Here is a 67,288-nt window from a genome sequence, read left to right as displayed (position 1 = left end):
GGAGTGGTTTCAGGCCGTGCTCAGGCCCTCCCTTCTTACTGGCAAATTGATAAGTGGACTGTCACGAGAGTGTTACAAAGGTGTGATGCCTGAGCACTGTCTCTGGGGTGCATGCCCAACTCTGTCCCGGCCACATCAACGGTGCAAGGTCTGAACAGTTCTGAGTACCCTGCAACCATAATCCTGAAGGATTAAATCTCTTCTAGCTATAAATTTGCTTATCCTCAATTTTAATGTCACGTATATTCAAGCTGAAGATAAAATGTTAAACACTTCTTACACCTTTTTGAAAGTCAAAATCAAAAGACTGACCTAGAGAACATGGCTTATAAAAACGAAAAAAAAAAAACCACTGAGTTCTTTATGTTCATATTCTCAATTTTTGAGTTTCTGTGAATGAAGCTGAACAAACTCAGGCTCTCAAGATTTTATCACTGAAAGGGTGGGTTGCATAGATGTGATAATTATAAGACTCCAGGAATTAGGTGCTTTAACATGTTGCTTCTGATTTCAGTGGCATGTGTCCAACAGTTTTAGACCGGGCCCCTTTTAGAACTTGCAAGGGCTCCAAAACCTACAATTATAACTATAGATATACATCTCTCACAATATGTTGTTAGTCACCAAAAACCCTAAACCACAGAGAGAGATGTTTAAAAGTCAGATGTCCTGCAGCTGAGTGGGGACTTTCTTCAGGAGTAAAATGAAGGTCTAAGCTTCCCTCCTCCCTTCTGTAGCTGCTCTGCCTCTTGAGTGGGCTGAGAGAGAAGGCAGAGAACTGAGAGGCAGAAAGCTTGAGTGTGTGTATGTGGGGGGTGTGAAGGGGTGTTTGCTGAAGCACAACTGAAATTTCAGAGCTGTTCATCAGGAGAGAACAGACACCTCATGCAGAAAGACCAGGTGCAATTCAGGAGAGGCACAGATGTGGAAGAAGAAACTTTTATTTTGGGCAGTGCATTTACCTAGGAAAGGAAAGGTTTTAGAGAAGGAAGTAGAGCATGAAGGAAATGCTTAAAGTTACTTGCCTAGCAGGGGAAAATGTGAAGAGAAGAATGCCAAAACTTCTCAGCAGCTTCCACAAATATCAGCGAGATTGGTGTGATTGCTCTGTGATAAGGCTGGAGAAGGAAAAGAGGCCCTTGGCTTTTCTAAAGAAGGTCAGGAAAACCCTTGCAGGTTCCCTTGCTTTTATAGAGGCAGCCGCAAGTTAGCAGCCACCCTGGTGCTGTGCTGTTTTCTGATTGCTTTTTGTGATGAGAAAATAACCTTCAGCTGAGTCAGGTAACCCCACCTATTGACTCTGCATGCACAAAACCTTTCTTGTGCCTTGCGTGGCTCCTGAAGGCACCATGCATTTTGTGCAGGGCACATGCTGTACTGCTGACAGCATGCTGGCCTTTGCCAATGTGTATTTTTTCCATGGGATTTTAAACAATGAATCCCAGTGGCTGATCTGAAACAGGGAGCTTTAAGCCAAATTTAGCAGCACAGAGTCTGAATCTGAATGAGAAGGAAGGGAGAGGGGTGCCTTTTAGATGAGGTTGCTCACAGGGCAGCAGTTCAAGCCAAGGAGTAGCCAAATGGTTGCAACAAGACTTCTTCAGCCTGTGGAGAGGTCGTGGTGCTGACGTCTCGTTTCACACAGGTCCTTTGGCCCAGCGGCTATGGTGCCTGCTGCCAGGCTCGTGGCAGGGAGGGAGCCAGCCCCAGTGCCTGGGGTGAAGGGACACCATTTGTAAAAGTCATGCTGGTAAAGCACAGGGACAATTACTGTGATATTCTCTAGAGAGATCTTGCACCTACTCTGGAGAACACTAAATCAGCTGCCCCAGAGGCAATACATATCTGTGGCTTTTAGAAAAGCAAATAAAGCACAAGCTCCGGAGCAGCTGCCGCTGGCTCCCAGCTGCAGCAGGCCGCAACCAGCCCGGTGCTGCGGGAGGGCGGGCGGCAGGCACCTGCTCACTGGGCCTGTGGGTGTCTGAGAGGGTCACGGAGCTGGGCAGCTGGCCCTCGATCCTCCTCACAGTGACTGAGATAAATCGTCTTTTTCTTCTTCAAAGTGAGAAGCGAGCACACAGTATCTCCGCTCCTCCCTGACCCCTCCGCCAGCCAAGTGCGTACCAGGCAGAGGGGCTGGACAGCCGGGGCAGGAAACCTCCCTGGTGCTACCCTGCCAAAGCCCTGCCAGCCGGTTGTTTCCCCCGCTGGCACTGAAATACTGGATTTTGGTGGGTGCAAATGCAGAGGTGGATCCTGAGGCAGAATCCTTCAGGTCCTTCTCAGCGGCTTCTGGTTTGTCGTCTGGGCAGATACCAGAGCTGCTGCCCCATCTGTGGAGCTCTCAATTTCTCCTGCTGTGGGTGGGGATGCTGAGAGCAAACCCCACAGCAACCTCCTTCAGCAGCAACATGTCCATAAGAGCTGGCAAAGCTCTATTTTTTCTTTTTGTGTGGTAAGGGAGATACCCTGGGAACTTGCCTCCTCCAAAGCACTGACACCTCCTGGCAAAGCGTGTTGGAGGCTGGTCTTATTCCCCATCTGCCTACGATGGTCTGAGCATTTCGATGGGCTTTGGAAAGCTTTACCCTGACATTTGGTATTAATGAGCGCCTGTAAAACTCCTTCCAGGTTGCCAATTGTGGTTAAAAAACAGCAAGACGTTGAAGCACAGCGTTAATGACATTTAGTTGTTTATTTTTGCAACAACAAGATTTTCAGGAGAAAATACAACACTTTCTCAGTGGAAATAATTAAAACCATGAAAATGACTGCATTTCCTGTGTGACTGACATATTCCATGTGGGAGAAAATGTTTCCCAGCAACCAAAAATACATTGTAGTGGCTCACATTTTTCTTAGCACTCCGCATCCCTTTCCTTAACCAGAACAACAGGCAAAGGGAACAACACATTACACATTTTTAACAATTCATCACATGAGGAAGCAGCAACACCCTTTTCCCACAGAGCAGTGATGTAAAGGGCTTCCATTCTGGGGTACCTTGCTTTGAAATTCCTAAAAACTGCCTGACTTCAGTCAGGAGGAGATGTTATCTTTCCGACATGGGCCCAATCCTTGCCATGGGGCTGCAGACAGGCAGGCGCTGCACCAGGTGGGTCCTGGCCCTGGTCCTGGCCCTTGTCCTGGTCCTGGCCCTGGTCCTGGCCCTAGTCCTGGTCCTGGTCCTGGTCCTGGCCCTGGTCCTGGCCCTAGTCCTGGTCCTGGCCCTGGTCCTGGCCCTGGTCCTGGTCCTGGCTCTGACCTTCCCCTGTGCTATTTCCGAAATGTGTCCCCTGAGGCCAATCTGGAGTTTAGCCTCTGCCAAAGAGGTAGCTGGCTGAAAGCACTCTGAGCACACGAAGCATTGTGCTGGGTGTTCATAAAAGACATTTGAAAGGTAACTCTGATACATCTCTTGCTGTTTCATACTGCCTATTTTTTTTTCCTATGCTGATTCCAGAAGATTATATCAAAAACAGGCAAGAAAGAAGTCAAGATGTTAAAATTTTCAGTTTAGGTAGAGAAACTGCTTTGCCATTTCCCACAAGGTAATGAACTGGATAACATTTGTAGGAGCATTTTTTTCAAAACTTTCTGACATTCATTTATCGTGAGTTTATTTCAGATGGGCCACTTTCTTTCAAATGTGTGGAGCTGATGTTTCTATGCTTTATTAAAAAATTGGTACATGTGAAATATTTGAAGCATATAGGAAAGAACAGGGTGTGATTGCAAACCGCAGATGTTATTCAGCGACTACTGCATGTGGCTCTTCAGGTTACCCAGAAGTTACGAGACCTTTCCTTTTATCTGGTGGAAAGGCTACACTGACATGAAAGTAAAAATATGAAGTAAAATACAATTTTTATTTCATTTTCTCAGTTCATTTCATTTTGTATTGTACTTTCCAACCTCCCGCTCATAATTTCAGTTTAAGTTTTTGCCAAAACATAATTCCAAAAGTTGCTGGCCCTGGCCATGTTGCACTTTTAAAGAGCCTTTTTAAAGACAATGCTAACAGAAGAGCAGCAGGAATAAATAGTTGTGCAGTGAGTCAGGTGTTCTTCAGGCACTGGAGGGAGCTGTGAAATGCAATAAGCTCTGGACTCCATCTATTATTTGTGCTATCAAAAAGGGTCAAGAACTTTTCTGAAAGACTTTTCTAAAGTCAGATAAAAATACATTGGTATAAATCACTGCCTCTCAAAGAGTAAGAACTAAACACAATGAGAATGACTTGGTAAGTAAAACAGGACTTGAAATGAAGAAAACTTGTGTTCTCAGTTCTGACATGAATTTGTTGTACATCATCAGACTATTTAATTCATTTATTTACTTGGTGCTATCTATTTATTGATATATTTAGAGTTATTCATTTGCAAAATGAGGCAAATTACATAACCTAAGTACTGCATTTATGAAATTCATCCTATATTTATCAAAAGGTTTTTGCACAGCCAACTCTGAATTGCAATTCATTTACTGTGTAACAGTAACAACAGTTTCTATATTCACAGCTCCTTAAGGATTGGTTAATTTCATTTTCTGAAGATAGCTTTCTCTGTCTTTTTAATCCATTTTCTTTTCTCTGTGACTGGAATTTTGGCACTTTTTCCCCCTTGCATGTGGGTGTCAATGCGTCAACGCTAATGGGAAAGGCCACTAGTGCTTTTTTAGTTTGGTACTATTTTTCTGGAATAAATATGTTTGTTTTTTTTTCTCTGTTTCCTTCTTTTCTGTCCATGCCTTTTTCCTCCTGTCTTCCTCTCAGCCTCCCTCATGTTGTCCCATGCTGGCTACCTTATGAACCTCATTTGCAAACAGATTCAGGAAACTTAACTTCAACTGATGTGTCAAGCAATGCCATCCATAGTTTCACTCCAAATCTTTATTTCCACATTTTAGAAGAAATGAATTGGGAGAATTTCATTATCTTCTTTCCACGAGCCATAAAATCTACAGGGAAATAAGATCTTCTTTATTCAACCTTGCATAAAAATGGCCTGAGAAAACTGATTCAGAAAGCCCTTCAGATCCTGATGCATTCCTATTGGCATAATGCTGACTTTCCCGTCTCTCCACCATCCCAAATTTGAGGTATTAAATCACTGGAAACACAGACAAATACAAATCAGTACCAAAGAATTTAGAAAAAAATGTGCACCCCAGCCTCACAGATTTTCCAGGCAGATTATTCAGCAATTTAAATGGGAATGTTATCTTTTTTTTCCAGCCTTATCATGCTTCTATTTATAAACTCTTCAGTCCATTTTGAAAGCAAGGAATTGGGAAAATGTCAGAAAAGATGATTTCTTGCCAACTGCACTTGGACAAAACAGAGGAATCTCATGTCACTGTTACACTACTGGCTCGTCTCCTGACCCTCTCCTGTTTTTGGCTGTTTTATCTTTTCCACTCTTCTTTCTCCTGAACGGCATGACCCTCTGCCTATAGCCTCAAATTGCACAGTTGTGGAACAGCTGCTTATACTGCTTGGAGTGTTGTTGTCCGCCTCTGCTGGTGTCTGGCATTTTTTTCTGGAGCGTTCTCCGATCCTGATGTCAGCAGGTCATCCTTGCCCACGCAGCAGGGAGAGGGAGAGTGGTGTCAATGCTTTCCCACTTTGCAAATCCTCTGGCAGCACCCCTGCTACCTTACTCTGTTTTTGTGGCTGTTGTACTGGACTTCTGTTTGGTTGTTAGCTTGTTCATTTCTGCTAGAAAACAGAGGAGCACAGGGCTTTGGGTCGAGGACACTGGGGACTACCTGTGAGTGTTTCACCTTTGCTGTGTCCAATGAAATCCCTGTGCAATTGCCTTGGCTTCAGGACTAGCACAAGCTATTTGCTTTCCCTCCGTCTGCTTTCACTGGCCTCAACCAGCCTTTTTACAGTCCCTTTTCTTGGGTGCCAGTAAACATCAAAAACATTAACGCCTCAGCTTTCCAGCCGCAACTGTGAAACCAGATGCCTGCACCTGCTGAGCTGTGGCTCTTCACTATCAGCTGGCTACCAGTAACACCGCAAAAAAATCCCTCCTGTCAATTCCACGCCAACCAGCAGATCTTAGCATAAAATACTTCACATTTCCTCTCACTGGGTAAGTTTTTCCCTTATGTGGGGAAGCATTTATCTTCCTAACACAGTGTGCTTGGCACCAGGTGCAGCTGAGGGAGCAGGTCCAAGCTCAGGAGGCTCCTTGGTGTAGGGGCAGCTCAGCACTGCCTTGGGCAGCCAGGCTCAAGCTGCCTGCAGAGTCCTCCACCCTTTCAGTGCTGCCAACCCGCCCAGTGCCTTCCTTCTTTTTTGTCTGGCCATTATGGCCCATGCCCTGTACTGGCTTCTTGACCACGCGTGGGAGCTGGCTGCTTCCTGAAGTTACCGCTGGGGCGAAGCTCTACCATTGCTGTGCAGCAGCTGGCATAAGCACCGTGAAATTAAAGGAAAGCTAGGCAGGGGAAATGGGCAAGGCTCTAGCTTCTGAGGGGGATGTAGATAGCTGAAACACAGTTGAAAGAAATCCCACTGTTTGTCTAAAACATCTTTTTAGTTTTTATTTTCCCCATGGCATTAAAAAAATATATATTGGAATTCACTGGTGTATTTACTTAATGTTCACTACTTAAAGTTTCCTCAGCTCAGGATGACAAGTATGCTTCTTGGTGACAGGAAAGATGCAGCTCTTGATGCTCTTAAAAGCTCTTGACAAGCTTTTAAGTTCTTCCAAAGTATATAGGTGCTAGCAGCTGTACATAACCAGTATATTTAGCTGGAGGACTACATTTAGAGGGGAGGTTTTGAACATTTAGAGGGCTGCAGTCACATTACACCTCTCACTTCTGTCAAAATTAGTAATAGCCTCTAGCTGTTGAAACTGATTCAGCTCACAGCTGAAGGACACTCTACAACTGTGAAGGGAGTGGAGACACGCACAGGCAGTCTTGATATGGGTTTGCAGGACCATTTCTGGGTGGAATGAGGGGGGAGTGAGAGGACAGAGAGGCTGTAGTCCTTCACAGATGTGAGAAGGAGTGATAGATACTTCTAGTCCTACAGATGCCATGCTGCAAGCTCATCTTAATAATTTCACACAGCAGTCCCAATTTCCAGCAAAGCAGCTCACCATTAAGTAGATGGCAAAAAATAATAGCAAAACTAAGGAGTCAATTCTCAGATATCTGATTACCTAAGGATGGAACATATTGTCTACATGGAAGCTTGTGTAAGTCCACAAGCACAAACTTAACATTTGAGAATACCTGAGTAACCCCTGTGTTAAGACAGCATGAGGTGGGGAAAGTCTGTCATCAGTTCAGGCTGTTCAGGATGCCTCACACCCCACCAGGCATTCCTCCCTTCGTTCTGCCAGACCTCCCTGAGAGCCAGCGAGCCTCTCATCCCTGCTCTGTGAAGCTGAACCTGCCATTAAACTCAACACTCAGCTGACCTCTCTTCTCCTGGGTCCTCAGTAGGCAGTGGGAATCATGCACAGGACCAGTAGGCATCCTCCTTGGAGAGCATTCTCCGAGGGCAAGTGCCTGGACACGGCAGTTTTCTGACCTCTCCAGGACCATTGCACATAAAGATATTTGGGAAGTGGGAACAACTGTGTAGGTCTGGAGTTAACTGAGTTTCCAGAGAGGGGGTGCTTAAGCAGAACTGTGGGTTATATGAGGAGGTTGGTTACACGTCGCTTTGTAACAGAGGAATCTTGTCACAGCTGGGTTTAATCTTTGGAAATACTTCCTCTCCTTCCCCAGCCTAGACAGCCTCTCATTTACTCCCAAACATCATAATGCTTTCTTTAAAGTTGACAATGACTGTTTGCATGTAGCAGATGATGAAGCAACATCTCTCCGGAAGCGGCAAGAAATTGTTACTAGCCTGGAAAGCATCCCGTACCATCTGAAGGGTAGGTATTTTACATGGAAAATATGTCACACATGAGAGCAGAGCTAGCCTGACTCACTTATCCCTACACCAAAGGTGCTGCCAAAACCAAACCCGCTGGGACTGGTATTCCTGCAGCGTCCCCACTGCTCCAGTGTCTGAAGCTGACAGGAACGTAGCTGTCAGATGGGGAAGTAACAGCATCTTTTGTCACATTTTCTTGTTAAGCAAACACTGATAAATTGCATATCATGTCTGCTCTACTTCAGGAAAAAATGTTTAGGACTTCCTGGAAATATTGCGAAAGCTACCAACTTCCCACCTCCCATGCTATCAGCAGGCATTAGTGTATTAAAACAAAACAACCAAACCAAACAGCAAAACGTGAAAGAAAGAGAACAAATAAGGAGCCTGCAGTGCTGCCAAATTATACAACAGTGATTCCCACCGGGGTTAACTTGGACAACTCACCTCACTGAGGCCAGTGAGTCTGCTGAGAGCACCCAGAGGCTCCTGCACCGGCTGCAGGAGCAGGAGTAGGAGCAGGGTCAGGAGCAGGATGGGGCAGGCAGCCCCGTAGGCAGCTCTCTTGCCCGTGCTGTTGCCTTCTCTGCTGGTGTGGTCCACCCCTGGCCACTGCTTCCACTTAAGCTGTTAGGGACGGAGCAGCCTCCAGCAGCTCTCAAAACCAAGCCTTCGACTCTATATAACTGAGACAATCTCAGTTTTTCTGCAGATGATTGTTACAGGAGAGAGGGTGGCTTGCCTTTGTGTTTGCTTATAAAATAGCATGCACATCTATGCCATGAAAACGTCCTGACTCCTACCTTCCTGGAGTGCAGAGGACCGACACGGCTTTCATTCCTCACTGCTATTTCTCAGCACAACTTGCTCGTGACTCACGAGAATGAAGTGACACCGCGTGTGTGCGTTCAGTGCCCGAACTTTAGCTGACACTGCAAACGCTCCAAAGCCCCCCACCCCGTGTGCCTTGCCTATTAAAAAAACGTGTGTGTGAGCATTAGGGAGAGGAGCTAGAGGGAGATTCCTGAAGCTCGTGGGTAAGGAATGTGCACCGAGCTGTGCCTGAACGTCTGATGTCTCCAACTATTTGTTAAAGGCAAGGGCAATACTTCCGACAGACGGCCCTCCCCTCGCCTGCAATAGGCTCCCAAGAATAGCAACAGCCTGTGTCACTGGAAAGGGCAAAGCCTTCTGAAATAGCAACAAAGTTGTTCACAAACCACTTTGCGGTTCGCGTTTGGTTTCAGCCAGCTTCAGCAACTTGTTGCCATGAGGAAAATAAGCCGGGCTGCCCTGGCCAGCCGGGGCAGGAGGGCTGCGCTCTGAGGGACCCGTGGCCAAGGTGTGAAGCAGGGCACGGGGGCGGTGATGGTACCCGGGCAGAGCGCGGAGGACCTGGGCCAGCAGTGCCAGAAGATGGGAGCAGGGGAGGATGAGGAGGGCGGCAGAGGTAGCGGGCACCTCCGCCAGCTGCCAGCTGCAGCAGGTAAGGTGGCGGGGCCGGGGGCTGGCTGCTGCCGAACAGCAGCGAGCAGCTGGCAGGGATGTGGGAAAACCACACAGCACTACCTGGGGACTCCGGGCATACACACTGCCTCGGTTTCCCACAGAGCAAGAGGGGAAAGCGTGAGCGAGGAGGGGAACGTCAGCTTTAGTCTTGCGTTAAGGCAGATGTGATACCTTTCCCTCAAGGCCCACCTTTCGTACACGGGTTGTCCGCGGTGTAAATCCTTTCCTTCACACGGATCAGTCACCTGAACAGAGAACCCACCACATCTGGGATAAGAGAGGTCCTCCAACCCCTGTGTGCTCGATTCAGCCCTAGGGACTGAAATCCAAGGAAGCCACGTGAGCAGGACACCTGCTCATGCTGGGGCAATTTTTGGGGTGGGGGGACAGGGACCCCCTGCTGTCTCTTCTACTCTAGCATTTCATGAGGGAGCAGGGTTTCTGTGCTGACACACAGAGAAATCAGCTGCTGAATTTCTTCTGAAATGATTTTTTGAGTGCTGAAGCTAGATTTCATATCCGTTCACCTTTGCTGTCACCCCCAGCCAGCATTTTTAAGTTACAGTGTGGTTTTGCATCTTGGGTCCTTTCTACTGGCAATAAGATCAAATGAAAATGACACACAAATGTGACGTTTCTCACCCACAAGATAGCTGTGCCCAAACAGGAAAGCACTGTTGCAAGCCAGAAATGACTATGATGTCCTGAGCAAGTTTTGTTCACGTAAAAATGAATGAACTGACTAACCAGTGCATGCTCAGATAGCACAGGCACAAATCCTTTGTCGGAGTGCAGTAACGATCAGTCCAGAAACATCTGCTGCCACCTGGGAGCAGAGGAAGCAGAGGTTAATGAAGAACAGAAAGGCAGTTGGTGTGCAGACGTATTTAACGTTACCTAAGGGTATGGGGGAGCAATGCAGATTGCTACAGGATGGCGTTATCAAAGGGAAGCATGGCAGTTACAATAAACACGCAGCAAAGCGACTGCAGTGCAAGGGCTAAGATTAGAAGAGTATGTGCAAGTTACACACTTGGCCTTACCCTCAGAAATAAGTGTAACCTGAGAAATTCATAATCACATTGCTAGGAATTAAAAGAAGTTGTTGATTCTTACTGCAAAATAACAAAACAAAGCCTAGAAACCGTTTAATGTAATGAAGGGCCAGGCTGCCTGTTGACATAATGAAAATGCAGGGCAGAGCGCTGAGAGGTGGAGAGATGGCCTGGCTGGGTCTGCCCAGGCTCTGCATTGCCCTATCTTTCCATCAATTCCAGGACATTTTTGTTCCTGAAATCTCAATATTACACGATACGTTAATCAGACTTATGGTACATAAAGTACACAATACCTCCCACCATTGCAGGAATTTAGATGCATGAGAATGTGTGATGCATTAGTTTCCTTCTGCCTTTTTTTTTAGCTCAATTTACAAAATATTTGCTTTGGGTTGGCCTTTCATACTTGGATGGCAGGAGTCATGTTTGTCAAAGAGCTATTTTGAAAATGGGATAATCATCTACGTTGTAGATTCAAATCTGTGCAATGAACCCAACTCATCATTATTTTCTCACCTGTGCTTATTAACCAAGGATTGACAGAGCTTGATTTCACCTTACAAATGTCTAAATATATCAAAGAATCTCCAAGGACTTAAAAACCATAATCTCTCTTCCTGAAAGACAATGTCCTTCCATCCCAACTTGAGAAATTTCTCACCTCAAATTACATTGAAGTCAACAGAAGGAGGCACCATGTAGGAAGAGATTGTGAATTCCCCTCCTAGTAAAATAGATGCATTTGCACAGATTACATAAAGAAGTAATCTCTCCCTGCTCCAACCCAGTACATTTTTCTATATACATCATGTTCTCTTGAAAGAAGGGAAGGGAAAACTGCACCAAAGAAACCTTAGTATCTGGACTAATGTGGAGCACTGTGCTGTCATGAGGATTTGAAAAGAGCAGACACCTCTCACAGCTCTTCTGCACATGAAAGGGGGAAGGAGCATTGTTTCCCAGCTTGAACTGCTTGCAAATCTTTCCTGGCACAGATCATTTATCCGTAATGCCCATGAAGCTCATGTGCAGACCAAGTATTTCACCTTCAGAAAGGCTGCATTTTCCCAAATACATTCTTGAAAATAAGTAGAAGTGAGCATACCCTTACTAGCTTGGCCCCATCCAGTCCCATCAGCAGTACGCTGCTATACTGCAACTGCTCTTGCTCTCCTTTTCAGGAACAAAGAATAAACATTTCCAGCAAATGTTCTTGAAGATAAGTTTGTTTGCCAAGTCGTGCTGCTTTTGACCTGAGTAACAGTTATGAAAAACCATTTTGTTTACATGGAGAAACTAAATAATAGACTTTCCAATCACTTGTCACATACCAGCCATGCACTCGTTAGCCATGGGGTTTGTTGCAGGCAGAAGGAGAAATTTCTCTGGAAGCCATCATTAAAATAGTTTGTTCCCCTGGGCTGCACACTGCCATGTATTTTGCAGGCATCTCATAAAAATAAGAGGAATATACATTTTAAGAAACTTTTTTTTTTTCTTTTTAATGCATAAGAACTGCCAGCAACATCATTAAAAATGACACTTAAAAGGACTGTGAGTACAACTACTGCAGCATGCTTTATCTTGAATTGTTAAAGCAAAACATATGCTGAAGTCAAAGAGAACTTTGTCTGGAGGAAGACCACAAAGTAAAACTGAGCAGAGTTCTCAGGGCTTATTTTAGCAGGCAGTTTTGAGCTGGCAGGTCCCAGGTACATCAGTTACAGCAAAACCTCCTAATGATATAAGAATGTTTCTCAGCAGAATAATGCCTGGGAATGACAAGTTAGCTGCTGAGTCTGTTGCCACCATTGCAGGAAGAAAATCTGTCTCCCTCTGTATTACATCAGAACCTGCTTTCCACTCAGGGGTCTGCTTTAGATACAGCCCACAGCTACTTCTATACCACCATGGGCATGTGTCACCAGCAGACCAACAAGGGTACCAGCTGATCCAGTAAAAAACATGAAGACATTTGTCAAGCTGCTGCACTTGGAGGTGCAAAAAGTGTATATGTCCTTGAGTGCTTCCCTAGCAAATTCCAGGTATCCAAACTCCATCTCCAGCTTGCACAGTCTCTCTGATTACAAATAAATAATCACCTCCGTTGCATTGCTCTGAGGACCATGGGTTGGGGAGAGGAGAGTCTGGGTTGTAAAGAACAGTGCTGGTGGCAGACTCCTTTAAGATATTTGAATTGGCACTGTCATTTTGAGTAAGAAACTGGAACCATACCAAACTGGCGGTTGCACATTTAAAGAATTAAAAGCTGTGCAGGACACAGAGCTCAGAGTATAAATAGGAGACGCTGCCCAGGCTGCTGTGTTTCTTCTGGAGATCCTTAAATTCAGTTTTCGTCCCTCTGTTACTTAACATTTTTCTCAGTTACTTAGAAGATTTGTGGGTGGTAAAGGTAATAGGTGATTAATAAATGAGATATATTACTGGTTGAATGAACTTAGGATGGCTTGGCCTGTTGACTGCAAGCGAATGTCATGTCTGGGGTTCCTCTCAGCTAACTTTAGACATCTGCATCTGAGCAAGCAACACAGATTCCTTTTATAGTCAATGGAGAGAAATAGGCATCTGACCCATTTCAAATACCTAGAAGTGCCTATTTTTTGCAAATGATTACAGAAAAAATCTAGAGATGCTGCCTTTCTCTCAGTTAGGGAACTTGAACATGCCTATGTGTTTTAACACAGCCAAATGAAAAGTAATTTTCATTCCTGGTTAGGTTGTAAAAGGTTAGGCCATATCCAAAGAAAACACACTGAGTGCCTTGGAAAGAACTTGGTCATAGAAGAAATGGGTTGTCCTGGAGAGTAACTTGTAGCTCCTGTACACTGCTCTGACAATCATTTGATCGGTACAGAGCAAAATCTCCACCAGGAGCAAGACAAGAATTGGAAACTCCCATTTGGCACTGTGCAACCACTACAGCAGCACTGAGTCCAGTTCCCAATTTATTAAAATTGATAATCTGGAGAGAGTTCAGAGAACAGAGCTTTGAATACTTAAGGGACTGGTAAACTTGTAAAGACTCACAGGCTAAGTAGCTTAACCAGGAGACATCTGTGCGATGACTTGATGACAGGCTATAATTTTGTTCTCAGTGAACAAAGCTACATGCAGGAAAATGGAGAGTGAGATCTGATGGCTGGAAGTCAAGGATGCAGAAATTAGGTCTAGAAATAAATTATAGATAATTTGAAATAAAAGCAATTAACCATTGGGACTATGTACGATTTAAAGTCATTGGTTTTCAACCACTAGCATTTTCTAAATCAAAGCTTAATATTTTTAATGACCTACTTCAAATAAAAAGACATTTAAATGTGTCCAAAGGGTTATGTTGTGCTGTTCATGAGTATCAGACCAGATGACTACAATGGTCTCTTTTGGCTTCATAATATACAGATTAATCCAAAATCTTAGGTTAAATGGGTCAATGATGAAAATACAGGGCTATCTAAGCAAGCACTGGTATCAACACAGAGCAGTAGTCTGGGCAGAGAACTGTGATAAAAGTAATATGACAGTGTTGTATCATCAGCCCTGATTTTTGATCAGGGTTTATTGGAAGGGTACATTTTCCAGAGCTAGTGATACACAGCAAGCAGGCATGTCAAGAATAGAAAGGGGAGGGAGAATTAGTTTTTGCAATGATAAAACAAATATTGCATGCGTACCTTGCCATAACCCACGTGCTAACCTCTGTTTAAAACAAGTACCATGCTCATGCACATACACAACCATGTGTCTTTCACAGGTCTCTTGCCATCTGTGGCCTGCCCGCCAGCCTAGCGCAGGGGCAGTGAGGGCTGAGGCATACTGGGGGTGCTCAATAACATGGGACTGCTGCCTGGCTAAAAGAGAGCAAACTGAGGGCCAAGTAGGAGAGCTGATAGGCAATACCCATCTTTAACGGCCTTACACATATCCCCTGGCCCTGGAGGCATGGCTTATGCCCACACAGCTAAGCTCTGCTACCCTCCAAAATAACCTGGCCTCCTGTGGGCTGGCTGCGGGGTGTGACGGCGGCCTTGTGCCACCAGCCAGGCTGTGTCCGGGAATTGTCAGCAGAGCTTGAGGTGGTGCGGGGCAAAATCATGCTAGAGACCATGCCAACAATGCAGCTGGATACATGGCCCCCTTCCAGGGTCGGGGCCTAGGCTCTGGCATTGTTTGTTTTAGTACTACAGATATCCTGCTAGGCCGCTCTCCGCCTCCCCTCGCCTGATTTTCTTCAGAAATGTAATATCCTCTCTTAAATGGGACCGATCCTCGCCAATGTGCTCAAAAGTTACTGACAAGGTACTTTCAGGCAGTCAGCGTGATCAGAGAGCCTTAATGCCTTAGAAAAATAAGCTAAAAATAAACAGTCTATGCCTAATTTTCTATTGGGCCGTATACCACTTTCCAGCCAAGCTGGAAAGTACTTGCTGCAGGAGAATTGACTGAAATATGGACTCTGTTATGCTGCAAAAGCTACCTCTCCTCAGACACATGCTATCTCTCCAGCTAAGCAGGAAATCAGAAGTCAGTTTACTCTTTTCCTAGCTGTGTCGCAGCCAACATCATGGTGAGAGGAAAATCACACTGGGAGAATGAACAAGACCAACAATAACAAACTAAAATATTCCTCAAAGTTTAGGGTGCAAAAGGCTTCACAGTTAGTAGAGCAGGATCAGTTAAATCTATCTTGTAACAATAAACAACGAATCATAGTTGCATAAAATGAGTTTATTTTAAAGTGGACGTTCAAAGACATATAATCTCCATTTGGTTTAGGTTTTCACCATCTGTTTTTTATTCCTGACATTGTGGCTGACCTAAACTATGCAAAATATCTGATCCTGATATTCCAAAAAATATGAGATTAGTGATGAGCAAAGCCCAGATAGTTCAGAAATTTGTACCTCAAAGATTTGTTTCCCTCAGATATCTTGGCTGTCTGGATCAGCCTGTTTGTCAGTGCATAGATTTTCATATGGCAAAGAAAAATAAATCACTGGTAACAGCAGCCATCATGGCATCTTCAGATAAAGCAAAGGAATTAGTAAGTGGTGAGGGGTTATCATACTACTGATTGAAATCAAGGTAGAAGAAATTTGGCTGGAAAATTATTGCTTTCATTGCCCATAGTAGACTGGTTGGGTGGACAAGAGTCCCTCAACTCATTACATGAAAAACCCTGAGAATGCCTCAAGGCAAAAATTGCTTTCTTACCAGAAGGTTACACTGTCAATGTTGCCTTTTGCAATAATGTTCTGAAGCAGAAGATTTGATTATTTAGGGCCCAACCAAAATCTTATTGACTTTTGTTTAGGAAGATGAGGAACCTAAAAGCATTAATTATTATGATATGTAATTACATGAACTAAAAATGATATATACATATATAATTTACATATATAAATACTAATAATTATAATAATTATTAATAATACTAATACTACTAATTATATATATATATATATATATATATATATTCTTTTCAAACACAGCATTGTATATAGCCACTGCTGCTGGGTTTGTACGTACCTAACTTCTGCCTAAAAGTAATGAAACACTTTTAGGACTGGTATACCAAAAAAACTTCTTACTGGTTGTCAGAATGTTGCAGAAATCACACTATCAATTTCTTTTTCTCTCTTATTTCAGGCTGTGGAACATTTACATTTCTATCTTCTGCCATTGCTGCTGTAAGTGGACTTCTGATGGGTTATGAGTTAGGCCTTATCTCTGGAGCACTTCTTCAGATGAGCAGCATATTAGCACTCTCTTGCAAAGAGCAGGAAATTGTTGTAAGTTCCCTTCTTTTTGGTGCCTTATTTGCATCCCTTACTGGTGGATTCCTGATAGACCGATTTGGAAGGAGGTTTGCAATAATTATTGCATCTTCTTTACTTGTGTTGGGAAGTCTGATTTTACTGCCCTATGAATCATATGGGATACTTATTGTGGGACGGATTGCCATAGGTATTTCCATATCATTATCATCAATCGCGACATGTGTATATATTGCTGAGATTGCCCCACAGCACAGAAGAGGCCTTCTCGTATCATTGAATGAACTCATGATTGTGATAGGCATTCTCTTTGCCTATATTTCAAACTACGCATTTGCCAGCGTATCTCACGGCTGGAAGTATATGTTTGGCCTTGTGATTCCACTAGGTGCCTTGCAGGCTATTGCCATGTATTTTCTTCCGCCAAGTCCTCGGTTTCTTGTCATGAAAAATAATGATGAAGCCGCAAGAAAAATACTGGAGAGACTACGAGAAACTTCAGATGCTACTAAAGAACTCACTTTGATCAAGTCTTCCCTGAAAGACGAACATCAGTATAGCTTTTTGGACCTGTTTCGTTCAAAGAACAACATGAGGGCCCGAATGTTGGTGGGGCTCACACTAGTCTTTTTTGTGCAAACAACTGGGCAACCCAACATTTTATTTTATGCATCAACTGTTTTGAAGTCAGTTGGGTTCCAGAGCAATGAAGCCGCCAGTTTGGCTTCTACTGGAGTTGGAGTGGTTAAAGTGGTCAGCACAGTCCCAGCTACGTTTTTTGTGGATCAAGTAGGAAGTAAAACTTTTCTGTGTATTGGCTCTTCTGTTATGGCAGTATCGCTGGTCACTATGGGCTTAGTGAATCATAACATACACATGAACTTCACCAATGTCTGTAGAAGCCAGTCTCTGGAGGATTCCTATCTCCAGAGACCAGGAAACCTCACTAGTGTCACCAATGGGAGTCTCAAGGACCTCTTTGCTAGTATGGCTTCACCAGAAAGACTCTCCTTCGACACACACAGAAACCCTTATGTCGCCAGGACAAGAGAACTGAACAGGACTACCCTGGCAGAAGGCAAAAGCACGATGGGGTCTCACACAGAAAGTGGGGAGGTTCCCGTTGTCCTGAAATGGCTCTCGCTGGCCAGCCTGCTTGTTTATGTTGCTGCCTTTTCCATAGGTCTTGGACCAAGTAAGTATTTCATTTTTTTCTAATTCTTTGTAATGATTTACTTATAAGTGAATTAAGTGCTGGGATGACAGTGTTTTCTGCTAATACACATTGGTATTATCACAGACTGTCCTGGTGGGCCTGAGGTGTACTTTTTGGGAAGAAGTCCTGCCCATTTTAGGTTAATGGTCTTATCTCTCTTCAGTTCAGTGAAATTAACTGTTCACCTACAGTAAAGTTAGAAACTGGTATGAGGTTTGTACAGCAAAGTTACAGGGCTCCTGCCTATTTTTCCTCTTCATGTTCTGTTGTGTTGTTACACGGGGAAGGTGAAGATGTAGGCTTTTGCTGCTGCTATCCCATAAACCCAAGATAAGGATGAGCTCTCGACCTCTGCACAGTAAGACACCATTAAATCCACGAAATGTCAGCGTGCCTGAGTCCAGTTGAGGACCTGGCCCCCTGACTGTATAACAGCCTTCAGATACAGATAAGAAATATAAGGCATCATAGTTCATGAGCAAACTTAAGCATCATCATCGTGATCACTACCCATGCTTCTATGAAATGGAAGAACATGAAGGAGAGTCGCCGTGCAACGGAGGCACTGTTGCAGCTGCTGTCATACTTGCTGAGGAAACACTTCTCCTGAGGAGAACATTTCTGCCATTCCCAGGCACTAGGAACTAAATCCCTTCATATTTTTGTTTTGTTTTGTTTTGTTTTGTTTTAATAGCACTTGCATATTACTGTACTTTGAAGGGGTTGATTTTTTAAGCCACATTGCAAAAAGCACTTGCACAGAGTCCATTATTTATTAACTGACTTTATGTGCTCTTGTGCCCTGGCTCAAACTTGACTTGCAAACACACTGTACTCCTGCTGCACTATTATGATAAAAAGCTTCCACAAGAATAAAGCCCAACAATTGCACTAACAGCAACTCCCCTGCAGTATTTATTTATTTTAAACATTGCTCACTGGGAGAGCTGCATGAGATAAACATTCATTGCCAGGGCAGCAAGCTTGGCTGTGTTATTGCAGCATTGTTCCCTCCCTTGCAGACCATCTTGAGGCTAGATTCTGCTTTCAGTGACACAAGTCCAAAACCACGGGTGCAGCCCTGAAAAGAAAATGTTACTTGAGCTTTTCCTTGGGTGTTTCAAAGGCACAGTTAATGACCCTCAGGGCAGGGGCACAGCTTCAGGTTTGGACTGAAGTTTTGGACTCTTGCTGAAGGCTGCTTTCCTGTTGACCTGGCCGTAAATGTGCTCCTGGTCATTTGGGCTGGCCCGATGTGACGCTGGTGATAACAATGCCTGCTTCCTTGGGGGCTATGGAAACCAAGGTGTGTGCCAGGCTAATCTGAGAAGTCTTTGAGGCCCGTGTTTGTTTTCTGACCTCTTTCTTGACTGTGAGCACAAGTCAAGAAAGTCTCAAACAGCAAATGGGGAAAAACAGGCACCATCTCAGCTGCAGCTTGTTAAAATCATGTGCAATTAAGCTATGGTCCATCTGCATAGCAAGTGAAGGCTGGGTCCAGGAGAAATACAGGTATTTCAAAACACAAACACACACTTGCAAGACAATTCCCTGAATTTAAAAATACAGCATTCATTTAAAACTGGCAATGCATAGAAAATTCAAAGGGTAAGAAAATCAAGAAGTTGTTGGAATCTGCAAAGGATCTCTTGTGGTTGGATAGTCTGGGTTGGGAAGGAGGTTTTGGTTTGTTTCTCATATTCAGCCTTCAACATCTGCTGCTTGGAGTCCAAATCCTTGAATGTGTTTTAAAAGCCTAGATTTCTTATCCTCAGTGTGCCTTTCTTAGAGTAAAGAACAAGTGGGCCCCTTTGCCTATATAAAGTAAACAGTTTTAACATGTTTATGTTATTCATCTCTAAATCTGGTCTGTGGTCTGGACCAGACCAGCAGCCATTGTCTGCTCTGCAGAGAGAGGAGGCATCGGGGTTACAGCGCTGCTTCCAGCGCTCACCGACCGCCACGGCCAGGTGATGCCTGGGGACAGAAGCACTGACACCCCACACCACTGTATTTTCAGTGCTCACATCTCCTGCTCTGTGCTACATCTGCCCGTTCTGCTGGCTGAGGTGGCGGCGGTGCTGGGGATGTGTCTGTTTGTGATCTAAAGATCCCATCAGGGTCTTCTGGACAAACTGCAGAGAGGTTCTTGTTCTTCCCCTTCTCTCCACTGGGCCACTTCTGGAACAAATTCAGCCACTTTATTTTGAGTCCTTCCTGCCTGATGTTTTGCAGGGATAAAGGAGAGCCTGTGTAGCACCATTAGGTAAAAAGCACACTCTTCATAGGGCAGAGCTTGCAATCTGAGCTCTATCATCTTTTTATAAATTATTTTTTCCTGTTCTTTTCTTTCCTTTTTAGGGGGATTCTAGTCAAAGAGCTAGTTACAATCCATATTTGCACAGCAGGCATTTGTAAATATTGCATTTTTCCATGATTCCTCCTTTGTCTCCAAATTACATGAAGTAGATAGATCTTTTAATGAACCAAACACGCGCTAAATATATTTATTGCCATTTATCAAAGCACTCAGGCAGCATGCTGATGAATGCTCATAAACACACAGTGAGAGATAAAAGCCATTTTTGCATTACTAAAGAATTCACAGGCAGGTGAGCATCTGCTTAGTCACTTTTTTTGATTCAGGGGTGCTGTGTGTTTATATCATCAACCTCTAGGCAAGATAAAAGGGGCATTTCTGTTGCTCTGTTTTGGATTAATTATGTTTGATGAAATGTGATCCAACTGCTTGTTCACACTCAATTTCACACCATCGTAAGGACATTTTGTAGGTGCAACAAATGAGTATTGCATCATGCCGCAGAACAGCACACGCTGTTTCTCCAGCAGTGTTTGCAGAAGCACCTCCAGGCAGCTACAAAGGGGACTTACTTGACACACATCTTTGTCTTGAGTTACCTTTGCTTTATATCAGAAAAGTGACACGAGGATGAATTGTTCTCAGCAGGGAAAGATATCTGTGGAGCCCACAAGAAATCTCAATCTGGCTGCTATGTGAAGGGCGAGGAACACGATGGGGGCTCTGCGCTGCATTCAGTGAGTGTTTGCAAAGGGGGCAGGCTGCTGGGGCCACAAGAAGTCTCAGCCTCACAGAAACAGTGAGTGCAGGCGAACGAGATGAGTGCAGTGTGGAGGTAGATCACCAATTAGTCACCAAAGCTAGGTGTGGCCCTGAAAAAGAGTTTAACATAAAGAAAACACAGAGAAATTCTTCTAGTCAGGGCCAGGCCCACATATGACCACTCACTAAACGGCACAGAGTTAACTGAAATAGTTGCAGAGCATCTCATTTGCAGGTGCTCTGTTCAAAACACTTGGGGGGAGGGCAAAAATAGTGGTCCTTTCTCATAAAGAAGTGTCACCTCCTTCACTGGTCACCACTGTATGGTGGTACATACCAAGATGCAGAAGCCAGGAAAGCCAAACTCCTGGAGTATCAGACTTATTTTCCAAAATAAAGCTGTAAATGTGGGACTCTTGGAGTCAGATGGAGCATATGCAGGAGAGTTTTCTTGCTTAAGAACTGTAGGGCACCTTCAGCCTTCCTGAAACGGAGCAGGTGGCCAGAACCCTGATGCTTCCCTCACTGACTCAATGAAAATTCAGATTTGTGTGTCAAATGATCTGCTCCTTTTGCATCATTTAGGATCAAAAGCTAAATATCACTCATGCATTGAAAACTTGCTTCCATGTTTTCCTATATATCCACCGAGGTCTTTGCAAGCATAAGCCCAGGTTTTTGGCACTGGCTGACCTCACCAATAAGCTGGTGAAAGAGAGATGTAGCGCATTAATACAGGAATGCAGTGTGCTCTGGAATTAATCCTCTCCATCCAACAAAAATCAGAGGGGCTCCAACAAGTTCAGAGCCCTGAAGCAACTCACTCAGCACTAACACAGTCTGGGCCCAAAGGGCATCTGTTTCTCAGGCTTGAATTTGTTCTAGCAGAAAAAATATAAGAGCAAAACAGGACCTGCCAGTGGTCTCTTTACACATCTCAGGTATCTCTTCACATATAACACGGGAGTCCTGCATGCAGTTCAAGAGAGGAGATCCACGCAGATCACAAGGATTTTTTTTTTTGCCATGGAATGGGGAACACTTTTATCGAGAGGGATATTGAATGCATGCATTTGCATTGAGTCTACAGCATTGGTGCCTTGTTCAAAAGAGCTTTTTCTTCCTCCTCTACCAGTCCTTCGAACAGATTTCTGTACAACTGTGAAGTTATTTAGGCAGCTGGCCAATAAATGTCAGGATAATCTGCTGGTGCAAATTGCATCAGCTCCGCTGACGTCCCTGAAGTTCATGCTGAGAGTGTGGAAATCAGTGAAAGTACTTTACACGTAGGACTGAGGGGCTTTTTTTTTTGACAGAAGCCATCCTGAAAACCATTTAGATGCATAAACTCCATAGGTATTTATCTCTTTGCGGACCCAGAGCAGAAAATGTTCTGTTACTGCATGTCCCTGAGCTGCAGGCAGCTTTGAGTGGCTCTCCAGAGCCAAAGACTGAACTCTCAGAGCAGTTCTCTTGGAGGTCATCACAGGAACCTCTTCTGGGAGACTTCCAAGAGCTGCTGGGATGCCCTGACCCTGAGCACTCAAAGTCCACCCAACACACAGGCAGCTGCGGATGCCACACTCCCAGCAGGGATCAGTGCCGGCATCTGGAGGAATGGATTTCGGGGCTTTGCATGAAAAAAAACCACGTATATCCATCCAGATAGATATAAAATCTAATAAATAAATAAATAAATAACAAAATTTCTGTTTAATGATGGACAAATAAAATGCATAATGGGGCCATAGGGGAGGATTTAGGACTTATGGCAAACCTTGCTTTTCTGCATAGCTCTTATACTCCCATCAAAGCACAGCTCCTGTAAGTAGGTGCTTGTAAGACTAGCAATATTTGGTATTGATTAAGACCTGTTAAAGAGTGGTAAGACTTGTTAAAGAGTGGAATAAGTTAAATCTGAGATGTGTGGGACCAAAGTTTGAGCACCCATCTGATCCTAGGGCGGGGAAAGATGGCAAGCCACCAAGATGCCCTTGGGTTCCTAGTTTCACACTGATGAAATTCCTCCCATAGGAGGGACTGTGATTTCATGTCCCCTGGCGTGTGCCCCTCACTAAGAGGGAGCAATGACCATGCTTTCTGGCAAGCCCTGCTGAGATGCACCATCTTGTTGCAGTGGCAGCTCTCTGCGTGGGGCTGTCAGCCCCGTGAGGAACAAACCCCACATGGGGACATCAGCGAAGACAGATCTCTGTTGAGGACAAATCATAGGAGCAAATATTTACTGATGAAATCCTAATTTGGATTGACAGATGCCTGTTTCTAGTTTAAATCTGGGCAGATTTGCCATACTGAGTATATCAGAGTTAAATTTATATCAGCCTGAATGGATGCTTTAAAACTGAGCTAATTTTTACCTAAAATGGAACATATGTTTCAGCATGCTTAGCCATTTAACTGATGTGAGAGACAGATTCCTCAGAAAATCAACAGAAGGAAATATTCTCCCCACCTATGGGGGCCTTTCAGAGCCCTGCTCTCTGACCTGCCATTTGGAGCAGGCCTCCTTTCCTCAGTGGCTACTGAGGGGGTTTAGGGTGATCAGGAAGCTAAATTAGAATTTGTGATGGCTGTCCCATGTGAAACCCACCTGTTGTGTCTACATTTTGTTGTGAGTTGTTGACGTCATCCAAATGCAAAGTTTTATACCTGTGTTGGGGACAGTAGGGAAGGTGGAAAAATGATGAAAATTCAAGGGTTCGCAAGAAAAGTGAAATCTGTGGAGGTGATGAAGGAACCAAGTCCCTCTTTCACCCTATCACTCCTTATGCAATCTTATGTGTCAGTCTTTCTTTATGTATTTTATCAGATTAAGCAAGCCAAAATGCAGACCTGGAACATTTTCTGAAAGCCCAGAGAATCATACTGGAAGCAAATGTAGTCTGCTGGACTTTGTCACTGTGATTCATAGATTAATTGGCTACCTGAGGTAAAGAAAGATTCATTAGCATGGTTAAACGCAGAACCTTTTCTGTGTCTTTCTCTTCAGTCACTAAATGCATCTGTAAGAAACCCAGAAAAAGTTGGTTTCACATATGACACTGAGCAGGCCAGGGACTTGATCACAGAGGTTGTATCTCCTGTCACCCATTTGAGCCAGACCACATAGGACTGTTTTTTCTCTGCAACAAAATGCTCCTGGACCTACTCTTGGTCATCAAATGCCCTACCAGAAACTGGAAAACTTTACGGGAAAGAACTGTCAGTATGGAAACTCTAACTGTCAGGGGATTTAGTTGTTTGTCCCTCTGCTTTCTAAGCCATATGGCCTTACTCTAACTTGGAAAACACTGGTAAAAGGTAGGGGCGACTAGAATTCACATCAATATTTCTGGTGTTAGAACAATATTTCAGACTTCTACAAAACATGTGGTTATTGTATTAGTTTATAGTGCACATAAATTTAATGTTAACAGGCATTCATGCTCGGCATTGCCTTGCATGACATTTGTTTGCAATGCTTTATTTTCGAGCTTCTACATTTTGCAGAGCAGCTCTGGCCTGGCCTTAAATTTCACATAAATGAGCAGCATCAATTTTACACTGTTTTGTGGTTTACTCTGGAAAAGGAGATAGTGGCAGGGATTAAATCAAGTGCTCAAAATACACAAGTACTTAAATGCTTTCTTGGATCTGAACCAGAAAAATAAGCCTGGGAAATGGGCATGTTTCACTGCAAATCACTACAGAAAGTCTTTTTTTTTGTTAATTAAAAATGATCTTGGATTCTTTATTTTAAGACAAGAGTCCTAGCACTCTGCATTTGTGCTGAATCATCACTGAATGCATGCATACGTGTGGTTTCAATATGACACTTCTAGCATTCATCTGGCTCACTATTCCCAAGCTATTCAAATGGTGCCTTGTGTGGCCTTTATTTCACACTGTGTCTGCACTAAGCTGCAGCACAAAGAAAAGGCATGACAAAATGAAAAATAAAGAAAGCATTGTGAATTGCCCACTAATCCTGTTGCCTTGTCCTGCACAAGGTTTATCTGTAGTCCCTTGATAGCAAGTCACTTCACTCAGGAAACAGTTTGTGTTTTTATGGTATGATTAGTAGAAGTGAAATGTGAAATATGTGTAAGATATTTTTGGATAGTTGGATGCTGAGTTGTAGGATTTCAGCTTGTAGGAAATGTGCTCTAAAGTATCAGCCAAATAGGTTAATCTTATCTAACTTCACAGGATCTACAGGTATGGGAGACTTTTTTAAGTGTAAAAATGTCATAATAAGGCAAGGATGTTTTTGCAGTGATGAGACATGGAAATGCCAGCAAGAGTTTTCTCCTTAATTATTTCAGAGCTCTGTTTTGCAAGGAGCAGAGTAGCCGTGTTCAACACCGAGACTGAACTTCAGCTGCACATTGTGGTACACAACTAAAATCTTGGAATTCATTCTCACCGACTTCCATGTTCCTGTTCATAACTGTACTTTCAAGTCTACAAATGAGGAATGTCTTAGCAGATCAGGCCAAGGACGTTGCCTTCTGAACAACAGAGCCCTTAGCACTGTGAAAAGAGAAGGTGACAACACCATGACCCAGCCTATATTCCTATGCCTCTGTAATGACTGGGCTTCAACCTGCCCTTGCTGAGCACAAAATCTGACCCTGGGAGAACTGTGTGGAAAGGTGGATGGCTCCCTGGTTTTCAGCATACTCTGCTGGATTTAAACAGTGATTGGAGTCAATACTCCGATCTCGGTGCTCTGATTATATAGATACATCTCTGCTAATGGCTGTATGTTAATAAACCTATTGACACAAAGGAGCTACTTGACTTAGAGGAATGGCTTCAGTGCTTAAAATTAGCTATACTTATGAAATACCTTTTCTATTCAGATTTGTTAGTAGCTGCTGGCTAAAATGAAGTGCTTTACCTCCAGAAGACCCACTTTAAAAAATCACATAATAAGTATTGTTGTGATACTAACCAGTAATTGAACCTAACAATCCCTGTTTGTTCCACAGGGGCATTATCTTCAGCAAAGTGGTTCACTGTCAAGTGGATCTCACATACCATCCTGTATGAGCTTTCATATGCTAATCAAGGCTGCCTATCATGAGCCAAATTTGCCCTTCTCATGTTGTAGGTCAAGTGTTACATTTAAGCATTCGGTAAATAATAGTAGCCTTTGATAATCATATCACAGATAATGAAGGATTTTACAGTATTTTTCCTTGAGCATGTTCTTGAAGGGTAGAGCACTGTGACAATGAGATCCATGAAAAAGTTTATAGGGCATATGTCAAGTTTCATAATAGCAGTTTCCTTTTGGAGAGAGGGCTTGGAGGAAATTTTTAGAGGCAACCTGATCTTGGGCCAGCTTCATGCAAAAACTAGAGCTGTTAGAGGACTTCAAGTGCAAAGACAGCGTTTCACTTCACTTGCAGAGATCATCAAACTAAAACAAGCTTTTTATAGTATGAAAAAAATTTATCAGAATGGTGAAAATGTGCAATCATGTAGCTTACTGGCACTGCTGGGGAAGGTGGAGAATGGCAGGCAAAGTGCAGAGGGGATGGCTGGGTAGGAAAGTCATTGCATGGAGTTAGGTGACGTTTTTTTGCTTAGGCATTTGAGTCTTGTGTCACACTGAGCTCTGGGAGGAAAACCAGGAAGATTTTCTCAAAGGGAAGGGGGATGCAAGGAGGTACCCAGTTTCTGTTGCCTTTGAAAATCAGCTCCAAGCATAGAAAATTGTACTCTTATGAATGAAGTTGAACTGAAAGACACCTTGTGGTGGGTGAAACCTCCTCCTTGCTGCCTCCCTCCAGCACAAACCAAAGCAAAGCCTGAGCAGCAGTGAAGCGAGGGACTTAAAAAATGGATCACGGCAGTCCTCTCACTAAACAAATCACTGTTTTGGAAGGCTGTTTACCCTTTCCAGTTGCAACTTTCTGAAGTATGTGCACAAATCTCTATTTTGCAAGAGCAAAGGCTTAAATTGCCCCTAGTTGCGGTGTCCCAACAGCTCTTTTCTGTGGTGCACCCCCTCAAGGCCCAACAAGGGCCCTTGGATACTGGAAAAACAGGTTCATTTACCCCACCCCAAATGAGTAGTTTCTCATCTCCATACTTTTTAGAAGTGAAATATGTGATAATCAGAACTAATTCATGCACAATTTCCTTGTGGATTAGAGCCTCTGGCTTCCGCAGTCATTCCTCTGCAAATGCCTGAGAGGATTATCCTGGATTCAATATTCTGAACAAATAAACACCTACAAACAGCAATACACATTGCGGGTTTTAATTAAAAGGCCATTTTGAATGACAGTATTTGATTTACGTAGTCAAGCATGTTCTCCCTTGAAGACCTGTTTTCATTTTTCCTTTTTCTCTCTCTTCTTTCCCTTCTGCTTGCCCTGAAAGTTGTTCTGTCTTGATGGGTAAGTATGAGTGCCTACACAACAGCAGATGAGAGACAGAGACAGTGGCTGTGAAATCCATTTGCAAACAGAATTACCATTTGTGTATCAGTTTAAATCAGCTTCTGTTAGGGGACCTGAAAAGAGGTGAAGATTAATGTATTATTATCTATCTACACTGACGATGCATGCTTCTGATATATTTGCTGCTGAGTGCTGTTGTTGGGCAAGATGGACCCCAAATCACCTTAACTGAGACAATTCTATTACTCCTACATCTTTATACTTCTCTCAGTTCTTGCCCAGCAATCATCCAGGTGGGAATCACCGATACAAGAAAATTGTTGTTTGCGTCCATTCTTTCAAAATGAAAGTAGGTGGACAGTAATTGAAGGTCACTGAAAATAGACTTAAGAATATATTGAACTATTGAAAAAGAGGTTTGGGGGGAAGGATGCCTGGGGAAAATCAGAAATGATACACATTTCATTGCCCTCCTCCTCAAATGACCCAGACAAGAGGGGAAGGAGGCAGTGCGTTGGTCTCACAAATGAGGTCCCTTCCCCCAAAACCTTCCTGTGGCTTGAACATGAACTGGAGGAGTCGTAAGTGAAGGGTGAATTCCCTGTTCTGCTGTGAGGCTTCTTAAAAAAGGCACATGCAAGTGTTCGGCCTGTCTGTTAGTGATGCAAATAGTCTCAACTGTGGATAACTGTTTTTATGTACTTTACTACATCCTTGGAGATAAAAGGATGAAATCCCACTTGTCTTAACATGTGTTACTTCAGGAAGTCAGCCCAAAGGGTTAACCATTAGAAATAGAAATGTAGTATACCTAAAGAAAATAAACTTAAACTTTGCCACAGCACACCAGCTCCTTTTGGATCATCTGTGGTGTCAGGCATCTTGCAACCAGAGTCGTAAAGCTGCTCAGAGGGAAGCAATAATCAAACTTTCAAGCACCTCAAAAGCCATAGGATGAGGTACATGTTGTGAGATAGAGCCAGAGGCATGTGGTCAACTGAGGCTTCTCCTGACTCCCCTATCTCTTAGCAGTAGAAGTATTCAGCTCCTTTTCATGTGCACACACACGACCTGAGATCTGACTTAACCCTTGGCAGGCAAGCACTCCGCTGGCCACTCACCTGCTCTCCGAAGTAACGCAGGCTTGCATTTGCTCCATATTCATCAGTTATTAAGTTTGAGCAGCCACTTCACTCTCATGTCATGGGGCAGTGCCAGAGAGACAAATGGCTTTTATTAAGTGGAGGCATTTTTAAGGCCGGTCGGGATTGTTTGCTTTGGCCTCCGGCAAAAAACTCTGGGCAGAATTTCAGTCCAGAAACCAGGTACTTGAAAAATCCAGTGTGTGTGTGTGTGATAAGACTGGAAAAAAATGTGGCCTCAGTGAAGCCATGTCCTTTGCATTCCTTCTTCTTGTGGCAGCTTTGCAGTTGCTTGTTTGCATCCTTTCTCAAGTTTATTAATTTGTTATGTGTTCTTAGAGGGTCTGCCTGCATTGCTGGTGGGATAATCCCTTCCTCATCTTCCCTTGGACCTCTTGTTGCTAACAACCCATTCCTCTCCTTTCAAAGACTTACGTACTTTTACCTACTTCTTTCCTAAACCATAAACCCACTTAATCTCTTTCCAGAGTTTGTACCTTAGCAACTTGAATTCTTTCAACTATTCCAACAGCTGCTTCTAAATCTCACCACAAGGAACTTGCTCTTGCACAATACAGGTACAGGAAAGGAAAAAAATGCTAAGCAGCAAATGAATAGCAAGGGAATCTAATATTTCATTAATGAGATCTGCTGAGCAGCTTCCAATTTGCTTCTGCCTCCTGGCAGCCGAGGTCAAAATAAGGACATTTTTCATTCATGTACCTTACTTGAATGTTGAGTACCCTCAAGCTCACAGTATTTCTCAGATGTTCTCAGATGTTTCTGCTTCTCTGATATGTCTGTGATTTATTATTATTATTATTATTATTATTATTATTATTATTATCATCATCATCATCACCTTCATCATCATTATTATTATCATTATTATTATTAATTTTATTTACTGCATAGATAGAATAAAGAAGAGATCATATGAGGGTTTGAGGTACCTCTTTACTTAAGACCCAAATATAAAGCTCATTAAATTGCCCATTTTGGCTCAAAGAAAAAGGCCACCCAATCTGTTACCCTGTCTCCAACAGTAGCCAGTAGCAGATGTTGAGAGAAAATACATGAGGGAAGGCACATGTAGCATGTACAGTGTGTCCTTCTGGCTAGTTAAGGGACTCCAAGAAAAATGTTGGAGATTTTTTTCTACTGTTGTTTAATAGTCCTTGATGGATCCTTTTCCACACATACAGAGAAACAAGGTTTTAACATCCAACTTTTCATCCTTTTATCTCATTACTGCTTTTCACATCTGAAGCATCCTGTGAAGGTGAGCTCTAGAGTTGAAATACGCATTGTCTGAAGAACATCCTCCTGTCTCTTCTAACAGCTGTCCCTGCTCAAACCACTTAGCTTCTCTTGGTTCGTGTGTTGTTAAACGCAGCGAAAACCTCTCTTCTGTTCACATTCACAACATTATAAATGCCAACTCCGTTTCCCTTCACTGTATGTTTTCTAAGCTGGAGTCCTCAGCTGTCTATTTGCCCTTTGCAGGGCCCATTTCACACCCTTCTTTGTGGCTCATCTACCCCTGAGCTGACCAAACCTGCTTGCAGTGTGTCAAACACAGGGGTACAACACGCACGCACAGCAGCACAGTAATACTTTCTGTAGTATTCTGTGTTCCCTCCCCAGTAATTGCTAAGCCCCTCTTTGCACCCATGACACCTCCCTCACAGGAGCTGATGTCCCTGAGCCAGCCCTAGGGCTCTGGCACATCTCCCCTGGGCAGGGCTGGTGTTGTGCTGGTGTGCTGCTGGTGCCTGCTCTTCTCCATAGCTCTTACCTTGCTTGTGGTGATGTTTTGTGGGAGTATGTGTTGATAGATGTGGGGAATTTTATGTCTTGCTTCATCAAAGTATCAATACTTTGAGATCCTTTTGCAATTCTTTACAATCCTTCATTTTTATTACCCTGAATTACCCTAATTTTGTACCATCAGTAAGATTTGCATGCCCATTCACCTCCCTTTCCTGAAAGATCTAGTAAGATACTGAAGCACTTCCCCCCACACAAGCTGGTAGATGCTCCTGCTTCTGGCCTGTTGTCCTCTTAGCCAGCAGACTTTTAAAATACTTGTCTGCCTGTTGTGGCATTGCAAGTAACTTTTCAGCGTTTATCCTGTATTTGCTTTATTTGTGCACAGAGTACACATTTATAGAAGGTACATTTCTATTTCTAACAACATACACATTTATGGAAGGCACTTTTCTATTTCTAACAGCTTTCTTCACTCATTTTTTTAATTGTGCTGAGCTATTTCTTTTATTTGGTTGTATATATAGATTAAGCTTCTAATCAGGTAACTTAAGCATTCTCCATACTGCCACTAAAGTACTTACCCTGACTGTCCTGTTAATTTACTTACAGAAATCATGCTGATTCTAATACCATTCCCTTTTTGAAACAAAATATGGTAGGGTCTTTGATCTTCAATTCCTACAACAATACTGGATTTGAAATGCTATAGTCAATATTCATAGAATCATAGAATCACAGAATGGTTTGGGCTGTAAGGGACCTTAAAGACCATCCAGTTCCAGGGACACCTCCCACCAGACCAGGTTGCCCAAAGCCCCATCCAGCCTGGCCTTGAGCACCTCCAGGGATGGAGCATCCACAGCTTCCCGGGCAACCTGTTCCTGTGACTCACCACCCTCAGAGTTAAGAATTTCTGCCTTATATTTAATCTAAACCTACCCTCTTTTAATTTAAAGCCATTACTCCTTGTCCTATCACCACACTCCTTAAAAAGAATCCCTCTCCAGCTTTCCTGTAGGCCCCCTTTAAGTATTGGAGAGCAATATTACAGAGCATCTTTGTGACAGTTACATCTTGAACTACTTCTGCTCAGCATTATAGCATGATTTGCTTTTATTCTCTCATTATTTATCAGGTTAATTGCTAAAACAAACAAACATCATCTATGTAGTCCCAACACTGTGCTCTGTCATGCAATTTTTTCAGCCTGAATGGGAGTAGTTGAAATCTTCCACCATCATCATTATTATTATTCCTTTAGAGTCTCTCTGACTTTGTTTAGAGGTGAATGTCACCGTCCTGGTCAAGTGTTTGTTGGTACACCTGAATCTTCTGCTCTTCCTTATCTGGGCAAGGTATTTCAGTGCATCGAGTTTCTGTAATACTTACTCAAACAGTTGACAGCTTTCTGATCCAGAGCAATCTTTTCTTTGAATTAACTACATCTGCATATGCAATGGGTTGCTTTTCTTCTCCAGATTTTGCCATAATAAAAGACAGTTCAACTGTACAATTTCTCTTGACTACTGTCAACATACAATTCCCTACACATCAGTAAGGGTGAGTGCTACCTGCAGCCACTGCCTGAACAAATCCCGTGGCTGTTGAAATTAGCGCAGAGTCTCATGCTGAGCCCTTAGCCTCATTTCTTACCCCCACCTAAACTGGAAGGCACTAGCTCTTTCCCTACCCATTCCATGAACAGCAGCCAAGGGCTGCCAAAGCAGACACCGTAAACTATCGTGTGTGTGCAGGCAGTGTGGTTGCTCCTGCAGCGTCCTTCTGCAATAATATTAGATTACGTAGCAGACAGAGAGGCGATTGCAGTGGTTGCAGGGCATTACTTGGACACTGTTTTCAAGGTTGGGTTGATTTCCCCTGTAAAATGTAGCTCCTTAGGTTGGTGGAAGTGCAGCACCTAGTTTTCTTTGCAGTGACTTTGGGAGTGTGCAGGTTAAATTTCCACGGGACCGCGTGCGCAGGGTAGCAGCAGTCATTGTGAATGGGAGCCTGAGCCTAGTTCCTGGCTCCCCAAGAGAAAGCCACATACCCTCTTGTACCTACAGCAGCTGCTCCTTTTTGGCAATGGTCCAGATAATAAAAACAATCCCAGAGAGGTGCTAAAAGCAAAGAATCGATCGTTATCGCTGCCTCAGCTTGGGAAAAGGGATAGACAGAATGTAATAAGTGTCAGATTTCTACAACTGCTATTTCTTTGGGGGAAAAATCCCTTCCACTCCTAGCTAGCCAAGCAGAGGTCAGGGGCATGCCAGAGGAAGCAGATACCATTAGCAGACATGAAGAACAGACCTGGTACGTTGGCGAGGTCTGTCTGGACTATGCAAGCTGGTTGAAATAATAGCAGCTAAACACTACTCTGGCTGATGCAGATGCTCAAGTATTAGGGTTTGTTAACAGGAAAACACTGTGTTTCAACCCCCTAGACAAATCAGATTTATCCTGAAAGGGCCAGTCTGTCCTTGCAAAAGTGCGTGGTATTGTAGCTGCTGCAGCGTCATACATTTCAGCCACACGCTGTCCCCAGGAGCAGGACTAGCTGGCCTGACACTGAGGAATGCCTCCTTCTGAAGCCAGCTTTACTTTCTTCTTTTCCCTCCATCCTGTGTAGAGACAACATAGAACATGCCTAAAGCATTTATTTAGCGGAAAGTCTGCCTTGTAAGCAGTGAGTGCATTAAATTTGCTGTGATCCAAGCCAGATAAAAAGAGACCTCTCTACAGCTATTGCTATGTGATGACTGCGTGCCACTGGGCTATGTGCAACAGCATCAGGCTGGTACGCACTGCAGTCTTGATTCTCACTCCTACTTCTGGACTAACATCACCAGATTGCCAGGTCTCCCAGTGTGGGAGGGAACCTCATTATAATTCTTTAAAAAACAAACAATCAAACAAAAAAGAAACAAACAAATAAACAAAAACCCTGGGTCAGCTCCAAAAACTATTGTTGAATTTGAATCTGTGGTACAAAGACATCTAGAGCTGAGATTGCTTGAATCTGCTCTGTTGACTCAAGGCTCAGAGGCTTATTTTTTTGTCTTTCAGTTGGTCCTTTATAGTCTCCTTCCACAGGACTTTTTCTTTCTTACTCTCACCAGTACAGTCACACAGGAACCCTAAAAGCCCCCGAAAGGGATAATGCAACGTGACAGAGGCCGTACAGGGTCCAGTTTTACAATGTAACTTGACTGGCCAGTGCACCTGTCCTGAGGAAACACCCATCTGTTATCTTGCAGAAACACTTATCTTGCTGAAACAATATCACACAGGACTGATCTATAATGCCCAAGGACCTGAAGATGCAGTTCATCCACATGCACTTTGCTATTGTGCTGGTTGTCTGCTAGCCCACGACCTCTCCACAGAGCAACTTCTTGCTGATTAATCGTGTTTATGAATTAGAGATGTGTTGGTTGGTTTCTTTATCCTAATAACCAGGAATGGTGTAGAAATGTGGAGTCTTTTTTTTTTTTTTCTTTTTCTTGCTCTTGTTATCAAGGTGGCTACCCAGCCAGCTCTACATGACCAAATTTGCTTTTGTGGACTAGAAACACCAGCACTGAAATCACCTGCGGTGTGGTGTGACACGAAGGAGCCAAAACTCAGGACCTCTGTCTTCATTTATCCCTCAGTGATCCCATTAATATGTAGCAGGGAGCTGGTACAGCAGACGTGCCTCGGCATGGTGGGTTGATTTATAAGGTGGCATAAACACCCAGCACTGCTCTGAGGCCCAGGAGTACTTTGGTTTGCTGCCCTGGCCCCATCAGCATTATGTCACTGGAGAGTTATTCAGCTGGCACTCCCTTTCATCTGCAGACGTGCTGTCAAGGCTCACCTCCCCCAGGCCTTTCACATTTCCTGGGTTAGGTCCGTGCTGGAAGGGGACAATCGATGTCCTGGTGCTGGCTCTGCTCGGGGTGGGCCTTGGGGGGCTGGGCCCACACATACCTCCCCAAAACTGCCTTATCCTGCCAGGTGGCTCCATCTGAACCCACCTGAATGTACAGCAAGGAAAGCCATCCTTTCAAAGATATTTTATACTTTTTCTTCCATTTCAGTGTCTTGGCTGGTCCTGAGTGAAATTTTCCCTGGTGGGATCAGAGGACGGGCCATGGCTTTGACATCCAGCATGAACTGGGGAATAAACCTCCTCATCTCCTTGACTTTTTTGACTGTCACCGGTAAGATTTCTCTGTGTCCTCCTGAACTGACATTCTCTTCATGTCCATGACAAATCTCTCCTATGCAAACATCACTGCTAAAATTGCAGCCAGTGTCCCAGGGGCTAAATTCAGAGACCCACTCAGGTGCCATTTGTTGGTGTCACTTCACTGCCTCCTCCACACCTTACCAAGTCTGTGCTACCAATTCTGCCATTCCCATGGACCCTACAGTAATGCAGTCCTTATTAGTGGAAGCCCCTTCTCCCCTTCACCCCCCTGTGATGTGTGTGGCCAGACTGGAAAGCAGCTCTGGACCAAAACCGCTTGGCTTCTTTATACCCTGTGTGCTTGCCATGCATCTGTGCCAGGGCTCCTAAGGGTGCAGGGAGAGGAAGGGATCATGGCGGGGACTAATGCTATCAGAGCACCTGGAGGATCAGCCCTGTGGGCTGGGAAACCCAGCTTTTAAAAACAACATTTCATTACTAAGTTGAAAATACACAATATTTAGGATTTAGTCCTGCTCCTTCTGAAGTCAGTGGAAGTTCTGTTTTAGATCAGATCACAGCTTTTTGGATCAGACATTTTTTTTTTCCTCAGGAAAAAAAAAAAAAAAAAAGACCATCCCATAGCAATCAATCCATTTTCGAGGATTGTCCTGTCTTTGAGAAATTTTCATTTAGAAAAAGGTGTTTTTGGATGGTAAAAATGTCTTGTGTTTTAATTTGAGAAAGCAGACTACCATGGAATAATTTATAATCTAAAGATAAACAGGGGAAAAGGTTAAATGCCAGCTTTGAAATTCATTGATTGGCAAATAATGTTTTCTAGTTTTGCAAATTTTGGTTTTCAACTCTGAAGAAAATATGTGATGAAAGTCAAAATATATAAGGGCACCGAATTTCCAGGTTTTCTTTAGTTCTGCGTTACTCAGCAACAGAGGCAGAGGCAGACAAGCAATTGTTATGAGACCCATAATGAGTTCAGGTGATTTCACCCTGGTATGTATATTTTGAGATGGATTATTTAATACTGTGATCTATGACTAAAATAGGTTTCATATTGGCATTTTTTGAGAGATAAAGAAAAATCAGTTCTTTCTTGATAAAAATTAGGACAAAATATGCCAGGTCAAATTCACTGTGTCTACACCAGTTCTGTAGCTAGGTCCAGGGTCCCCCACAGAAGCAATTCTTCCAGCTGTCCCCACTCACCACACTTAGGTTTGCATCGCAGAGCAGCCCTGAACTGCGTTTGGACAAAAGCAAGATGAAAAATGAACCATGAATGCTCTCCAGTTGTCAACACTTGTTCAGTCCTTGGGACAGACCAGAGCTAAGGAAACATCCCCAGAAAAAGACAGTGCATACCTGGTGTCCTCAGCATCAGCTGTTTGACCTGAAGGTCCCCTCCTGTCATGCAGCATTGCTTGTTAATGTACACCTAGCTGTTGCTCTGGTCTCAGTTACAACAAATGCAAATCCACAGTAACTCCACTGGCTTAGCTGGATCTAATCTGGATTTATGAAAGTGTAACTTCAAGCTAATATAAGTTCCTAGCCTATAGCAGAAAGGCAGAATTGGAAATTCTGTCTTCAAGCAAATTTATGTGGTAGTTATTGTGGCCAGCAGGTACCAGATGTGGAAGACACTGACTAGAACAGCAGCTTCAGCTGCATTTTTTAGCTCATGGCACAACTGATGAATGTCTCAACTTTCTGGCTTAGTTTTAGCAGGGGAGAAAACTAAGGAAGCTGCAGCAGCCTATGCATGTTGGACTGTCCAAGTACATGACAGTGGCAGCAGAGTCCATCCCTTCCGGCTGAGGACGTGTCTGCCCCCATAGACTCAAAAACCCACGAGTCCTTGGCTGGCCCCATTAGGAGTTAAGTCTTTGGACACTTTCTGAGGCAGAACCCACGGCTTGCAGTGGAAATCCTGGGAACTGACAGGCTGGGAGGATTAACTGGAGACAACTGCCGCAGTGTGAAAAAATGCTCTTTTTGCTCCGTGAAAGAATTTGCAACAAAACCAGACACGGGTGGAATTTCAAGGCGCTTGTGACCCCTGGTGCCCTCACATGAAACAGCAACAATGGCTGCTCAGTTTTCATCCAGAGTGACAGCAAACAAAATAAATCAATGGGTTTATGCTAAATGGGTCAGTGTGGGCTCCTCAGTTTTCTTTCATAAGGACTATTAGAAAAAGCAAAAGCATCATTCTTTTTCAAATTATACCCAGGCAAAAATAAAAGGGCCAAGAGAGGGCCTAACTTCTTTCTAACTTCCCCTGTGTTAGTGGCTGTATTCTATAAAAATATGGCAGCAGGAAAAAAAAAAAAAGTGAAAATTAAATAAAAATGTTTTCTTCCTTTATAGAGCTTATTGGCTTGTCCTGGGTGTGTTTCATTTACACAGTAATGAGCCTCGCATCCCTGGCTTTTGTTATTGTGTTTATACCAGAGACGAAAGGATGCTCTTTGGAGCAAATATCCATGGAACTGGCTAAAGAGTAAGTACCAAGCATGTCTGTGTCCCTGCTGTGCCAGAGAGACAAAGCCTTTCAGTGCTGTGCACTAACATTAAAGGAAACCAAGTTGGTATTTTGGGGAAAATCAGGTTCTCTCAAGGCTCGAGCTTGCACACACTGATCTCTGTGGCCAAACATTTTACTGTTACTGAAGGACCAGCCCAAAAGAGATGGTGGTTTCCAGCATTGCTACTGAGTGCTTGACTGCACAGCATGTTTGCTGACTGGTGTTCCTAGAGGGGAGGGAATGGCGTCCTTTTGTGCTGTGTGTCTCGGCTTGTGGGCAGGAAAAGGGAAGGAGGGAGACCCTACCTCCAGCACTTCAAGACTCTATGTGAGTTTTGATAGCTGTTTTAGATGGGGGATTTTTTGTGTGTTTACTGAGTCCTGGGGCTCTGTTGACAGTAACAGCTTGAACCTCCCCAAAGGTCCTTCCAGCGTGTTTTGTGTCCCCACCTCTCCAAATGAAAAGGGTACCAGCAGTGATAGGGTGGTGGCGATGGGTGCCAAGTGCCACTCCACATGACCCACTCTGGCTATTTCTGTGTGACTTGACTCCACTCGTTTCTGTTCAACAAGAGCAGCACAGCCACTTGGAGAACAGAATTAAATGGTCTGCTGCTGATACACGTGCTGTGCACTCACCACCTCCAAATGCAGGTGTCATCAACCCTAAATTAACCAGGGATTTTTATTATCAGTGTGATGCTGCCCCCATCCTTTTCAGTTTTTAGCCATTAAAAATATATAAAGACAAGAGGACGCAGCCCTGCTGTTTAAAACGCAGCACTCTCCTATGTGCCCTGCTTTTTTGGACTAGCCTCAGAAGTCTCCAGCATAAAAGGCTAAAGAAACCACAAGGAAAACAACATTGCCGGCGGGCCGGCCCGCCTGCCGCAGGGAACCCCCCGGGCCGCCCCCCCGGCGTAGGCCCGGAGCCGGGGCCTTTCCTGGCCGGGCCTCCCGGCGGCGGCGCCCCGGGGCCGGAGCGACGGCGGCAGCGCCGCCTGGTGGGCGGGCGGCCCGGAGCAAAGGCCTGGGGGCCGCGGCTGTTGTGGGCTGTGGTGGGCGGTTGTGGGCTTTTGTGGGTAGCTGTCCTGAGCGACAGCCGAGCCCGAGGCGGTGGGCGAGCGCTCTGTCCCCTGCACTAAGTGGAAATTTTTAATTTGTCTCGATTTTTCCTTTTCTTCTCCAGGAAATACGCAAAGACCCCGCTGTGCTGGGTGGGCCAGCGCAGGGAGAAGCTGGTGCCGGTGGAACTTCCCAAAGGAGAGAAAGAGCAATTCTACTAGACTGGGGCAGCCTGGGTGGCCTTCACCAGAAGGCTGATACCAGACAAAAAAAAAAAAATAAATGCTGACACTACGATGGGGTACATGGTATCTTCTCTATACGCAGGATAATCTCATTTCTTAGTAAAGCTTTTGTCGGTGGCAGTTGACTGCCAACATTAAAGATTGTTGTAGTTTAATAACACACCAGAATGTCAGGCTCTGTCTGTTTCGAACCAGAATCCCTTCCCTCCCCTGAGGTTCCTCTCCCCCAGCACACGGCAGGTGAACAGAAACCAGAGTGTTATGCACAATTCTTGTTGTCCATACTCAGCAAGAGCTCAGAGGTGCAAAGAGCTGCTGGGATGCCACGGAGAAGGAAGAGCCTGTCTGTCTTTGAGGAGGAGGCTTCCAAAGACTGGTCAGTTTAGCCTAGTGAAAAAGGGACTGAAAAAGGTTAACAACTCTCTGTCCATACATGAAGGAAGTCAACACCGTGGAGCAAAAATGGACAGCTGTGAAGTGTAAAGGGTGATAGCAGTGCAGAACAACTGGGTATGGTCTGTTTATGAATGAATTTAGGCTTGAGTTTAGCAGTACTTGAAAAAGAATCTTATTCATCAGAACCCAGTGACAATACAGCGTAGAAGAGGAATTTTACAGAATTTCTTGGGATGTTTACGGCCAGGACTTAATGACTTCAGGAATACTCCTCAGAAATCAAACAGTCAAACTGTTTAAATGTGGGGGAACTTGCATCATCAGTTATTCTAGATTGAGGGTGGCCCTACAGAAGCTGAGATGGGATTTCTTTGGCTTCCAGCCCCAGGAAAGTTGGAAGCTGGAGACACCAGAGTTGATGCCAAAAGTTTTTTATTTATCAACACAGGGCACACTAGACTTTGACTTTTCGGTTCATAAAGTGAGAATTGCGTGGTTCAGAGCAGCACAAAGGGATTTCTGAAACTGTCATCGCTGCGAATCATAACTTACATCACTTTATTTCTTGGTTATTGCTCAGCAAATGTACCCTGAATTACACAACCATCAACAACTTGTATGTTTTTTCCTAAAAGGTTAATAAATTGTGGCAGAATGACCAGTATATAAATATTTATTAGCAGATAAATAAATGGCCCAAGAACCTGCAGAAACTTTGAAAGTATGCTGACTGTCTCTGTAGCCACACAGCAGCATTTCTTCGAGTGTTTAATTGAGGAATCAAGACTGACACAGTCAGCTGGAGTGCAGATACTACTTTGGACTGAGCACATGATCCCACTTTATTTGCTGTCTCATAGCATTAAAACCACCTGACTGTGTCCTGCACCAAAGGAACTTACTGATCTAGGTAAAGTTTTACTACTGAACAGACTGGATTATCTCCTAACATTGTCACCCTTCTAGACACCGACTTCGGAAATTTAGAGGAGCACATCTATTCGTACAATGAGCATGTGTTCAAAATCTGGAAAGAAATTATTGAAGTCAAGGACAAGATTTACTAGAAATCATGGGAAATGTAGCTACCTTGGTGCTAAATGTACTAAAAGTGCCTTGGTAGGCACCTTTAGCTACCTCCTGGCTGAACCTGTGCCACAACTTTCCTGCATTAGCTTTCAGGGAACCAGTATCAACCTTCTGGTAGTTTCGTTGTAAAGGTCAGGCAAATGGTCATCACAAGGCAGGATTTTTAACTAAGCAGATCCCATGCCATCTAAAGCAAGCAAAACTCTTGAAGAAGTTCTTCCGCCATATTGCTAGGTGACTGGCTAGCTGGTTGGATTATGGATGCATTATTTTTTCTGTCATGATCCAAGAGCCACCAGTCCTCACAATATCATCATGGGTGCCACAAGACCAGGCTGCTTTCAGGAATGCGTACAATAGTACATAAGGCTCAGAAAGATATAGATCAGGGCATATACAACATATCAAAAATTAAGTAAAATCTTGTGATAAGGGTACCTATAGGTCCTGTTGACACAGTCTGTAAGAAGCAACAAGAGCCCAAGCACACCCAGGCCACTTGGACAGTGGGGCTGTGCACCTGAGCTGCAGGTGACTCAGACTGAAGAACCCATCAGAAAACCTTCTTTCCAGACCCCATGGAAAAATCTCATAGCAGTGCAGGGAGAGCTGGGTTTGGAGCCATGGGTGAGGAAGGCATGGCTCTCAGAAGATGGGAGGGCTTTGGAAATGCAAGAGGAGGTGAAGTCAAAAATGGACTCTGGCAGTGGAGGGAATGGGGCAGCAGAAGATTTTACATGTAGATGTATTATGCACTGAAGGCTGATTATTATTTTTAACATGAAAATTTCACACGTCTTGGAGGCATGACAAATTCAAGAATCAGAAAGGGGCCAAAACATACACATGTTTTTTTTGTCATTGTTTTTGGAATGCTCACACTTTGGGGATCAGCTCACAATGTGATACTCAACCTGAATTTCTTTTTCAGGCCTAAGTGAAGAATAGTTTTGAAAAATACCAATGCCTTATTGCTACAAAACAAAACCAAAGCCAATACATTCTATTACTGAAATAGAAAGAATAATAAAATATGGGATACGCTGTTGGTGCTATGCAGTGCCAAATGAATGTGTCAAGCCTAGTAAGCACTAGCAAAAAGCAAAAGATCTAAAAGATGTTCTCAAAGGGCAGCTGCAGGTTGGACCTGCTAATGTCGTAAAGCTTTTTTCTTAGATCGACACTGACATTTTCTTTTGATAAATTCTACAAGTTCCACTATCAGCCCTAAACACTTAGAAAGTTATATTGTCAAAAAAACGAAGTACGAACCCACCATTTTCTGAGTCCTGCGTGTTAGCACCTTCCTCAGTTCTTTAGCACTGCTGTCGACCGAAACCTCTCTATCTGCTGGTAGATGCTTTTCAGTATCACACACTAAATCAGCTTCACAAGAAATCTTCAGGTGACTGCGGGTCTTTCAAATAAGCTGCTCATTTATCAACATCATTCCCATACTAACAAGTACCCGAGATCAAATCAAGGAATAAAATGTATTTTTAGTGACAGCATATTGCAGGAAATTCATTCATTTCCTGGTCTGTGGATTTACCATGATTGCCAGCATTTCCAACAGCACCTCATTTGCTCTGGTTGGTGCTGTTTTCTGACAGCTGTCTCTAGATAGCATACTTTTGCATATGTAATCCAAGCCCATGCTGGTTTATAATTTCTATTACATCACACTGAGGGAAATGGGTGTCTGTAAAATCTTGCTCAGCACCACAGCACCCAAAATAAATCTCTGCTGTAATAAATTTTGTAAGTGTTCTCACAAAAATAACTCAGAAATTGTCTCTTTGGGTTCATAGTGAGCTTTTCTGAACTTTCCCCATGCACAACTACTTAGTCCAGAAATAAATAAGTAAAACTCATCTTTCTGAAGAACGCGTAGTTCCAAGACTGGTTTAACTGCAGAGACCCTAACAGCTTCAGGTACCTCCAAAAGGCAATGATGCTGAAGTCAAGGGCTTTTTTATTTGTTATGGCTTTAGTCTTAATTATAGTCCTATAGACAACGTGGCCCTAATTGTACTGGTCTTTTATAACAGAGCCTGCCCATCTGATGGCACAGAGCTAGCAGTCACAATCCCATTGACTGTTAAAATACAAAGGAAAAAAGGGATGTCTTACAAATCACACCCCTGGATCTCTGAAGCATTCCTCCCAAAATTGTTCCAGATCTAAAATTAATCTCTATCTTCAATAATGGACTAGATTGGAGAACAGAACATGCTTATTAAATTTGCAGGCAATATTAAAGGGAGAGAGACTGAGTTAGAATTCAGAGCTTAGTAAATTACTGAGAAGGGTCTGAAAAAAAGCAGAATATAATTCTGGAAGGGTAAATGCAAGTTTCTCCAGTTATGCTGCCTAATTGCAAGTCAGAGGATGATAAAAGGGACCTAGAAACTGCAGAAAAAAAAGATCTAGTGGCTATGACAACTCACAAGCCAGCAATGAGTCAGTTCTCATTCTACTGCAAAAACGAGTCCTCAGGAGGTTGTATAAATAGAACGGGCTGTTCTCTCAAAGGAATGTGAAATCGACTTCTTATGGCGCTGCTAGTGCCACAGCTGAGCACCGTGCCGAGATCTGCATGTGATCCAAGTGGAGAACCCAGGAGCAAATGGGGCAGAACTCTGGAAAACAACGCCATTGAGGAAGAGCTGGTTGATTGACAGGTATGTTTGAGTGTGAAGAGAGGCACTGGGGGTGCGTGTGTACAGAAAGCAGCAGCAGCAGCAGCAAGGCTTATTGCAGCTCGAGCCTGGGACCTACTATTTTACAGCAGTGATGGGAATACGGCGATATCCCTGAGTATAAGTGTAAAGCGTACACCACCAAGCTCATCATCAGAGGTTTTAAAGCTTATTTGTCAAAAATAGTTTGAGGATCCCTTGGAGATAGGAACATACATTTTGAGAAATCTTTTATATGATATTATTATTTTTCTCAGTACTACCTGTCTGCAAGTTCAGTAGCATGCTTTTCCTCTCCCTTATTAATTGTTATGAAGGTCTCAAACAGAACTAAAGTTAGCATTGATCTAAGAAAACACTTCGAAAGAAACAGTTCAGAATAGAATAGTTCAGCTGGAAGACCACCTAAAAAGACTTTCATGTCCAACTGCCTGACCACTTCTGGGCTAACCAGAAGCTAAAGCATATTATCGAGGCCGTAATTCCAAATGCCTCATGAACACTGACAGGCACAGGGCATCAACCACCTCCCTAGGAAGCCTGTTCCAGTGTGTGACCGCCTCACAGTAAAGACATTTTCCCTAACGCCCAGTCCGTCCCCACACATCCTGACATCGGTGACCAGGGAGCAGAGACCAGCACCTCCCCCTGTGCCTCCCCTCCTCGGGAAGCTGCAGAGAGCCTCCTCTTCTCCAGAGCAGGCAAACCCAGTGCCCTCAGGCTCTCCTCACAGGACATGCCTCCCAGCCCTGTAACCAGCTTTGTTGCCCCTCCTCTGGATGCTTTCAAGGACCTTGACAACCTTTTTTTTATATTGTGGAGCCCAGAACTGCTCACTATATTTCAGGTGAGGCTGCACCACCGCTGAATATAGTGGTTGAATCACCTCTTTTTACTGTCTGGCTGTGCTGTGTTTAACGCACCCCAAAACGCCATTTGGCTGCCAGGGCAGGCTGCTGGCTCATGTTGAGCCCTCTATCGACCAGCACCCCCAGGTTCCTTTCTGCTGAGCTGCTGCCCAGCCACTCCCAGTCTGCGCATGTGTCTAATATTGTTCTGGTCCAGGTGCAGAAAATCATACATGGGCCATAGAGGGTTTGAACTATAACCTTGGCAGTATTAGCACCATGCTCTAACCAATCGAGCTAACCAGCCTTCTTGACTGTTAATACATTGGTTTATTACTTTTTCTTTTTTAAATGAGACAGATTTCACACCACATGATTGTGCTAATAAGAGAACAACAATGTTCCTCTTGCTTCATATAAATTTAGGAGACACACATGCTTCATAAAATCTCACTGGTAGCACTCAAGCATTTTGTGATTTGATCCAAAAGAAAAAGAGCAAAGCCTTACCTACTATACCTACTGCAGTTATAACGACCAAATTCTCATATATCACTTTAGGAACACACTTCATCACTGGAAAACCCATTACAATTTTGTTCATTTTTCAAATACCTTCTTCTTTCTCAAACTGTAATAATACAATATTAGCATTCCCTAATGGGGAATTTAATGGGGATTGGTCCACTGGTATGATGTTTCACAAAACCTTCATTACTGTCAGGAGTGCTGTGGTGCCTTTATGTGCTCTTTATCATAAGTTTCATGACTGTCAAATTCTACTTATTTCATAGTTACAAATACTCTTTTCCTACCTTCACACATCTAAGAAAGGGTTTTATTAATGTATCACTGCTTGCAGCAGGTTTTTCTTTCCTTTTGTTCTGAAGGGTTTGATTGAGCATTTCCTATACTATTCCTTCCTTTCCATAATTTCTGCATGGAGACGCTGCAGATGGCCCTAACTTCCACACCATCCCTCAGATGGCTCATATACATTATGCTAGGCATTTGCAGGATATTCCTCCACTTCTCTTCTACAACCGGTGACTTCTAGTATAGAAACAGCTCACGGTTCAGTTTTAGGACCCACCAAGACTGTATATTACCTACAGCACACAATAGTGTCACATTTGTCTTCAGTCAGGGAAAAAAGACATACATACATTTATACATATATTTATTGTAACTTTTTAAAAGTAGCATTTGCAGTTACTTTTAAGCATTCACCTCTCTTCTGCTTCAAATGTGCACTTACTGAGAGAAACATCTACTGGCTTTCAAGTCCAAGATTAATATCAATAATAATACATGCCAGAATCAAGCTTCATTGCTTGTCGGCAGCTCCTGTCATGAAAACATTATACAGTAACAAGAGTGTAGAAAAGGCCTGTGTTAATCATTCAGCAATAGGCTGGGACTGGATTAGCGTGACCATACCATCTTCCGGAGTTGAAGCGTAACAACACTTTCCCGAATACCGAAGCTCACATAGTAATTTGTTTCCTTTTGCATCCAGCAGGTGGACAAGGCAGTTAATTTTTCTACAGTAGCTTCTTTAGTTGGTAAGATTTCCTCATCATCTACAGCAAAACAGTTGTTGTATACCTTTATATTTAGAAATGTCTTCTTTAAACAGCAAGAAAATACTTGAAATCTGGCATGTAGTTAAGAGAACTGGGAACAAACCAAATTTCATTCTTGGATAAACATATGTAACTACTATAGATTTCAATCTAACCCACACACAAAATTTTACACATACTACAAATAGAAACAGAAGGTAATCAGCAAAAGACTATTCCTACATTGTTTCAAATTAATTTGCAACTATACAATTTTAATGTAATAGAAAAAGGGAAAGGAATATAACAGAACAGGTATGAAGAGAAATATTTTCCAAACTTTTATTTGTGCACATTCATCAGGTGAAAAAGATAACTTTTACAGCTTCTTTGGTGCCCAATATTCAGCATACAAAAATGTAAAAGACTATTCACAAATAAAACACAAGCTCAAACTAAAAAAAAAAAAAAAATGTTTTAAAGGTAGTGCACATCGTGACAGCTTTGCTTATGAATACACAGAAATTACTGCAAAAATAAATAGAATGTCTTTTTAAAAGCAGCAATTTCATATCTTGTAAACTTCTGTTTTTACAATACAGCACTGTTAAGAGTAAAATCCAAAAGGACTGGAGTTTATACTGTGGCCATGAACAAGTAAAAGAGTCTGTATTCCTCTGCTATAGTTGGTCCAGTTTTCCTTTTTGCTTTTAGTCCAATGTGCAGCAGTCTTTAAAGGTGCTTGGTTAGGAAACCTAACCATCAAGTGGTGAATTATAAAATTTATTTCCTGCTTTCAAACACGAATGGGTAAATCTGCTCCACAGCACTGGCAACAGCCTTTACGTTTGGCCCTGTGAAATATTAAAAAAAAAAAAAAAAAGAGGAAAAAAACAGGAAAAAACAATAGGAAGAGAAAAATCAGGCCATCAGAAATTAAAACAACAACAGTATCTTCAAAACAACCTTAATATTTATGGCTACTGTAACTTTATTCTGTAGACAAGAATAACTTCTCCCCGTTTCTCCCAATTGAAGAAAGTGCTCCTCTTACCACTATAACTTACAAGAAGAAGACTCTAGCATGGAATCTGCGAGATATTCTACACTGGTTAATGGCTAAACTACAAATAAATACTATCATTTCCTAACAGTTTGCATACTTTGCAATTTACTGGTTTAAACAGTCAGACCAGAGAAGATCGCAGAAGCTAAGCGGCAGAGGTAGAAGTATTTTTACTTATGATTCTCTTCTAGGAATTTGTACTACCTGGCAACATTTCTCTCTTCTTTTAAATAGCCACCACAAAAACTATTGCTAAATAATGCTGGATTTAGCCCAAGTATGTTTCAAGCAAATTTTATATTTGAAAATTATAGACTGTAACTTTTCAGTCTGGATTTTGCAAATAGCTCTAGCCATTGATCTCAGGACAGCACCTGTAAGCCAGGGAATGGTTATTGTCTCAGAATGTGGCAGCTGAAGGTTATCTAACGTAATTTATGAACATTTGGGAAAAGGAAGAATGACCTAGCAATGCTTTCTAATGGTACTAGACCATTTTCTGCAATGAACAATTGAGCTTTCAAATGAATGAGCAATACTATGCCAGAAGAAACTATCCTGGATACAAGTGTGGTGATGTAGCTAAATGAAGCCAGTAATTTCTCACATGCTTTGATGCATACAAACTCATTTTTTTTAAACTCACTTTGGACTTCAAAAATTCCTTTCAAGTACAGAGAACTGTTCAAAATGGCTCCCCCAAATCATAAATAACCTACTAATAAATAACCTATGTCTTATCTATGCATGTAATTCTAGTCATATTAATTTACAAGCTCAGTCAGAATGAAAATGGACTAGGATTATTCTTGCATTTTCCAACTTAGCGAGCTGAGTTAATTAATCACTCAAACAAGCCTAGTGGAAGATACTCTGCCTAGAACATTCTTTGCTTTCTAGGCAATTTCTTTGCCTTCCTCCAATTTGTCTACTGTTGTAGAAATGCAAGTTCAAGAGGAAGCCTTCAGAAAGCAGGAGTATGAGTAGACACAGCTTGTAAAAGTAATGTTGAAGAGTAGTGTGGAAGATACGTGAAGACTGGAATATCATTACAGGGAATATAAAATAAGAACTAATAATAATAATCCTCCTCACTGCTCATTTTGGAGGAAGAAAAATTAATAGAACTTTTTTTTCCCTATTAACTATCAGTTCTTTTATTTTGTCAGTCATAGAATCATAGAATCATCCAGTTTGGAAAAGACCTCTAAGATTAGCTAGTCCAACCTTTAACCTAGTACTAAAATCCACCACTAAACCATGCTACTAAATTCTACATCTACACATTTCTTGAGTCACCATCCCTGGAGGGCTTCAACCACTTCCCTGGGCAGCCTATTCTAATGCCTCGCAACTCTCAGTAAAGAAACTTCTAATATGCAACCTAAACCTCCCCTAGCACAATTTCAGGCTATTTCCCTTTGTCTTATCACTTGGTGCTTGGGAGAAGAGCCCGATCCCCATCTCGCTATAGCTTCCTTTAAGGTAATCATAGAGTACAATAAGGTCTCCCCTGAACCTCCTTTTCTCTAGGCTAAACAACGCAAGTTCCCTCAGCCACTCCTCATAAAACTTGTTTTCTAGACCCTGCAACAGCTTTGCTGCCCTTCCCTGGAGACGCTCCAGCACCTTGATGTCTAGCCCCACGTTTTCAGATTACTAAGTCTAATACAGTTTGTCTTCTTAAAAAAAATAAATCCTGATATATTATGATAAGTATTCCCCATAAAGCTTAGGTATTTGTTAAAAAAAAATAAGATGTAAAAATAAATACCCCTACATGTGAGCAGTGTAGGGATGGATATATAATACCAGTAGTTGAGCTCTACCAACCACAAGACCAGCTGAAGTGATAACAAATGATAATACTACAGAACCAGGAAATATAATAGGTATTCCTCACATCTGACTTTTCACATCTGTGGTGGACACTGCACAAGTGAATACAGCAAAGAATGGAAAATGAAAATTAGAGATAGAAGGAAGAAAAAATGGCAGTAGCATCTCTAAGACCCAAAACAATCATGTCTCTGATTACTTGAGAAAGGTCACTAATTCCTATAACCCAAGTAGTGGTTCTCCCCCAGATGAGCTTTAACAGAAGCGAGCATAAGTCTGAAGAATTGCAAATATTGGTAAATTTCAGTTATGACAAAATACTATGCCATCTCACATGTTTCCATAGATCTCACGCTTGGAAATATGCATTTATGAAAGTGCTGTTGATGCTACATGCAGTGCAGTGTATATCATTATGAAGATTAAAAAAAGGGGAAAAAGTAAAACATTTAAATAAACAATACCTGCATTCTCAAATTCTATCTCACTTCTGTTTTATTAAAAAAAAAACAAAAAAAAAAACAAAAAAACTGACCATGTCCACTAAAAGTAATTTTTAAGTCTACCAGTAATAACTCTTTCTCTAACTTGTCTGGCCACTTCACTCAAAAGTAAACTAGGTACAAGCACTAGGAAACAAGATCCCTTTGGCATATCTTTTGACTGTTTTGAATATCTTCTTCTCCTAAACTGACTAGCCCTAAAGTTAAATATTCCTAGCAAGTTAAATATTTATTTATGACATCAAAATACCTGTAACTGTGATACTGCCTGTTGAAAAAATTTGTAAGGTAGCTCTGAGAGTTTTTATTCTGTAGCACACGGCAGGATGAAGTTCTGGTTCGTAACTAGAAGACAAAATAACAGGTAAGAGGTCTGGAACTGAAACAGAAAAGCTTAAGAAATATACCAAGACTACAATTCTTTAAAATTCTACCATACCTCGCATGAGGTCTGTTATTCTTCGTAAATTCTGGCAATCTTATCTCAAAGGGCATGTTGCACACTGCTAAAACATTCACAACTTTAAAATCTGTGAAAATTACCTTTTCAAAAGAGAAGAAAAGAATGTCATTAGAAATTCAGCTCAGAGAAGCAGAGATGTATGGGTTGAAAAAAAAAATTAGAAGAATACTAGTTGAGTATTTTAATGTCATTTCACAACTAAAACCTTGTGATTGATGCATTTGTAATAGTCTAAAGGTACTTAATAGACTCAAATCACTTATTTTATCCTTCCACGGTACAGTAGCCGTTGAACTAGATTATTTCACATTTGTACTATGTGGTTATCGTACAATTTACTTTGAGAATGAGACACAGGAATAACTCATTGTTATACTAAAACACAACCAAACTGAAAACAAACTAAATTAAGTAGCTCATGGGACATCAGAATTAACAAAGAAAAAATTTAATTCTTACATGAATCCTATGCAATTTGGAAAAGTGTCTTTAATGCCTTGCTGCTATACACCATTTTTATCAAAGCTAAGAATAAGATAAAAGACAAAAACTGTTTTGTTTCAAATGTCTAGTATGGCAAGCTATTTTTCCAGTCTTTTACTTTCTGAATCCTACCTCAAAATATTGGCTTTCAGTTATTCTCAGACCACAGCCATTTTACATGACATTAAAAGAGCCAACAGACAACTCCAAAACAAACAAGGGCACTGTTAAGAAGTGCAAAGTCGCTGAAGAAAATTTTGTTCATTTTCTGAAACAGCCAGAACTGAAAATTTCTCAGCCAAAACATTTTAAAAAAGTATACAAGTGGAAGCAACAAATCCTTATAAGAGGTCAACTATTATTTTAATCCTCAAAACATATTCCACTTAAACTGCTCACTTCATAATAAAACTTGGCGCATCTACCCTGGAGGCACTGTTCATCTCTCAGTGATTCAACGCTTCACTCCAACTTTAAGAGCCTGGGTCTAACGTATACATTCTTAGCAATAAAATTCCCTAACTTTTGTTTGGGTCTAACGCAACATTACTGGGATAGCCTGTCACAGCTGCCTTTATGCAGTATAATCAAATTTAGATTCCTCCTGCCAAAGGACAGCAACCTTGCCTGTTGGTAATTGTCCGCTGGTAAATTTAAATTGTGGGTAAACAGCACAACTGACTGTCAGGAAGTTTTAAAATTACACATTTTAGCACTCACATTCAAAACTGTTACTATAAAGTTCAAGTGGTGTTTCTGACTGGTAATGTTGACCCAAACCCACAAAAAGAGGGGTTTCATACCCTATTTTTTTTTTAAACTTATTTCCAGCTGTGCAACCTCACAGGACAGCAGCACTTCCCCCCCTCAATTAACAAGGTTCAAACTTGCCCTAAATGAGAGGGACATGTGTTTGTTATTCCACCATAAATGAGGGAAAATTGTGTTTAAATGACAGTTTGGTTTACACCCTTCAGCACTTCTTCCAAATAAATCTTTCAAGGTATTTTTCTACCCAAGAAACATTTGTGGGTGGCTCATTTAGTAAGTTTTGTTGTTCATTAGGGAGGGAAAAAGCACAACTCTGAGCCACCAAATGAAACTCAAATCCACAAAATAAGACATTTCTTTGACCAGCATCTGGAAAACGTATGCTGCTACTAAAGGGGCATCTGAATGAAAACATGATGATTGCTAAATAGTTACACTTCCTCACTTTTTATTCTTTCTAAAAAATTGAGTACCATCATTGCTTAAGCAACACAAGTCCTCTTTCATTAGAATTACCTGAAAACCTAGTTTCTGTAGACTACGAGCTAATCGTCTGGCACCAAATTTAGCTTCTTCTTCACTGCAAAGACAAGAATCTAGCATTAACAAAAATACAGCATATGCTCATGTGCACACATACTATAGTAAATGGTTCATTTTGTAGCCTGAGCACTATGTAACGCATGAACTGCGACCACACGGACAGCCTTAATTTTACCCAACTGTACATATTACATTCTATCTTCACTGTCTAGATATTCAAATAAAGTCTTTTATACCCTATTTGAAGAATATTTTGGCACTCAGCTCTAGCTTAAGACAGTAGGAGCTGCAGTGGGAGCCATATTTTGATCATATATGATATTAAATACTCTTAAGAGACAAATAAGGTAGTCTGAAGGTGGCCATCCTGAACTGGCGATTACTTTTCATCCTGTTCTCCTTTGCAATGGGCTTGTTAGCTTCCCTGGAGGTTTAGAGAAGAAAGCAATGTTTATGAACATTCATACTAGTATGAAGCACCAAATAAAGTTTAGGGAAAAAGCTCAGTGTACAGTTAAATTATGCGCAGGGCCTCAGGAAAAAAAATAATCTATCATTTAAATGTCAGCACTGACAAATCACCTTCTATTTTGAGAGAGGTATCATATACAGAAAGCATGCAAATTTACCACTGTACCTTACCCTTACTCCACAATGTGGACATAACTTACAGGAATTCAGCCATTAGCAGTTTAGCAAATTCATGTGTATCTGAACTAAGAATTTGCTCTTTCCATTCCCTCAACAGTGTATAACTTGATTAAATTTAGGTGAGTTTTCATGTAGTAATAAGAGAGACATCCCTCAAAAAAGGTCATCCCTTCCCAAGTTTTAAGTTCTGGCTAAAAAAAAAAAAAAAAAAAGAAAAAAGAAAAAGTGTAATTCTTAGAGAGTTTTCAAATCACAGAGTGGTTGTGGTTGGAAGGGACATCTGGAGACCATTTAGTCCAACCCCCCTGCCAAGCAGGGTCACCTAGCGCACATTGCACAGGATGGCATCCAGGTGGGTTTTGAATATCTCCAGAGAAGGAAACTCCACAGCCTCTCTGGGCAACCTATGCCAGTGCTCTGTCACCCTCCCAGTAAAGAAAAGTTTCCTCATATTCAGCCGAACTTCCTGTGTCTCAGTTTGTACCCATTACCTCTTGTCCTGTCACTGGACATCACTGAAGAATCTGGGCCCATCCTCTTGACACCCTCCCTTCAGATATTTATAGACATTGATGAGATTCCCCTCTCAGCCTTCTCTTCTGCAGCCCAGCTCTCTCAGCCTGTCCTCGTATGACAGGTGCTCCAGTACCCCCATCACCTCAGTAGCCCTCCTCTGGACTCGCACCAATAGCTCCATGTCCCTCTTGTACTGGGGAGCCCAGAACTGGACACAATACTCCAGGTGAGGCCTCACCAGAGCTGAGTAGAGGCGGAGGATCACCTCCCTCAAAATTCTGGCAATGATATTTCTACCACACCCCAGGATACTGTTGGCCTTCTTGGCCACAAGGACACATTGGTGGTTCATGGTTAACCTGCTGTCCACCAGGACTCCCAGGTCCTTCTCCGCAGGGCTGCTCTCCAGCAGGTCAGCCCCCAGCCTGTACTCGTGTATTTTCAGAAATGAAATCTCTTGGATTTTCTTCATAAATTAGTTTTTCCTGCTGTTCTCCCAGAATGCTGAAATGATGTTGCTCAAGATTTCAATTCAGTCAAAGGCAGACACTTTGCAGAGAAAAATTCCACTCAAATACTTAGCTTAGCAAGGATCTAAGTACGATATAACATGAAGGAATCTTAAGAGTGGCAAGCACTGCCTCTTGCTACCTTCCTCATTTATAAACATTATGTTTTAAAATACACATGAATTTCATCCAGAGGAAAGATCTTTATGGACTTACCTTGTGGCTCCTGTGCAAATAACTTTTCCTGAGGACCAAATTGTGGCCGTAATCCTAGGTTTCCTAAGCTTCATTAATACTTTCTAAAAAGGAAAATGAAAGTGGAAGAATTGGGAATTGGTGTTAGTTCAATTTCAAAATAGAAAAAAAAAAATCAAGCATTATGCAAATAATATTTCTTTACTTTTGATAAGTCTTGAAATGTTTCTTCATCTCTTTCAGCAACTACAAAATCAGCTCCTGAGAAGAGCTAAACAAAAGTGGACTATCTTAGCCAGTGATTCAGTGTTCACATAACAAATTAAATGAAGATATTTTCCCTTGAATAAAAAGCTGAAAGTCACAGCATCATGCTGATTTTTTTTTTATTTATTATAACTCTCCCCTGTTGACTCCTCATTGATATATTTTTCTGAGAAAAAAACATGAAATTTTAGCGGGGCAAAACAGACCCTGAGGTGTAAGAGGTCTCATTGCATACCTTAACATTCACCTCACTAGTTGAACAGACCCTAGTCTAATGGCTCCCTGAAGTCTTTTGAGACAGTATTTAGCCCTCCTCCCCTTACTGTAGGCTTAGTATATGACAGACTCAATGCCTATCAAGACAGAAATATAGAAACAAAACTTTGCTATCCACCACACATGGATATCAAGACGTAAAAACAGATAATTGAGGTATGTTAAATCTCTTACCCCAACATCACGCTTGTATATCACATTTGCTCCCTCTAATGCAATCTTCCTCAAGTTTAAATGACATCTTGTTCTAAAAACACACACTACATTTGTGATTAAAATGTCCAATGCAACATCACTGTCCGCATCCATTGGGGTGATTTACAACTCAATTCTCCCACCAGCTCACCATGAAGATCACATCCTGAGAACAAAAATGATAAAGTTAAACATTCCAGTAGAAAACTGCCTATTAACACTGCTCTTGTATACATCCGTCCCTTAAATGAGACAAGAAGCAGAAGTGACTATACTCTGACTCATTTAAGTTAACTGCGTGCGTGGAGGGGGGGCGGTGTCTACATCCTGTATGCTATAAAATAGGAGGCTACTTGTTTGAAGCCATGTTGCCAGACTTAACAGACATAAAGTGTATATGTATATATTATTTTTAAGCCTGCTGGTTAAATATGTTACAGCTCTTAGCAACTATATTAGGACGCTGTGAAGTTTACTAAGACTTTTTCCATAGCTCCAAAGGCTAACCTTTCCTCAGCTCGTTTGAGGAGGTCATCAGACACCTCAGGAAAATGCATTTCTCTCACTGCTTAGATCGATAATTCTGAGATACAATAATTTGTGTTGAAGTGGATGAGCCTGCTGAATAACTCGGAAACCAGGAGGCTACATAAACTGCAGCCTGTAGACCGCCTGCCACCACAGCGTACCCATCTTCCCCCAGCATTCGTGGCCTAACTCTCCGACCAGAGCACCGCAATGCGAACTATACAAAATGGCCTGTGGGCAGCAGCAGCCTGCGCCGACCCCCAGCAGCTCACCCCCTTCCGCCCTGCGCCTAGGAACCATGTAGAATGTGTGTACTTCGCATAAAAAATAAAATCACACCTTCCTGAGGAACAGCTTGAGCTCCTACAAAGGCACAGGACGGCCACCCCGTGTGCACCCAGCAAAGCTAAGGAGCCGTTCTGCCTGCCTGTGCACGCTAAGGGTGATGTCCCCACCAACACCGCGCCAGGGGGAGCAGGGCGGTGAGCCAGGGAGCTGGGCTACTGCCCGCAGCCCACCCTGTGTCTGGCTGGTAGCCGTTCTGCACGCACACCTTTCCTATTTGTGGAAAGGAGGGGAAAAAAAAAAGAACAAAAACATTGGTATAGAGAGAAAACAGCTTGTATCAAAATACTGCAATTTATTAAGGAGTTTTTCTTTCTACAAGGACATAAAAATCGTAGCTCTCTTCCAGGAGAATTAATTTAAGCAGAGAATAGCCTAAGAGACAGAGGCAATAGTATCTCGGACTGCTTTTGATCCATTCATCTGAAGTTTTAGCAATATTTCCTCCCAAATAAATCCCAACAGAAAGCAAAGACCAAAACTGAAGAAAAAGTCAGATATATGAAACGCTCTACGTGGTCATTGCCATGGCAGATGCAGGAGACTACGCATCAAGAACACATGACATATTTACAGTGTTATAAATATTTTGGTCTTACGTATCAGAAATCTGCAAGACACAAAATTAACAATGTTATTATCAATATTTACATCTGACTACGACTTCCTAAACATCACGCCATAGTTTCTCATCAAGAACGCACTCAAGGTGCGTCTTTGACTACAACTGACTGTCACTAGGGAAGTAATAAGCTACAGTGCAGATGTACATATTGTACTTGATCAACTGCTGTGACGGCTGCCTATTCTACCGCGCAGCTGGCTCCCCGCTAAAAGAATTATTCTGTAATTGCTGGCTTGTCCAATATAAGAAAAGGAAAAGCAGGTGACAACACAGAAAAGAGACGAAGAAACGTCAAGAGAAAACTGGAAAGCCAAAGGCAATGTGGGGAGGTGTCGGGGGAGAGCAGGCAGAGAAGAGAACAAACAGTAACTAATTAGTATTCCCAGATCTCTCTCTTTTTTAATTCAAAATTATATGAGTCCTATGAAGCTACAAATGACTCGTTCCATCTGTTTTTGATGGACTACTCCAGATTGGGTTAGCAATTTACGGCACCGGCTCCAAAGATAGCACATTTGCAGATTTTGAATGGCACGCAGGCAGGGCCAGCGTGGAGCACGGAGCTGGAACTCACGGCATCCTGAGCGAGGCATTTGTTTTCCACCCTGGCTCTCGCCGAGTTCACTTACTGGAACCCGGGAACTAGCGGCGTGCAAGAGAACAGGGCACCTCCAGCGGGCTGCCTCTCCCTCACTGCACCAAGCTTCTGCTGCCATACGCAGTCTCGACATTGTGAAAGAGTAATGCCATCATGCGTAAGACCCTTGCAAGGTTCCTAGCTGCTAAGGAAACTCTAATACTGTCTGAGAACATCCCCATAAACTATCAATAGCTCATCTTAAATAGATCCAGGGAGAAAAGTCACTTGCTCATTCAGGACAAAAGAAAAAGCCATTGAGATGAAAATTACAATTTAAAAGGAAAAGATCAAACATCAAAGGGAATTTATAGAAGAAAATCCCAGAACGTTAAAATGCTGCGGAGCTGTCTCGAAGGACATTTTCAGCAATTACAGCGTATCTCGGTTAGCAGTACAATTTACACGTGTGGATTTTAATGGGAGAAAAGTTACACAATACTACAGTAATGACCCCCCATTTTCATCAGCCATGTTCTGAAAGTTCAAAACAGCAGATACGTAAGGAGGAGCTCTTCATATTTAACTTGAGCCGTACCTAATATCCTAGGCTGTGGTTCAATACATTCAGCTAAAAAGTGACATAACTTGTCATAGAAGCAGTATCTGAGTACAGCGTAAAAATTAAGAATTCTGCCTTTATTCTACTGCAATGTCATTTGATCTAACGAGAGCATTTTTCTGTTACACATTTCAAATACTGAACATTTCAAGTATTGATTATTAAGTTTTTCTCATTTGTATTGAGAAGACTCCTTATTTACTGCTGCTAAATACGAGCCACGTTCTTTGAGAACTCGAGCACCCAAAGTTTTGGATCCAATATGCCCATTCTCATTTAGCACAAAAATACAATGCTAACTTCTTCCAAGGCACGGTTTGGAACCGTTGTGCAAAACAAAATGGTTCTAGACTTGGATGCTTCTGCCCAACACTGAGTATAACCTGCTATGAGCTCTGCCTTTGGTGTTCATTTTGATGTCTCACGCTGTACTGACAACAAAGAAGAAATTCTACGGAAGAGATGCGCTGCTGCTTCTCTTCAGGAAGTCTCAAAGAAACCAAAATTCATAGAAGCCACTTCAACAAAAATTAATTGATTAAAAAGTAGAAATACTTGTACCATACAAAAACATCCAAGGAACGTGTTTATAAAAAAAATAATAGTGTAGCAATGTTCATTGCAAACAGCAGCTTTGTTCTTTATTTCCCTCCAGTAGTATGCCCCGGTGGAACACGGCAGCCCTACGCGACGCCCTGATGCTCCTCCCTCCCAGCCTTCCCTACTGCATCCCTCACGGGTAGCCCTGACCCATTCTGTTATTTCCCAAAACCTGAATTCCTACATCTCTGTTTCCTATCTGCAAAACGGGGAAAATAATGTTCCCATGCTTTTACACAGACGCTTTGATACCAAGCAACAGCATGACATACATGCCTGTTACTGTTCCATATTTATGCAGTTACACTTGCAGAACCGAGGGACTGAGTAGAAACCAAACATCTGGTTCTTTCCCGTTCCGGATTTGCAAATTCCTAAGCTGATTTTACCAAGCTCAACTTATGTTGTGTTGATTAATTTTGCCCAAAGTTCTCTCATTTGAACCTTAGAATTTTGGCAGTCTAAAGCTCATTTCTGAAAGTATGTTTTGCCAGTTACTGATAATTTAGTAACGAGCTAAAACAAATAATACAATCATTTATTTTTCTGCACTTGCAGCTCTTCTTTTATATTGTGCATTTCATTCAACTTTCTCCAGAGCAAGAAACTAGCTAATTTTGATTTCAAGTTCTCTTGAACCAATATAACACAATCTATCCGAAGAGAGAAAAAAAGCAAAAGGCATCTTTGTAGAAGTTTTTAATATTCTATTTTACCAAGGAAAATTAAAAGGCTCGTTCTCTCTTTTATATGTAGATGCCAGGGATATCCTTGGCATATTGCCACTAAGAAACAAAAGAGGAAGAAAAGAAGCAAATAGGTAAAGCACGGTAATAAACATAAAAATAAGAACAAAACCAAAAGCCAACCTCAAGGATATTTGAAAAGTAGCGCGTTCTACACTGAAACAAGAGAGACTTCCCACTTCAGAGTGAGAAGTATACCCACGGAAGGAGTAAGCAAAGGAGTGAGCACTGCAGTTCTTAAACAAAGCATTACCCATACATCCCCAGTTAGGACCAAGGCCATACTATTTTCAAAACTACATAAACAAAGAAACACACCCCACACTGAAATCTTACAATCTAAAAAAAAAAAAAAAAGCCAGCTTGCTCTGTCCTAAAAAAAAATGCAAACCAACCCATGAACACCATCATCATCAAAGAGAGTGGAAAGGCACCTAGGATGGGGTATATAAACAAAGAATTATTTTAAGCTTTTGGCTACTTTTGAGCTGAGAAACCCAGAGCTATGAAGGCAGATGGCGGGTATCTAATAATGGTTATGCTAATGTCAGAACAGCTTAATAAACACCTTTTTCACCATCAGCACAAGTATAAGCAACTTGTACTGGTTATTTTTAACCCTGCTCCCAAGCAGTTTGCCAACTGACTCCACAAACTGTTCCAACAGCCCAACTGTCAGGAGAACTGTACTACTGCAACAGTCGGCATCCACCAAACTAAGCGCCCACAAAGCATTTCTGGTGAGGTTAACAGAGAATAAAAAAAAAATAAACCCCACTGGGAACCAGGAGAGGGTTAATTCCATCCTCCTACTGAATGCGTTAAAAAGAAAAAAAAGTGTTCAGGTCATTGCAAACAGGTCCCTGGAGGTGTATTCTGCTTGAATTCCTGGACAGGACACAGTCACAGTGGTAGGCTGATGACTCCTGAGAAGTAAGGGTAACATTGCTACTGTTGTCTGTCTAGGATATCCTCCGACTCAAACAGCTTTCTAAGTTTTAGACACTGGACTAGAGGTGTACACTTCCATTCTTATTGTTTCCAGTGGCAAGATAAAAAGTCCCAAAAGCAAGAGGCTAGCTGGAAGTCAACATGCTCACCTTCTGAGGTCATATGACTGCATCCGACAGAACTGTGACAAATACAGTTTGGAGAAAATTTTCAAATATGTGTAAAAACGGTTAGAGAGGACACTTATCCAAGTAGAACAATGAAAAGAACGATGGTGTCGGCTCCTCCTGTACTAAATAGGGCACAAATGCCCAACCCTGCTGTCCAGCCTTTTGGCTAAGACTAGAGTGTCCCCATAGACTTGGACTCTTCCAGCACAAACCCAGCTGCAGGAATAAAGCCAAAGAGCTAACAGAACAAGAGCAGGAAGCCCGTTTTCAGATGGCAATTCAAAACAGGCCGTTTCCCCCACACTGACCTCATCAAAAATATCTGTTCATGACCAAAGTGAGAATCAGCAGCCCGCAGTTTACCACCATCCCTCCCTCGTAACACCAAGCAATAACCTGAAGCCAAGCACTGAAAACAATCCTTTAGCTACCCACGATAAGCAGAAAATCGCCGTTAGGTCGGCTGGAAGCCCGAACCAAGAGGCCAGGCGGCCAACTCGCTAAAAAAAAAGGCAAGAAAAATTAAAACCCGGCCGTTACACAGCGTGCTGTTCAGCAGCAGGTGTGCCCCACGCCTGCCTCCATAGGGACCCTCCCCCCCGCCCAGCCGAGCGCCCCCCTCTCCCCGGAGCCCTAGGGGCGGCAGCCCGGTGCCTCACGACCCGACCCCATCCCACCCCAACCGGGCCGGGCCGGGCCGGCGGAGACAAAGCGCGGCCGCAAGGCCCCGCCGCGACCCGGCCCCCGCGCAGGCCCCGCGGCCCGGCGGCGGCAGGGGGGGGACCCTGGGCCTCTCGGGGGGCGCTCGGGCCCCCCCCTTCCCCCCGAGGAGGAGGAGAAGGAAGAGGAGAAAGGCCGCAGCCCCCCCCCCCCCAGCGGCGGGGCGGAGCGGGGGGGCTGTACCGGAGCGGCCGTTACCGTGCGCGCGGCGGGCGGGCGGCGGTGTGGAGGCGCGGTTGCTAGGCGACCCGCCGCTGGCGCCCGGCGGCGTTCCGGGTGCTGGGCCGAGCCCCCGCCGCGACCACCATCCCCCGGCGCCCCGGGCATAGACGCGCCGCCGGCTAGAGCGGCCGCCGGAAGTGGCGGGAGGGGAGGGGAGGAAGGGGGCCGCGCCGCGCCGCACTTCCGCTTTACGCGCTGGTGGCGGCGGGGGGGGGGGGCGACGCCTTGGCGCCTGTCGGGGCTGTCGCGATAGCAGCCGTGGCGGGGCCCGGGGGGGGGGGGGATGCTGCGAGGTCCTGTGGCGCAGCGGGGGTGAATAACGAAATAAAGTCGTGTGGTTTTATAAAGGCGTCGGTCTCTGGGTGTGAGAGGTTGGGGGTGTGGGTTTAAGGGTTGGCGCTGTCCCGACACAGGGTCCGTCATTATTTACTTCCCGTGTGCAGAGTGATAGCAGAATAACCTTAATTAGGATAGAGGAACTAACCTGAATTAGGATAGAGGGAACAGCACCAAACTTGAATTTTGCAGTCTTTATGGAACGTGTGTTCTCCTCTGCCACCCTACATTTAAGCCTTGTAACGCCTTAGTTAGTTCGCCCGTCACGAGTAATTACTCTACATTTTCACCCCGAATCGGCTGAGAGGACATTAGAGGCAGATTTCGCTGCTGACCCAGCTTTCGCTTTCCAGCTAGCAGGCTGGGCTGAGCCGCCGTGCGGCAGCGCTGCCACCCTGTGGCTGGTCACGGTTTCAGCTGGCTGAAGGGAAAATGAGGAGTTCTCGCTTTGGAGCAACACTTAAAGCATTTTTCTTGAATCCTCACTGGACAGCTGTTTTTTTTTTTTTACATAAGTGTCCACATAAGTTCAACGCAAAATGTATTCTAGCAAGCACACATCCATTATATACCTCTGCAAAGCTGCCCTTTTCAGGATGTAACATTTCTAGCACGTGTTCTGCAGAAATATAGTCACCACTGGACATTGGGAAAGTTTTTTACTGATGAAGAAACGAACCCTTGCCATGTCACACTTTCAGTTGCTTTTTCAGCCTGAGCTTTCCCAGTTTGGACAAGGACATGCTTAAGATTGCATCTCCAAATATTTATTTGGAAAATACGCAAACTTATGCAAATAGTTGTGACCGTATTAACATGGAATGCAAATAAGGTGGTTGGCCACCCACCTAATTTTGCATGTCAGTTCATCAGTTGTGTTGCAATTTTATTCCACACCTATGCAGTTATGAAGCTGGTTGGCTTTAGCTGTCCCACTCTCAGTAAGTGTGATCCCAGTCCATTTCACCGTTACCTTGTGCATGTAAGTTGTTCCCCTCCTGGTCTCTGTCGCTCGATGTAGCTGTCTAACTTGTAGCATTCTCCCCGAGTGTGAATGAGATGATAGGAACTTCCTTCCAACAGAATCTGTGTCCTTATCTTTCTACTGCATACTCTAACTTCCATGACATTGCACAGGGAAGGCACAGAGGCCATTTCTGCCTCCTCCTTACTATGTGATTTTTCATTTTTCTGTGTCTTTGGTCTCTCAGTCCATTATCTGGAAAGCAGAGAGGAAACGGAGGTGTAAGGAGGCTGTTCATTCTGCTTGAACGTTCTGTGGTGTGGAATTGTGAGCTGTTTGGAGTATTGATACTGACACGGTTAAAGTAAAGATAACCAAACTTTAGAATACTGCACATATTTTTGTTCTGTAATTACAGCACTGGAAGTGAACAAAGATGCAATTTCATATTGTTGTTAGATCTAACTACAGGTTTCTGTCAGAAAAAAAAAAAAAAAAACAACTCAGAAAACTGAAGCAAATGCTTGGTTATCTGGATTTTTGTATTTTGCAGGATCCATTTGCAGTCAGGTAAGGTGGAGTGCAAGGCAGACTGTGGGAAAGTGTAGGGTGGAAAAAGAAAGCTGGATGGCCCCTGGAGGCATCCCACGGTGAACTGAGAGTGTTATACAGCTGAGCCTTCAGGACTGTGAGCTCTGTGCAGAAGACTGTATTCAAGTGCTTGTGTTTGAAGAGGAGAAATCTAGGAGCAATAGGTATCTTGCATACACAATAATGATATTTTGTGGAAAGACCATCGTCTACACGCATGTGATATTACTGGTTAATTATGAGAAATCTGCCAAGTTGGTGGCCAGCAGGGAACGGGCTTAAACCTGTGGCAAGAGATCAGTCAGAGAGGGAATCCTTTGCTCCAGGGCTTAATTTATCAGATGAAATTATAAACTCAAGTGTGCTTTCTCACACTTCTCTGGTGATGTGGCCCATGCACAATAAGATAACTCATTCTAGTAGTGTACTCTGTTAAACTGTTACTTCCCTGGCATAAGTGGCACTGAAACCAACTTCACAATATTCAAATGTTCTCTTTAATTTTATAATACATATACTTACATATATATGCTTACATATATATGTACAAACACATAAAATATTTTCATGTTCATATTTATTTTATATGAAAAATATATAATGTTTGTATATATAGCGTAACATAGTTATACTATATAATACAAGAATATGAAGAAAATAGCAGTGAAGTAGTCCAAAATAAAAGCGAAGTGATCACAATGAAGCTTTTCTTTAGTAAACTTCACAATAATAAAATACATATCTGTAATTTCAGCCTCTACAGCTGAAGGGCATTTACAGTGTATGCTTACCAACCCCTGTTGGCAATAATAGAGAGACACGGTGAAAGTAGTAGAATTAGAAGAACAGCTCAGAGTTGCCCATATTTAGGTCCTGTGAGACTGTGAACGCCTCTTAGGAGCAAGAGCACGTGCTCCTTCCTGCTGTTGTATGAGTGTGAACGCTCCTCTGAGCCGTTACACAAAGTTTCTTTTTGTATTCCTCAGCATCTGTTTCTACTGTTGGTTAATTGGGATTATCAGGAATGACGATGAATTTTCTTTGCAAGCAGATGGCAACGTGCAGCCCCCAGGAGTCAGGCTCGCAGAAAACACAGATACTTCACCCAGAATGTGATTTCTCCTTTGTGAGGGCTGGCAATGCTCGGAGACCAAATGCAAAGGATTGTCACGCATTTTTGACTCAACCTGGAGCATTAATTTGTATTGACAGTGCTTAAAGCATCCTTCTCTGTGTTGTTTACCAAAATGTTCTTAAGCTCCAGATGCAGAACTCGGGGATGAACAAGGTACTATAGCTCTTGGTGGGTGTGAGGGAGAGCATGGAGCAAAGTTTACAGGAAGATGTGAAGGTTGGCTCCTCAGCAGCCTCACTGCCCCAACATGTGTAGCTAGAGCCAAGCAATCTGGGAGTATTGGTCTCCACAAGCCCTGCCAACTTGCTTCCTACCCCAGTGGAAGGATGTTAAGCAATCTCAAAGCATACCTGCTGACTGTTTCAAGCCTTTTGGCTTGAAAATTGGGGAACGTCTCAATTTTAGATACTGGCATGAGGTAAAAATGGAGCTGCTTGGCAATGGCAAGAAGAGCTGTTCTGAGGGCATATGTCATATTTTGGCACCAGGTAACATATGACTCAAGTGGAAAGGATACTGGAGAGCTTAGTAGAGTTGAATAACAAATGAACAAGGGGTTTCAATGTCATAATTTTGGATATAATTTTGCTTAAAGCTTATGCGTCGTTCTTTCTTGAACTTGGCCTCTTCTTCTGGTAACCTGTAGTCTTAATATATCAGGTACCAGACATAAATAGCAAGAAGGGTCCTCACTAAGAATTTCTGTCCCATACAAGAAGGTAGAAGGTTGATCTAGAAAACAAATGAGAAGAGTATGGGGCTGGGGTGAGACAAAGGCATCAAGGACCTTTATTGCTCTAGCTTTTAAGGGTACAACGACATGGATAAATAAGGGTCAAGGCATGTGGCTTTTTTTTTTTTTTAATAGTGCTTCATTGTTAGCATGGTCCTCGGCATGCTTTTGGCCTTCTAACTTTCTCCCAGAAAGTGTCCAAATATCGTTTGGGAATAGCATGTGCTAGTCCAACAGGGACTGTTCTCACCTTTTGCTGAGAGTGGAATAAAACTTTGGTATGTGTGGATGTGACCGCTGCTACACCACTGGTTTTCAGAGTTGGAGAATGGCTCATAGTCTGTTTTACTTGCTAGTATAGATCCCCAGTATGTATGGATAGTATAACCTAAGAGAGAGGCTCCTTCCACAAGCCTTTCCCAATCCTATCTTTATGTTGAATTTTGAAGAACAAAGATACCTGGTGACTTCAGAGTGCCTAAGAGAATAGCTCATAAGTTTGTACATCAAAAGAGCTGGTCCTAAGCCTATACCAAGTTTATGTGTCACCTTCAGCCAGCCTCGTCTCCTCCATGCCTCTTGTTTTCCCGCCATCTGTAAAACAATGGTGACCTTCTACAGAAAACAAAAAAACAAAAAAAAACAAAACAAAACAAAAAAAACAAGCATGGTCATGAGGTGGTGGCAAATACTCCAAGGTAGCTGTCGTTTTCTATTTAATTTCTGCATTAACTCTGATATGCCAGAGGTATAAAAGTCCCTGTGTAAGAAGAAAAGAACACGTTATCAGTGAGGAAAAACTATTACCTTTCTGGTCAGCTTGGCCATCAAAAAGCGTCACGTGAAACAGGATGCTGAAGCAAGAGGCCACTCTCTCACTTGGGTTGCTTGTCACACACGATGGTCTTTGCCTTATCTCTGGTGGGGGAGGGCTGTGCCGCAGCAGCAATCCAGGAAGCCATCCAGTGGGACAGCTATCTGTGCATGCATCCCTGGGAACGCTCGTTGCCTGTGCCCACTCCTCCTCCCCGCCTGCTGCAGCACGGGATTTCGCAGATGTTCCTCCCAGGGCAGGCAGCTGCAGTTCTCAGACTCCCTGTTTCCATCTCCCCGGTGGTCCGGCCCCACCCGGCTGTGATGGAGCTGCTGATAGTTCCTCCCCTCCCAGGCCCTTCCTCTTCCAAGGACTGAGCAGCAGTCAGAGTAAGAGGGGTTGTTCTATGCCTTTTCCGCCCCATCTCCTGGCCGCGCAGCTACTAGAGGTTTCTCCTGCAGCAATCCGTGCCCTTCCCTTTCTTTCCCTAATGTTTCTGATCCCTGTTTCTCAAACAGTGTGTAAACAACTGAGAGAAAACTTGAGTGTGCAGATAATCCATATTTACAGTCAGATATGGTCTTTCTGTTTACATAGGAGCCGGGGATGTAAATAAGGGTTGTTTTTTTTTCTCAGTGCTTAAGGAATATCGCCTCTTAGACTATAAAGGGAAGGAATGGTTTGCATTGTTTTTTATTCGCCTACTTTTGTTATGATATTTGTTTTCCTTGCAAGGAGGTTTGGATCTCTCCACTCCCTGTGTGAGGACTGTGCAGCTTTGTACACACATGTGCATAGGCTTGGAAACGCATTTTGTCTGTTTACAAGTTTTAGTTTAAGGGCAAAACCCTGAGGCAAGAAAATGCGTCATTTCAGGACTCTTGTGACCCTAGGGTATGTCCACGCCACAGTTGGGAAATGCGATGACTGCATGCCTAGGCCTACTCAAAGTCGTTTTTATATATCTAGATCAGATACACCAGTGTCCAAAGTGAACTGAAGAAAAATCAGTTCCTTACAGAACTTTGCTGGTTTGGGAGTCTGCTGTGGTGGTTTCACCTGCTAGGCAACTGAACTCCACCACAACCGGTCTCTTACTCCCCCTCCTCTATGGAAGAGGGGGGGAAAATACGATGGAAAAGGGCTCACGGGTTGAGATAAGAACAGGGAGATCACTCACCAATTACTGTCACGGACAAAACAGACTCAGCATAGGGAGATTAATATAATTTATTGCCTATTACTAACAGACTAGAGCAGTGAGAAACTAAAGGCAAACTAAAAACACCTTCCCCTCCCCCCCCCCCCCCAACCACCCTCTTCTATGTTCTCCCCCTGAGCGATGCAGGGGAAAAGGGAATGGGGGCTGCGGTCAGTCCCTGACGCTTCGTCTCCACCACTCCTTCACGGTCACTCCCTGCCCCTGCTCCACGCGGGGTCCCTCCCACGGGATGCCGTCCTTCCCGAACTGAGCCTGCGGGGGCTGCCCACAGCCAGCAGCTCTCCAGGAACTGCTCCCACACGGCTCCGTACCACGGGGTCCATCCCCCAGGAGCAAACTGCTCCAGCACGGGTCCCCCACGGGTGGGCGGCAGCTCCCCCCAGCCCCCCTGCTCCTGCGTGGGCTCCTCTCCACGGGCTGCAGCTCCGGCCCGGGGCCTGCTCCTGCGGGGGCTCTCCATGGGTCGCAGCCTCCTCCAGGCCACATCCACCTGCTCCCCCGGGGGCTCCTCCACGGGCTGCAGCGTGGAGATCTGCTCCGTGTGGGACCCATGGGCTGCAGGGGGACAGCCTGCTCCACCAGGGGCCTCTCCACAGGCCGCAGGGGAACTTCTGTCCTGGAACCTTGATGTGGTGGAAAGTTAACTTCATCCCAGCAAGACCCAGTACATCTGCTGACGGCAGTCCTCACCAATGTATTTTTTTTTCCTCCATCCATTCTGAAGCATACTTTCGAGTCAGACCTATGACATCTTACGGTTACAGGAAGTCACCAAGCCATAGCACAGCAGTAGCTTTGCCGCAGGAGGTACATAAAAGCCAGTATCACTGGTCGTGCCACTTCCCATCCGTAAGGCAGGCTGGGTGTACAGTGCAAAGCAATCCATGGCCAAATAGTGAGCATCAAGTCGTGTTTATCAAGGGTCTTGACTGGGCAGCACAGCCGCAAGACAAGAATAGTCAATGCCACCCATGCCAGCAGTGGACAGGGACCACTGTTGATCACTGAAAACAGTTGATCACTGTTTTTTTGGAGAAATACTGCATGTGGACCTTTCTGTGAGTGTATATATGTAGAAACTACAGAATGCTCTGCTCTTTGCTGGCACAAATTTCAGTTTCTCTGAAATGTCTTTTGAAAACCTGTCCCTTTTGGGAGGCTATGCATGATGATCTACATTCAGATATCCAGACAGAAATTAGAAATACCCTTCCTTTTTATCACATTATACCTTCCTCTTGTACACCAGAAAAATGTGAGTTTTGTTCTGTACCCTGCTTATTACCTGCAATTAACTAATGTCTGTTGCATATTTTTAATACATATAGTAATGAATAACAATGACGATGGTATTTCAGGAAAGACTGCCTTTTTGGGAAAAAAAAAAAAAAAAAAAAAAGATTAATTTACAGGGAAGCATATTTTTCCAGGCAGACACAGAAGACACAGATGTGGAATTACCAATAAAATGTTATATCCAGGATTAAAAACAACTTTCCTCTTGAAGAAACCACACAGATTTTCTATGTCTTTTAGCTTCTGAGGTGTGCTTGGAATTTGGACCTGCTTCCTAGGAGGCACCACGAGGAGTAGGCTCTCTAGCATATGCTCTTTGTGGACCTTGCAGCTCAGGGCATGACCATCACCATGGTCTTGCTGACCTGCCCTGGACAACAAGGTGTGGCACAAGGGGATGAAGAGTGGCTTTCTCACCATGCTAGTGTTTTAGACTGTCAGATTTCCATCACAGTGAGAGGATCAGATAAGCCTAAAATGTATATTTCTGCAAGGGATGAAAAAAAAAAAAATTTTCTGCAAGGGATGGAAAAATGCTTGTTCTTAAAGATCGTGTACATTGTGGAAACTGCTGGTAGGCAGTACAACGTGAGCACCCAGCCCAGGATTCTGAGCACTGGGTGCAGCTGCATGAATAAATGATTTTTCTAATTTCTCGCTGAACTGAAAAATTGGTGTGAAGATGTTGGGTGGAACTGGTTTTCCTTCAAAAAAAAAAAAGAAAAAAAAAAGAAAAAAGAGAAAAGAATAATAGTATTAAAAATCAGACAGGACTAAACTATTTTTAAACAATTCTTATCTTAAAACACATGGGCGCATAAGCAGTACAGTCTGATAATCTGTGCACTTCTATTGGGTGATGGAAGCAGGACTCAACTCTTACAGTTGCCTCTGTGTTGTGGGTGCTCTGCTACCTGACAGCAGTTGACTTCATGTTAAAACTTTTCCTTTAGTTGCAGAATTTAAAGATTTTTTTCTCTTCTCTACTTGGCTGGCCATTTCCCCCCCCCCCCCCCCAAAAAAAAAAAAAAGTAGCAATTTAGTTATCTTTGAAACCTCTGTCAAATTCAGTTGAATTCAGGCAATGAGTTCAAACATTATTAGGAGGGAATGTATACAGACACTCACGCAGCTGCATGTACATCCATGTCGATATGGAAAGATAAATCAAGTCAGCTTTGTTTCCACACGGAAAAAGGGCATAAATAATATTTCAGTAAATAATAAAATGCATCACATTGTACAGAAAAGTAAGCAAAAAAATATATATTTTTAA

At 43.1% G+C, this 67,288-nt stretch overlaps 2 protein-coding genes across 4 annotated transcripts; one reads left to right on the top strand and one right to left on the bottom strand.

The window, feature by feature from the left end:
• Positions 1-9,090: 9,090 nt before the first annotated feature.
• Positions 9,091-38,098, top strand: SLC2A12 (solute carrier family 2 member 12). Of its 2 annotated transcripts, XM_035538428.2 has the most exons (5): positions 9,091-9,401; positions 16,150-17,472; positions 33,989-34,111; positions 36,472-36,604; positions 37,818-38,098. In XM_035538428.2, exons 1-5 carry the CDS (start codon positions 9,284-9,286, stop codon positions 37,912-37,914), a joined length of 1,794 nt encoding a protein of 597 aa, XP_035394321.1. In that variant the 5' UTR covers positions 9,091-9,283; the 3' UTR covers positions 37,915-38,098. The 2 variants fall into 2 exon arrangements, with proteins under 2 accessions (XP_035394321.1, XP_035394322.1); XM_035538429.2 differs by lacking the exons at positions 36,472-36,604; positions 37,818-38,098 and adding an exon at positions 35,821-36,324 and having other exon boundaries at positions 9,132-9,401.
• A 6,038-nt stretch (positions 38,099-44,136) lies between these two features.
• TBPL1 (TATA-box binding protein like 1) lies at positions 44,137-59,083 on the bottom strand. 2 transcript variants are annotated; one of them, XM_035538927.2, is made up of 7 exons: positions 58,883-59,083; positions 52,795-52,981; positions 52,099-52,181; positions 50,180-50,243; positions 48,386-48,489; positions 48,197-48,291; positions 44,137-45,392 (listed from the first exon to the last, which is right to left on the bottom strand). In XM_035538927.2, exons 2-7 carry the CDS (start codon positions 52,927-52,929, stop codon positions 45,322-45,324), a joined length of 552 nt encoding a protein of 183 aa, XP_035394820.1. In that variant the 5' UTR covers positions 52,930-52,981; positions 58,883-59,083; the 3' UTR covers positions 44,137-45,321. The 2 variants fall into 2 exon arrangements, with proteins under 2 accessions (XP_035394820.1, XP_035394819.1); XM_035538926.2 differs by having other exon boundaries at positions 58,898-59,083.
• Between the last annotated feature and the right edge of the window lie 8,205 nt (positions 59,084-67,288).

Source organism: Cygnus atratus, chromosome 3, assembly GCF_013377495.2.
Source record: "Cygnus atratus isolate AKBS03 ecotype Queensland, Australia chromosome 3, CAtr_DNAZoo_HiC_assembly, whole genome shotgun sequence".
Lineage (NCBI taxonomy): Eukaryota > Metazoa > Chordata > Aves > Anseriformes > Anatidae > Cygnus > Cygnus atratus.
Note: the sequence above shows the minus strand (reverse complement) of the source record. Positions and strands in the feature narration are given on the sequence as shown.

Bases quoted from the DNA above. Each gene is read 5' to 3' on its own strand.
- SLC2A12 (XM_035538428.2), top strand. From the start codon at position 9,284: ATGGTACCCGGGCAGAGCGCGGAGGACCTGGGCCAGCAGTGCCAGAAG. The intron at 17,473-33,988 runs GTAAGTATTTCA...CTTCCATTTCAG, and splicing joins TTCCATAGGTCTTGGACCAA to TGTCTTGGCTGGTCCTGAGT. The intron at 34,112-36,471 runs GTAAGATTTCTC...CTTCCTTTATAG, and splicing joins GACTTTTTTGACTGTCACCG to AGCTTATTGGCTTGTCCTGG.
- TBPL1 (XM_035538927.2), bottom strand. From the start codon at position 52,929: ATGGATGCGGACAGTGATGTTGCATTGGACATTTTAATCACAAATGTA. The intron at 48,490-50,179 runs GTAATTCTAATG...TCTTTTGAAAAG, and splicing joins TACAGAAACTAGGTTTTCAG to GTAATTTTCACAGATTTTAA. The intron at 48,292-48,385 runs GTATGGTAGAAT...TTTGTCTTCTAG, and splicing joins AATAACAGACCTCATGCGAG to TTACGAACCAGAACTTCATC.